The sequence below is a fragment of the Enhydra lutris genome, unplaced genomic scaffold (assembly GCF_002288905.1).
Source record: "Enhydra lutris kenyoni isolate GAN:26980312 unplaced genomic scaffold, ASM228890v2 scaffoldscaffold29, whole genome shotgun sequence".
NCBI classification, from domain to species: Eukaryota; Metazoa; Chordata; class Mammalia; order Carnivora; family Mustelidae; genus Enhydra; species Enhydra lutris.
Window position 1 is genome coordinate 18,905,005 of NW_019154113.1, and position 71,502 is coordinate 18,976,506.

At 45.8% G+C, this 71,502-nt stretch overlaps 2 protein-coding genes across 3 annotated transcripts; both read right to left on the reverse strand.

The window, feature by feature from the left end:
- Window positions 1-4,194: 4,194 nt before the first annotated feature.
- On the reverse strand, window positions 4,195-6,790 carry LOC111152587 (ribosomal protein S17). The gene is made up of 5 exons (XM_022511088.1): window positions 6,676-6,790; window positions 6,259-6,410; window positions 5,991-6,096; window positions 5,572-5,637; window positions 4,195-4,322 (listed from the first exon to the last, which is right to left on the reverse strand). The coding sequence occupies exons 1-5, from the start codon at window positions 6,676-6,678 to the stop codon at window positions 4,242-4,244; spliced, it is 408 nt and encodes a 135-aa protein (XP_022366796.1). The 5' UTR covers window positions 6,679-6,790; the 3' UTR covers window positions 4,195-4,241.
- A 1,767-nt stretch (window positions 6,791-8,557) lies between these two features.
- LOC111152644 (cytoplasmic polyadenylation element binding protein 1) lies at window positions 8,558-34,319 on the reverse strand. 2 transcript variants are annotated; one of them, XM_022511185.1, is made up of 11 exons: window positions 34,113-34,319; window positions 33,558-33,746; window positions 21,519-21,745; window positions 19,517-19,769; window positions 17,519-17,632; window positions 17,108-17,197; window positions 16,058-16,194; window positions 13,392-13,590; window positions 12,041-12,135; window positions 11,423-11,503; window positions 8,558-10,004 (listed from the first exon to the last, which is right to left on the reverse strand). In XM_022511185.1, the coding sequence occupies exons 2-11, from the start codon at window positions 33,709-33,711 to the stop codon at window positions 9,894-9,896; spliced, it is 1,461 nt and encodes a 486-aa protein (XP_022366893.1). In that variant the 5' UTR covers window positions 33,712-33,746; window positions 34,113-34,319; the 3' UTR covers window positions 8,558-9,893. The 2 variants fall into 2 exon arrangements, with proteins under 2 accessions (XP_022366893.1, XP_022366892.1); XM_022511184.1 differs by lacking the exon at window positions 34,113-34,319 and having other exon boundaries at window positions 8,947-10,004; window positions 17,093-17,197; window positions 33,558-33,726.
- Window positions 34,320-71,502: the final 37,183 nt, after the last annotated feature.

A 71,502-nucleotide genomic window follows, 5' to 3' on the forward strand; every position in this document is an offset into this window, starting at 1 on the left:
TGTCACTGATTTGTACACTTACCAGTGGCTAAAATGATAAATAATATCGATCTGTTACCATAATTGAAAACAAAATTCATGGAACTGGTGATGGTTAAGTCTATGAGAGCAAATGAAATTTACTGTTAACAGTACTGGTTCAAGTACTGTGAGATATTTTCTGCAAGATACCTACTGATGAATAAGGTTTTAAACATTTTAGATGTTTGCAAGCTTTGAAATTTGTCCAAAGGAATCTTTTTCTGCCCCACACAGATTTCTATCACCACCAACTGCCACATTAGCTCATCTGATTCCCACTTCACGTTAGATTGAATTCGTTCTCATCCTTTAAAAATTCTCACCTGTAGGCCTTCTAAGCAACCTAGTCAGAGGCTAATTCCTCAGTCTCTTTGAACTCAGCTTCAACTCCTGCACGAACACCTGAGCGGTATGGATAACATTTTCTGACTCATTAAGAGCCAAGGAAAAACACTCAAAATCATTTGTCTTCTTTTTAAATTCTGTCGCTCCAGTGTTCTCACCTCTTCAAGATACCATTTGCAACTCAAAGGCTAATAGTCTTAAACAGGAAGTCTCTATTCTCTGGACACATTTCTTCCGGAGAACCTCACTCACCATTGATAAGCTTTCCTTGCTTGGCTCACACAGGAGCCGCTCAGACCTTCAAAGTGCAACACTCAAACCCCAGTTTTCGCTTTTTAATGTTGAATATGCACCAATGATTTTCAGAAAATAAAATATCATGACGTGGTGAGAGGTAGGACTCTTGAAACACTATTGAGTTATAAATGTGTAATTTGCAATTTGTCGCGCAAAGTGATGAGTGCCGCGAACCGTGTTGCAGCAATCTAAGTCCAGCCTGTTAACAGGGAGACCGGCATATGTAATACGGGAAGGAATGTGGCTGTGTCCCAACAAAGCGTATGGACACATGAGCCTCACCGTTGTCACAGCTCACATTACTGTCCTCCCGTGGTTATTTTAAGGCACTTGGAAACGGGGAAACCAGGCCTAACGGTTCCCGCTCACACACACAGGACGCCGGCCACGGTTTGCTGACCCCTGCTGTGGGAAGAGAAAACGAGCTCTGTTCACATTCCGCACAACAGTGAGGCTGTTTGTCTCCCCACCCTCACCCCCATATCTAATGGGAAAAAGAGGGGACTCCAGGTAAAGCAGAAAAAAGGGTAAAATTTCAAGCGCTGTTATTTTGAAATAATCTATACAAGTCAAACGTCCGACGAGTTTAACTTCGCAAAGAAAGAAAACACGTTTGAAACGACAAGTAACAGGTGGGGTTTTCTGATGTCGAGAGGACACTATGGACTCCACGAATGGCGCTGGAAATCCTGATGGCGGAGACGACACAGAGCAAGTATGAACTTGCAGAAGGAGAGGGGAGCCTGCGTCTCGGCGCACAGCCACGCGCTGCGAGGGGCACCGTCCTCCGGCTTCGGCCTGGGGTTCGGGAACGCGGCCGCGTCCTGCCCCCGCGGCTTCGGGCTCCGTCACTCGCAGGCGGCGGCGAGCAGGCCCAGGATCCCCAGCTGCGGCCGTGCTGCCGGGCAGAAAGCCAGCGGACTGACTTCCTGCGCAAAAAAACAGTTTCGGGTCCATTTACACATTCACCTCGCCACTCCCGGACTCCACGGCCGCCGGGCTGGGACGTCTCTGACCTGAGCGACCTGTTCGCAGCTCCCTCGCCGAGTTAAAAAAAAAAAAAAAAAAAAAAGCTTAACTTGTGCATTTGCTCTCTCCGTAGGAGACTCAGGTCCCTTTTCTGTGTACGTAGTAAATTATCGGTTAACACAAATAACCAAGGACGATACAGAAAAACGGAGAAAACATTACCTCGGAAGGTTCGGGAGCTCCGTCCGGCTGTGACGGAGCAGCAGCTCCCGGACGCGGCAGGCGGAAGGCTGTCCGCTGTGCTTATACCGACAGCATCGCTGGCCCCGAGCCCCGGGGAGACCGGGGGAGACCCGGGGAGACCGGGGGAGACCCTGGCTCCCGCGGCCCGCTCGGGACGTACCCTCTCGACCCCGCCCACCCCCGGAAGGGCCAATCCCAGTCCCTGAGGGGCGGGGACTGGCCACGTGCTTCCCACAGGTGCCGCACAAAGGTGGGAGGTGCACCTGTGCTCCCGACGGAGGCCGAGAAGCTCCCAGCCGGCTGGACCCTAAGCAGGTTCTGCGGGCCGCTCAGCTTCCGTGGGAGCCCGGTCCTGCACGCCTAGTCCCGCCCCAGGTCTTGGGGTGCGGGCCCGGCTCAAGTCCAGGAGCAAGGACACTGCCTCCCCGTGCGGAGCGCAACAAGTCACAGCGAGCTGCCCCGCTATGGCTTGTTTTACCCTTTATTTAACGACCGCCCCCATGCAGAGCCCAACCCTTTCCTCACCGCTGATCAAAACCCAAGGGGGGAGGTGGGGACAGGAGGCGCTTCAGGGGCAGTCAGGTTTAGAAGACAATATTAGCTGGCAACGCCCCGACCCCACACCAAAAGATGGAAACAAGGGGCGCCTGGGTGGCTCAGTGGGTTGGGCCTCTGCCTTCGGCTCCGGTCATGATCTCAGGGTCCTGGGATCGAGCCCCACGTTGGGCTCTCTGCTCAGTGGAGAGCCTGCTTCCCCCTCTCTCTCCGCCTGCCTCCCTGCCTCCTTGTGATCTCTGTCTGTCAAATAAGTAAATAAAATCTTTAAAAAAAAAAAAAACCTGAGAAGGAAAAAAAAAAAAAAGATGGAAACAAAAGTTTACTGTAATAAATGAGACAAAGCTGCCTCGTGGAGTCAAAACATCATCACAACAGATCTCCTCCCAAGTCTGTAATTACAGTGGGAAAGTTCACAGTGGAGACACTCGACAGGTGCTCCTTAACCCTAACCCGTGAGCACGAAATAAACACCGCAAGTCTGACAGGCTGATCCTGCCCCTCTCAATTCCATGCGCCAGCAGTGTCACTTCTGGGGGCTTCCTCCAGAAAAAGGCTGTTATATCTGAGGAAACATGAAACCACCCAAACTGAAGGATGTTCTACAAAGTCAGACAATACTTTTCAAAAATGTCATGAGAAGACCTGGAAAGGAAGCTGGAGGAACATGAACCCTAGGTGCGCTCGGTGATTCTGGGTGGGATCCCGGACCAGAGAAAAAGAACAGACATTGGGACATTAGCTAAAATATATCATGGTTGGATCAATGTTAAATTTCCTGATTTTAAACACTGTACTGTGCCTTTGTAAAAGAATGTCCTTGTTCCTAGGAAACAGACACTGAAATACTTGGGGCAAAGGTCTTGCCTCTAACTTCAGTAAACCTGAAAAAGTGCATATGCATATATATTTGCTCACACGTGTGTGCACACATTCACTGAGTCTAAAGCGACTGGGGCAAAATGAACAATTGGTAGATCTGAGTATTTGAAGTTTCTTGTACTGTATTTGTAACATTTCTCTGAAATGTTTTTCCATCAAAATTGTTATGCATTTTTACGCTGCTTGCTGTATCTGCCTCACAGAAGCAGAGGGGCAAGGGTTGGGTCACCTCCTTGCAGAAGTCTCCACACCCACGCTTGCAAACATGCCCAGCTCCACCATGGACAGAGCAGCAGATAAATGTGTAGATCACCAACCGAGTAACAACTCCTCCTCCTTTCCCTCACTACTCAGGAACAGGCACCAGCCCCGGTCTCTATTTGACCCACAGCCTCAGCAGACCCCTAAACTCAGTGATCTATCCAGGATCCAGCCAGCGAGCAGCCCAGCTGCACTGACCCTCCCCACCCCTTCCACTCACACTTGCATCTCCTGTGTGCCAGGTCCTGGGCAGACACCACCCACCCGATCTCCCACCCACAAAGGCCAACCCTTGAACATGCGAGGAGTGTTAGTTACCCTTTCAGGGCAGGTTCATTAGCCCTGATTGAGTGTATCTGGGAGAGGCAGAAGATCAAACACCCAGGGCATGCAGGGCAAGGAGGAAAGCATCTCCTGACTTCCACCTGCAGACAAGGTTAGTGCTCAGGGCCTGCCAGGACTAGGCAGGGTGGCTGAGCTCTCCAACACGTCTGTATGGGCACTGCCCAGAGGCCACTTACAGATACTCCCACTGCAGAGCGCTCTTCAGGATTTCTCCCTCAGGAAAGAACTCCTGCCCTTAGCACTAGTGGCACCCAACCCACACAGGACACAGGCAAGGTTGTTGTCCAAGGTTTATTGATGATATTACAGCACAGCAGAAAGATTCAAACGGCTCCACGTGGTGTTTTGAAATTCATCCCAACTGTAGGCTGAGTGACCTGCAGGTTGGACAGGCTGCCAAAGTCCTGGAAAAACAACAGAACAGGTTCAGTGTGGCTATACCGGTAAGATCTATGATGAATGTCCTATGAGCACCGCCAGGCCATGCCTGTCACCCTCCACTAGCTTGGGGTCAGGTTGGTGGGACCCCGCAGAATCCCAACAGGGGCCTTCTCCCTGCCCCAGAGCAATAAACTCACAAGGGAGCCTACCTGAGATCTGAAGGCACATGCACCCCAACACCCAGACATAAGGGTGCTGTCCTGTACCCTGTAGGATTTCTAACAGCATCCTGGCCTCTATCCAGTAATGTCTGCTTGTATTCCCCAGCTCCGACAACCAAATGTTCAAACATTACCAAATGCCCTGAAGGTCAAAATCGTTTGCTTTGAGAATCACTGCTCTAGGCCACTTTCCGTGTCCTTTCCTCTCCAGGCCGGACACGAGTAGGAAACATCACTAATGCAACTGTTAAGAGCCTGCCACATACCGGGAACTTAATATCCCTCCCAGTTTATCCTCAAAAACCAGTTTCACGGTTGACAGTAATGCTGCACTGAGGACAGTGGTTATTTCTGGAGAAAATGCCCCACAGCAGACTCCAGCTATACCCGTGATGTTTTTCTGAAGCTGGAGGCTGAGTACACTGCAGGTCATTTTGTCCACTCCCTTTCTGAGCGTCTTAAACATTTCATGATCATAAAGAAAAAACGAAGCTGCTTCAAGTCCCTGTGTACTGGACTCCAAAGCCAGGCTACCGTCACCGAGCTGTGCAGAGCCAGAGAGGCCCCATGAAGACAGCTCAAGCACCTGGGAAGCACAGAGAAAGCAGGGCACAGGTCTCCGGAGGGGTCAGCACGCACGCACGGAGTGACGGCCGGGACGGACAGCACGAAGAATGAGAGGACAGCCCCAGAGGCCGGAAGCAAACAGAAGGGAGAGCGTCCTGGAAGTCACGGGGGAACAGCCACCAGCTTTGGGGACTCTCTTCCTGTGGAGGGCCATCTCCGCCTTCCGTAACCAGCTGGCCCCGTTATGGAGGCAGCTGTCCAGTGGACAGCAGTGTAGACGGAATCCCCAACCCAGCCGCTCCCTCATCTTGGAGTCACCACCACCTCCTCGGGGAGGAAAGGCAGGTAAAGGGATGTGCCTCCCTGGACGGGGAGGACGGAGGAGACGGAGGACGACGGCAGCTCGTGTGGCTGCAAGAGGAGAAAGCTAGCGATGTCCTCCACCAGGGACAAAGCCCTCCTGCAGGAACCCGCCAGCACTTACCAAGAGTTTCAACATTTCCTTAGTGTCAGGATCCACTTCAATGATCTCCTGATCCAGGGCCGAGACCTATAAAGAAAAGGGCAGGCCCCCAAAGATCAGAGGGTCGTCTCTCCCTGTCCCCGCCGTTTCTCCAAGATTGTTCAACCAGAGATGGAGGGGGGATGCCCAGCAGCCCCCACGGTGAGCAGCCTGCTGAAGGGCTCCAGGTCCCGGGCTGCCCTCTCCCGCTGCCCCTCCGTAAGGCCCTCGCTGGCGCCCAGTCTGCAGAAGACCTCAGGCGGCGGCCAGCGGCCCGGGAGTGCTAGGCTCCGGCAAACCACGACACGCGCAGCGGATTCTGGGGCACCCACACTGGGGGCGGGGGGACTGTGGGTAGGAGACCCCCCCAGACTGGCCGGAGGCGGACCCCGCGAGCTCACCTCGGGCACGTAGTTGTCCCTCCGTTCTCGCTCCTCCTCCTGCAGCTTGATGGAGATGCCCCTCACCGGGCCCCTCTGAATGCGCTTCATCAGGTGCGTGACGTAGCTGCGGGACACACGCCCGGCAGCCGCGTGAGCCGCGGCCGCCGCACGGACGAGGGCCGGCGCCCCGGGCAGCCCGCGCAAGCCTCCGAGCCGCACGACCGCCCGCAGGGAAGCCCGCCGCGCGCCCCTCGCGCGCCCCTCTCCGCCGGGCCCGCCGGCTCACCCTGCGATCTTGTTGCGGAGCTTCTTGCTGGGGATGATGGCGATCTCCTCGCACACGCGCTTGTTGGTGTGGAAGTCGTTGCCCAGGCGCGTGTAGTACTTCTCGATGATGACCCGGGCCGCCTTCTTCACGGTTTTGGTGCGGACGCGGCCCTGCGAGTGGGAGAGCACAGCGTCACCCGCGAGCCAGGACAGCCCTCCGACGGCGGCGGCGGGGTCCGCGGGCTGGGGCTGAGCCCGGGACGGGAGGAGGGCCGGCCGGGCATCGCCGGAACGCGGGGCTCAGCGCGGAGGCCAGCGACCCGCGGAAGCTGAGGGCTGGCGGGGCCCCGCGCCCCTCCTCGAGGGCCGGGGGCCGTGGAAAGCAGCGGATGGAGGACGATTGTAGCGGACCAAGGCCTCGGGCCAAGATACCTACCATGTTGGCGGGTATAGTAAAAGAGGAAACGGGAAGCACAAGCGAGGCCTATAAAGCGCGGCCAGAAAGGCGCTTCCGGCTAACCCGGGACACTCAGAGCTGTCTCGGGTGCTCCACAGCGACCCCCAGCGCAGCGGGGCGGAAGTGCAGGCGGCCCGCAGCAATCTGGCGGGCGGGGCAAGCTCCTGGCCCGCCCCACCGTGGGCGCGGCTGCCGCTCACTCCGTTCCTAAGGCTCTGTCCGCCCGCGTCTTGGGCTCCTTGGTTCTCCAACAGGATCGTTTTATGTTCCGTAGACTAGAAGGCGTGCAGGTCTTCTGCACACGCCTGAGAGACGGAGGGAGGCTTTAGCGTCCCTGGGACCGCGATTCGGGAGCGTGGAAAGGTAAGGAGGTAGGGATGGTGCCCCGCCCAGGACCCTCAGGCTCAGGGACTTGCCTTTTCTAGTCTGGGAGAGGGGTGCCACTTTGAGAGGCTGATCCCGTTTCTTCCAAGTCTTTGCTCAAGCGTCACATTATCAGAGGGGCTTCTCCTCCTTTGGTCCTTTTTTAGCATCATCATCCTTTTTAAGCTGCTTGTCATGGTGACTTGTCTTAGTTTCTCCACTGAGGGTGAGCTCCAAGACGGGAAGGGCCGTTTTGCTTAGTGAGTCCCCAGGGCCCCCCATAAAGCAAGCTCTCAAACGTGGAAGCAGAGGACCAGGCTCGCTTGCAGCGCTCCCAACCATGGAGGCACCTCCCGGTGAGCACGGTCTTCAAGCTGTTGCTGACGCTCCCATCCCCAAGCCAAGCCCTTCTGAAGCCCACCCGAGCAGACCACCCCTGGCATACTCTGCCCCCGCCCTCCAGCTCTGCTCCCGCCCCCTCCCCAAATCTGCTGAAGCAAGTCCCAGCCCCCCTAATGACTTCAGGAAAGGCTGGCTGGCCAAGTTGCTGGAGTTAAGGGCCACGGGGCTGAGCCTCCCTCATCCCTCAACTCACTCCTGGTCACCTTGGCTAGTGCCGTCTGACTTTGAACTGATTGGGAATGGAAGGCCGGAGGACAGAAGCCCTCAACCTGAAAGTGGCTCTGGACAAGATGGGGACAGAGGGGAAGAAAGATGTCACTGTAGGAAAAGGAGAAAAAGCAGAGACCAAAAGGGAGGATCACAGTCCTCTTAGGGAGCTGCAGGCACTGACTTTACCAGCAAACTTGTCAGGCAGCTGCCAGCCAGGCCCCGAGGGAAAGAGGAGGGCTCTCCTTCTTGGCTGGAGGACTCCCCCACACCCTCCAACAGTGAGTTCTTGTACCTCTCACCAGAATGATGCTTCGCTGTGCCAGGTTCCGTCTACCTCGGACTAAACTGGAATCCAAATGATCAGTGTAGGCGCTGGGCCCAGGCACAGCCTACCTGGAAAGATCATCAGCGGACCCGCTCACAAATCCTGGGAGCCTGTGACAGAGTCCAGAATAACGGGGCTCTCTGAAGAATACCAGCAAGTGCATTTCTCCCTCTCAGAGAGGAACTGGGTCAGCACAGGTGAGTCCAAGATGATGGAAAGCCTTCCCAGAAGGCTTGGGAGAGCTTGAGAACAAGTGGCCTGAGGAGCTGTGCCTCCATTTTCTCCAAGCTGGGTCTGGGGCTTTGAGAAGCGTAAGCATAAGGGCTTTTTATGCTTGGATCAAAGCTACCCACCCGCCAGAGAGGCGTCTTCAAGATGCATTTGACCACGGAAGTGACCAAGATGTACTTGCAGGGGCAGGTCTCCCCATGGCCCCACCATCAACCTGGGCTGGAATCCCATCACAGAAAATCCAAAGAAACACAAATTTTTACTCTGCAGTCTTATGACCCTGTGGCCCCCTGGCTCCCGCACCACAGACACAGAGACAGAACGAGAACTCTGCTGCAACGTGTTTATTATGTGCCAAAAAAACTACACCACAGCTTACTCCACACATCTGTAGGAGAGTGCAGTCTTGCCTGCATATGCTACAATGAGGTAGAGACTTCACACACAGCTTCACGAAACCCACAGAGTAGCTGGGATATGCAACAATGCAACGGCAGCTCAGCAGGAGGGAGGGGGGTTATGACACTGGTTCTTTGGCACACAGCTTCCCAAAGAGGGGCAAGTAGGTGTTTTGTTTTGTTGTTTTTTTTTAAAAAGAAAAAAACTCAAGTTTTCAAATTCCAGTAGCATTTCAGTGACTGCAACTGTTGCTTCATACACTTCTCAAATGAAAGAAATAAGGGAAGGGTACTTGTCCCCTCTGAGAGAAAGGGCTCCTGTGAGCCTTCATCTGCCCCCACCAAAAAGCAGCCCTTTTTTTAGCTCAGTTACAAAAGAAAAAAGTCCTGTGACTTTGTGATTAAAAACTTCTATCAACCCTCCCCCCCACGTAAGTGCAACTTAAGAAGGTGCCATAAACCATTTAAAACTATACACAGCAGCCGCTCAAATACCGCTTATCCGGTCCAGTTTCAAATCCGAAAAAAAATTTTTATTCTTGGTTGCAAATGCCTTGATTTGCAACTGTGAGAAACAGTGACCAGCAGTCCCCCAGACACAAATTTGCTATAATGTTAAAAGCTGCCAGGAAAGAAAAAAAAATCTCTTGTTCCAAACGACTTAAAAACTGTTTTAAGGAGTGTAAAAAGGAACCGGTAAAAACCCTCGAGCGTAAAATATGAAATATGATTTTGGTTTAAATGAAGAGCAAAGTCTCCTTGTTGTTTACAGTAAAAAACACCAGCTGAACACTCAGTTTATGCCGTTCAGGTGGGGGTTAAATAAATGGAAAGGCACTGTATGGCAACTGCAAGAATGAAACCGAGACCTGCGTATCACCACCATCAGTATTGCAAGGAATGTAAAAAAGCGCTTTTAATAAATAAACCTAGATGTAGGCATCGTGTCAATACCTTCCGGACACGTAGTTCTTTTTTGCTTTTCATCGGCAAAATGAGGAACTAAAATCTGGGAAAACTACAGAGTCGCTTGGAGGGTGAGCCAGAGGTCCTTGCCCGGGCGCACCCCCTGAAAACAAAACCCGACAGAACTCATTGTGCATTAATTAGTGCAGAAACAAAGACAGATTCAGCAAGTGCAGAGGTGACTATGATTTTCCCTTGTCCTTGGGAAGCCAGCTCCCTGGTCGCCAGGGGCAGGATGGCACAGGCAGCTGCCTGACCTGCCAGCCTTGGGCGCCACAGGCCACCGGGCACGGCCAGCCCCTCTAGCTGGCATCTCGGTTCTTCTGGTTCCGCATCAGGGGGCTGTGGTGGCGCAGGCCCTCCATGCTGTGCCGCCAGTGCCAGCAGCTCCGGCAGAAGTACTTGAAGCACACCTGGTTGGGGGAGAAGGAGGAGAGAAGCCGCTGTCAGCACCAGCAGGAGGGAGGGGAGGCTGCAGGAGCTGCCCACTTGCTCTGCTGGAGAAGGAGCGGGGATTCCTGGCAGCCTCCATGCAGTTAGAAGGTATGGTCTCGGGGAACATTCTCCCCACCTTCCCCTGACCCGACAGAGGCCTGACTAACCGCAGCAAACCCACTAAGTGCCCACCTCAAGCAAACGTGCTGGGCTCCTACCATGTACAGAGATGGGGCCGGCTTCCCGCACTCCCTCCTACCACCGGGCTGCTTGTCAGGGCCCCTGCCCTGCTCACCTCCTACAGAGCAGCTACATCATATGGCTGCTAATTTGGGAGAACATTCAAAGACAGCTGCTCCTGTCTTAATGCTAGGCATGCTGCACTGAGAAGAGGCAGTGGGGTGTGCACCACAGTCCCGGTCCTACCTCTGGCTAGCCGTGCCACCTCAGCCAACCCACCAGCCTTTGAACAATTACCCGAGCATGGGGTCATCTGTGAACAACAGGGACATGCAGGAGTCTGCTAGAAGAGGCTCATCAGAGAGATCTGTGTTCTGGGCTTTACCTAATAACCTGAATTTACTCACACCCCCCCATGGAGCCTCCGGTTTAACTCTTCCCTGCCTGAGCCTCTGGCCCTCCGCAGTCAGCAACACTGCAGAAAAATCAAGCATGGCTGACCACTAGTGGCTGAACAGGCCCTCCCCAAACCTCCCCGAACTCTCGTCCCAGTATGGGACCAGGCCAGCCGCATGGACACCCCTTGGAAACACTGCCCAAACACACCCAGAGCCCTCCTCCCTGCCACCCAGGAACATTCAACAGAAAGCTCCCCACTTCTGACAATTGTGGAGAGAAACCAGGTGCAAATATCTGGAGTCTGGAGGCTCACAAGTGAAGAAGGGGTCCTCAAGGAGGGGATGACCAGTGGAGAAAGGCCTGATTCGAACTACTGTGCCCAGGGACACCTAGGTGTGATCCCAGAGTCCTGGGATCGAGTCCTGAGTGTGGCTCCTTGCTCGGTGGGGAGCCTGCTTCCCCCTCTGCCTGCCTGTGTTCTCTCTCTCTCTGACAAATAAATAAATAAACCTTAAAAAAAAAAAAAAAAGAACTACTGTGCCTGGCTCACAGGTGCTGCTAACCATACCCACCCAGGTTCCTTTCATCTGCAAAGACATCATGCCACCTGCAAGGGGAAGGGCAGGGTATCAAGACTCAACAAAGTTTCCCAAGGACTTGTTTCCCTGGTCTGACCATCAGGGAACATGACTGCTGCCTCCTTCATGCTTTCGTAGACAATCCCAAGAGCACCAACCTTCTAGGGACAAACGCGGCATGACAATTTTTAATTGAGGGCAGGGACTTCCTAGACATTTCAAGCACGCTGGGGACTCACCTGATCTCGACAGAAGAAAGGACCAGGCTGAGAACTGCAGATATGACACAGAGAATCCTCTAGGTAAGGGTCAATCTGAACCTACACAATGCGAAAACAGGAGAATGAGCACTCTTCTCGCCAGGAAGCCAGATGGGCCAGGAGAGAGGGGACGTTACTGGGGTATACACGGGAGTGCAGGAGGTCTCGTTTTAAAGGGGAGAATTATGGGCAGAGTACAAACAGAGTCCATCGAGGACAGATGCGCACACACAAGGCCAGGCTGGCAGGCTCCAACACCCATCACCGCGTCTGCACGGGTTTCTGGGCACCTCAGTGCCGGCAATCCATCACCCGGCAAAAGGTGTGTTCAGAGGATACACGTCAGGTTGGAGAATGGGAAGCCAGGCCGCCCAAGCAACACCAGTCAAACCGCTAGTGAGCGGAGACCCCTCCCAAGCTGAAGAGGCTCCACGGTCCCAGCTCCCCTCCCTCCTGGAGCCTGCCACCGCCTGGCCATGCCCAACCCTGGCCTCACGTGGCCCACTCCCTGTGCACCCCCAGCAGGGACGAGCTCCAGGCCCAGGCCTGCCCTGGGTAGTGAAGACCCAGAGTAAGGGTAGAGACCAGCGCACTCACCTTCTTGGTGAACTTGGTGGTTTTGATCTCCACAAAAGCAGCACTAACTGCTTTCAGGTAACTGCGTTGGTTATTGAAAGTCACACGGCCAGACCCTAAGAACAAGAGAACAAACCTACCTTCTAGCCAAATTCTCCCAAATGCTACTTGTCAACACTCAGGAAACCCTGGCTCTAGGGCTGTCAGACAGACATATATAAGACACTTATGTAATTTTAAGTCTTCGAGTAGCCACACTGAAGTGAAAAGAAAGTGGTGGAATTAATTTTTATAATATAATTAATTACACCCAATATATCCCAAATATTATCATTTGAACACGTGGCACTAGGCATATTTCAAGCATTCAGCAACCCCATTTATTAAACGGTGTAGTTCCGTGGACCGCAGGGGCACAGACCACTCAGGAACCAGGAAGGATCTGCTGATGGAGATGGGGGCAGGCAGAGACTCGTGGGGTGCACACAGATGCACAGGCAGGGTCCACACTGGGAACCAAGACGCAGAGAGAACACCCCTCCGAAGGGCCGGCAGCAGGCAAACCCCTCCTGGCCTGGAGGCCCTCCGGAGATGCAGCAGAGAAGCCAGAAGAAGACTCCTCCTGCCCAACGCTGCCTCTGCCCTGCAGCCTCTCCGGTCCCTGTTCCCAGCCTGCAGTGCAGCCCTGACGAGCACACCGAACTCCTTCCCGACCAGACTCAGGGTGGGCAGGCAGAGTAAGCACCTGGGGAGACGGGTTAGCCCTGCCTTGATCACACAGTTCAGGCCCTGCTCTACCTCCAAACCCCACCACCAAGATTATTCTGCTATGGCTGAGGAATGAACCTCCTTTCTCGGGGGGCTGACCAAACACCCAGCCGTGAGGGCCACAGACTTCCTTCCCTCAGTGAGGACAGCATAGGCCATGAGTATACTCTGCTGCCCGAGTCACCCGGCGTTGTCCTTCAACCTGATCTGGTCTCTGACCCTAGAGACAAGGCCACTTTTCAAGAACTCTTAATTTGAAAAACAGGCACGTTCAGGGAGGTCCCGGCCTTTTAATGAGTTGTTGTTGTTGCTGATGCAAACTGGTTCGGCTATGAACTCTGAGCTTCCAAACAAAGTTCCGGTCTCCCCGTCACCTCCTGTGATCTCCTACCACTTTCTCCCCTTTCGTGGGCAGCGGTGGGAGAGTGGAGGGTGCAAGGAGCAGTACCGACGGCTTATCTAGAAATGCTGCTGCGCTGCTGGTGGATGCCGACCTGCAGACCTGGGTCCGGCCTCCCTCTCCGCTCCCGTGGGAAGTATTACGATCTCGGTCTAGCAAGGTCCCAGGGGCCACCAAGCTTTCCCACAGAAGTGGGACACTTACCAATGGGATACTTGTGCTTATCTGTGTCAATCCCAGCGTACACCACTCCACCAAATAGGTCGTTCAGGATGGCTGCCAGGGCCTCGGCGTTGAGCATCCCATGCAGAGCACCGACAAACACCGTCCTGCTGGGGTCGAGTCTCTGAGACGGGCTCCGGACAAAGTTGCTGTCAGCCAAGACCCAGGGGATCACCTGCACCTGGAAACCACCCAGAGGTGTGTGAGCCCTGGCAGGGAGCCAGAGAGAGACAGGCTGTAGTGCCACGAGGCACGTGCCCAGCAGCGGGGACGCGGGTGTACTGCCCAGTCCCAGGTACACAGGCGCTCAGCAGCCACCTCACCCCAACCACAGCTGGGTTTCACGCAGTCTATGTGTCCCAAGTGGGGGAAACAAGTGGAACAGCAGCCGCTCATCCTGGAGAGCAAGCACTGGGCTGTGGTTCCAGCAGAGGACCACAGAGCCACCGAGAGCACGACGTCCTTGGCGCAGGAAGGACTCAGAGACTGAAGGAGACGAGCTGGAAGGACAGAGGGTGGGGACGCTCAAGGCCCCACTAGGAGACGGTCACTGGCCCAATGTGCACGTGAGCAAGCGTGTGCCAGGGGCAGTGGGAGTGACTGGAGACAGGCAGGGTGGACAGCTCACAGGGCAGTGTCACGGCACAGCAGGAGCTGTGTCCTTTGCCCCATGAGTCCCCTGAGCCTAGAACAAAATCTGGCACGGCAGGCAGAGTACCCCATGAGGAAATGCGCTGACAGATGACTGGTGTTTTTGGAAAGTTGGTTCGTGAAGATCCAACAATGACAACACCAGAAAGTCTCAGAACGGGAAGAGATCGGAGACAGAAGCTACAGCTGAGAGGACCTGAAGGTCCAGGGGACACTGGGCACAGAACAGGCCAAGACCAAGAAGATTCTTTGACAGAGGAGGCCGCACAAGTCGGACCACCTGCCTGGTGGGAGACTGAAGAGTTGGGGCTGAGGGAGTCCAGGCCGAGAAGACCCTGGGATGAGCCACCTGACGCCAGTTACCAGGGAAAGCTCATTTCAGGGGAAGATGAAAAATCCCATGTTGCTTTTTCCACCCTCATGGGGAGAAGTATCACGTCTTGGCCAAATCCCAGGGGCCAGGCAAGCTTTCCAAGCATTCTCTTACACTGGGTGCAAGAATCTAGGATTACAGGACATCCCCAAGAAGGGCCCCACAGGAAGGTGGGGCTCAAGGAGGACATGAGGCTGGAGAAGGGAGTGGAGCAGAGCCACAGGAGTGAGTGACTGAAGTGACAGGGAAAGAAGAGAAGAGAGTCCAGTACTGACTGCCCTGGTGGTGGGGAGGGGACACAGGAGAGGAGAGTCTGAGAGGAAGAAGAACCAGGACAGCCTTGAGTCAGCACATCATAGACCAACTGCAAGGTGAAGAGGTGGGGACAAGAGATAGGGAGGGGCCAGCAGGGGCACTGAGCTGGGCCAGGGGCCTGTAGGATGGCCATGGCAGCCCCTCACCATGAAAGCAGGGGACAGGATGATGGAGCAGGTTAACCAAGTCCTGGAGTGTAACAAGGTTGGGGAGCTGCACGAGCCCCACACAGCAAGAAACGGCAGCCCCCAAGACCAGCTTACTGTGCCACTAAGAGTGTGAATTAACATGAGGAAACAGCTGTAAAGAGCCAGGCTTGTTACTTGGATTATTTTATTTTAAATCCAATGTGACCAGCTCAATAGTGTTCTTCTCCCTTCACCCTACAAATTTTAACTGACTTTACTTCCTAGAGCAGTTTCCAGTCCACAGAGAAAATGAGCTGGGCGCAGAGCTCCCACGTTGTCCCTGCTCCGATGCACACACAGCTCCCCCGCTCAGAACAGCCTGCCCCACGATCAGGGAACCTGCGCCAATACAGCATCACCCCTGAAGTCCATGCTTTACCTTAGGGCTTAATCTCAGTGCCTGCTGCACATTCTGGGAGTTCTGACAAAAGTGTGATGACAGGATCCCCCCACTGGGGTGTCAGCCGGAGTGGTTCCAGGGAGCTACAAACCCCCAGTGCTCCAACTATGCCTTCCTCCCTCCCTCCTCCAGCAACCCTGGCAACTGCTCGTTTTTTTACCACAATAGCCATTGCATGTCCCATTTTATAAATGAGGAAATGAAGGTTCAGATATATTAGATATCTAGTCCAGTATCGCAGAAGTGATGTTCTCTGGAACCAGATTTTTAAAACGACAACACTGATCTGAGCACAAAACTTCTTTTGACCATTGGCCAAGAGGTTCTCCGTGGATGGTGTGGGCTAAGGAGAAGTTCACCCACCACAGACTGGGAGGTCAGGAGGCACAGGCTGAGGCCAGGACTAGGGAGAAAGAGCCATAGATTAGCAGTTAATTCCAAGTTCAGAAAGCTGCTGTTTTCTATTTCATTTCATTTGGGACAGAGATGTTGGCTGGAAAAAGGGCTGGGACATCGTCTGATCGCCACAGGCAGGAGCACACACATGCCGGCCAGTAAGGCCCGGAGGTTGGTTGCTTTTCTACTATAACAGAGTATTTTGTTGTCCTTACTGTAGCACGGGAGGAATGCTCTCCCACAGTCCACGTGGTCGCCTGCCCCATGAAATCCACGACCTCACACACCAAGCACCCAGCCCAGAGAGGACATCGTGCCGACTCACCTCCTTGCAGCGCATCCTTCGGCTGGACATCTTAAAATAATATTCGCTCAGACCGTCTGGGCTCAGGGGGTCATGAGAGCAAGCCTGAAGCAAGGCCCGGACAGACTTCTCTAGTTCGAAGACCAGATACACATACCCTATTTCCAATGAAAGGAGGAACAGCATTAACATCCCTGGGGTGGTTACTCCTCAGCCTTGGTTTTGTAGGAGGGGGTTTCTTCCAAGACAATTGGCCTCGTGTGTAAGATACATGTCTGTCCTACTCCCGGAATGTCTTTCTGAATAGAAGCACTTGCCAGGTCAGGTGGCTGGGCCAAGGGAGGGAGAAGCACACTGTCTCCCACCCAAGGGAGGGAAAGGACAAGGTGGGACACAGGATCTCATCATAACCATACGGCTCTTCATCCCAGAACACACAACACGTTCCAGTTTGCAAAGCCAGGCTGGCCTGGGGCAGGGAGGATGACAGGTCTGTGGCCAGTCTGCCGGGGCAAAGAAGTATTGCTTTAAAAGCCTAGTTAGAGCACTGGTTCGGTTCATCTGAACACTTTCGGTGGAGACGGGGCAGAGTGAAAATAGCACCTTTCTACAGGGAGGGGATCTCGTTTCAGACCAGTAAGGAATCAGATGCTTGGTCCTCATTCCTGCCAACTCCAAAGGGATCTCAGAATTAGGTCAGGCAACAATGTAACTGGGCAAGAAAGGCAGGCACAGGAAAGCTCTTCGGACGCCTCAGTCAGAGAGGAAAGTAGCTGCTGGGGTTCAGGTTTGGAGGGACGTGCACCAGGAAGTTGCCCACAGCAAGACGCACAGGCAGCCCCGACTGCAGTGTAAGTAAGTGTGGACAGATGGGACGTGAGCTCAAGGAAGCAGAGGGCGTGTGCTGGGTTGGAGAGGAGTGCCAACAGCTGAACGTTCTGTGCCCTGGAGTGCCCAAACCATGTTACCAGCATGCAGCTGGGCCAGCCCAGCATCCCTCAGTGCAACTGCGTACTAGGGAGGGGGAAAAAAAAGCTCCTACCATGTCTGTATTACCTTTAGGCATATTACCTTTGGGAGGACACCGGGGGTGCTTGCCATCCTTACCAGGCCACTCCACACTCAGAGAGCCAAAAACACGGAAAGTGTTAACCAATCCAGCTGCAAGAAGATGGAAAAGAATGGCAGAAACTGATAAACCCCCCCAACCCCGGGACGGCGCAGCACAGGACCACCAGTGCTCTTCTCTCAGACTTGTCTCCCTTACAAACAACTCAGAATTGACCCTGGGTCTCAGGTGACAAGTGTAAGCACCAGACACAGAAGCAATACATGGTCTACAAAATGCACCCCTGCCCTCACTTACTGCTGATACCCGGAGCTCAGGCCCCGCTTCAGCCCTGGCCTCAAGTCCAAATTTAATGTTCTTGAGACAAGGCCCACCTTCAGTGCTCAAAGCAGCAGGCTTCAGAGGCAGCTCACCTTCCGTAATATCCCAAGGAACCCCTCCTAGGAACACCTTGCAAGAGTAGATGGGGTTCTTGTAGTTCCGGGGAGGAAGCTGGCCACTCCAGGTACAGGTGGCTTCATTCACAGCTTTGATGACAATAAAGAGAGAAATGGGTCAGAGGATCAACAAAGTCACTGCTCTTTTCTGGGATGAACTTATCCAGGAAGAAAAAGACAGGCCACGGTCCCAGCCTGGCTGCCTGGGAGGACATCCATGAGTATTCTGAAAGGCAAGAAACCTTAAAACTCATCAAACCAGTCAGCCTGGTAGGACAACTCTAAATCACTAATTCTGTTGCCACTAGAACACAGAAGAAGAGCAAAGCAGATGTGTAGGGTGAAAATGATCACAACCCAAGCGATTTTCAAACACGTGACTGATAAGCTAACCATAAAGCTGTTTAATCTAGTCATGGCTTACAATACTAGTTTCTAATTACTCTAAAGTCAACAAAGCAATTCTGTGTACAATGTCCTATATGCTTACTGATCCAAAGTGGCCTTCTCCCCGGATGTTCGAATGAAGAACATACACTACTGTTTCCCAGTCTTCACTCTGAACTCAGTCACAGAAGTCAGGACACAGCCAGTAAAAACTGGCAGGAGCAGCCCAACAAGATGAGAATGTCTCCATTGTTCCCCACCTCAGAACCATGTCCTATCACTGCCAGAGCGAGCTTCACGCACCTGAACAGACACTGGGCCATCCTTGATGCCAATGCTGTGAGATAATAGATTTTCCCCCCAAACACCCCGCTTCCTATTTATACCAAATGCAAGTCTGTCTAAACCCACTGTGACATTTCTCTGACTCAAACAGCTCGTTAAGGAACCCTTCTCACTGTACAGAGTAGAAACCATCTTCTGGTTGGCCTGTTCTGAAAACTTCTAGAGGCCCCTCTGTTCTTGGCGACCAGCTTGGCCTTTAGCCCGTCTCAGTCTGTTCCTTTCCAGATCAGTGGGGACTGGCTAGCCCTTGCCCATTTTAGTCCCTCAGCCCTAGGGCAGACAGCCAATGAAGCCAACCATCACATCCATCCAGGACAATGACATGGAAGCTCATTCCTTAAAAGGCACAGGCCCGATGTGTTGCTATGCCAAGAACTCGGGTACCATCAGCAATATTTTGCAAACAAAAACATAAATCAATATAATGGTCTCATCCAAAAGCAAGGTAATGTCATTTCATAGGCAAACAATGGCACTAGTACAAACATGGGTTGCCAAAACCATTAAGCGAACAGGGTGGCAGAAACAGCAGGGGAGAACGAGATCAGGTCCAGCTCTGTGATGGGAAAGATGGACAAACTGAAGCCTACAGAAACAAACGGATGGACACACTGAATATTCACTCGGTCTTCAACTCCAGAACCTTAGGAGAGTGGTCCGTGCATCTCCCTAAAGCTTTGGTAAACAACTTACCAAGACTCCTTAACTTCCAAGTACTGGTAATAAGATGAGGGACAGATTCCATACGTGTTTAAGAGAATGTAGTGATAAACCCTAAACGTTCCCGAGAAACCAGGACATCCCTTACCTTAGAGGCTGACCCAAGGACCACCTACCCCACAGTACATCCCTGAGGAGACCAGTCAGAAAGCCTCAGGGAAGAAAGCTCCAGCATGGGTTGTGTCTGACCCATCTCTGAATTAGAAAGGGGAGAGGTAGACACAATCCTGGACATCACTTCCAGGGCTTCTCCTGAATGCACCCACCAGTGAAAGAACCAAAGCAACACCGGTACACAGCCAGTCTCCATGGGAGAGCACAACAGAGAGGTGGGTCCAACCCCATATGGGCACAGCCTCTTTCCTCTCTGCTCGGCCTCAGAGAAGTTCTGGAGTTGGTCCCACTAGCACTTACTCCACGGAATGGACCAGAGACAGTTCAGCAGTCTGTGAACTAAGGTCACTTACTCAGTGTGCCCAGAATGAGGCCCCAGGCCCCAGGCATGGCCAGGGCCACACTCACCTGCTGCTTGCCGGTGCAGCCTGGCCTCTCTCTCGATGCTGAAGGGGTCTCTGGGAGCTTCCAGGAGGTCCCAGGATGGCCACACAGAAGCCCCTGGCCATCTCTTGGATGCACTGGTTGGGGACGGGCTGACGGCAGCGAGAGCAGCTTGCTCTTGGTCCATCCGGGACGCAACCCCCATCTTTAAAGGGTCTCTGGGACCACCGCCCGTCAAAGACAGGAAGGGCAGGGGAGGGGAAATACGAAGACTTGACTAGGGGAGGAAAAAGGAAGATGCAAGTTTTTAAAGGACAGTTTTGTTATAAAAGTAATAATCATAATCTATATAGAAATTATACCATTTAGCTTTGGTATTTTCTCTTATGCATTTTCTTCCTATGCATTTTTTATTAGTTATCCTTATACTAAAATTTAAACAAATCCTTTTTTCCACTTTTTTTCATATTCCCAGGCAGCCTTCACAATCATTTTTAATTAATTTATGATAATCTGTTTAGGGAACAAGCTGCATTTCACTAACCTATTCCCCTACTGTTTAAATTTAGATGCATTCCAAGTTTTCAGGATTGTAAATACAAATTTTAAGGTATAGTTTCTTGCTTTGTGTAGCTTTTTTTTTTTTTTTTTTTTTTTGGTCCAATTCCTAGAGGCAAAATGACAAAATGCTTTCTAGGAGGTTCTGCTTTCTGTCAGAAATGTATGAGATTGTGGGTTCCACTATAAGCTTGTGTCAGGGCTCTACATTTTACTAACTTAAGTGGGTAAAAATGATACATTATAAAAAAAAAACACACAAACTAATTGCTCAGAATGCTTCCTAGAAATTCAAATACTTCCTGTATTTCCCTCTGCCGTGAGCTGTCTGCCCACAACCCTTCATCAAATAACCCTTGAGGTTGGGTATCTGAGAGAATTCTTTCAACAAAATCCCAAAATATTGAAGGTAGTTATGTGGTAAATTTCCAAGACTGAGCCCCATCTGAATCAGCACAGGCAGAACCAGAAGCATCTAACCCCATTTTACAGGGGAGTCAACTACAGCCCAGACAATCAAAGGGACCTGCTTCTGGTTCCTGTTCTGGAAACATGGCCTAAATGGATAAAACCAACAGGCAGTGGAACACCAATGCCAGCTTTCGTATTCTAGGACAGGCGGACAGGAGACCAGGCAGGTGCTAAAAGGTCAAAGGATGGATGGGAAAGTAACTACGTCCAGCGCTACCAGTCCTGGATACAGAGAAGAGGGTAGGAAGAGCAGCCATCGTATGCACTCAGCTGTGAGCTGGTGACGAGGAGTGGCAGCAGAGAAAGTCGGGTGCAGAAGGCACCTGACATTGTATTTGATTTGAGGATGATTTCTCCCTGCCATTCCCATGTATGTACTTCCCCGACCCCCATCCCTTGTCTATTCTAATCCACCCGCCAATTCTCCTCAGCGCAGGTGCTGCTCCCGTCACACACAGCTGCGGACAAGGGGCGTGTGGTCACGAATTAACCCTGAAGCAACAGTTCACAGATTTGTCACGGCCTCACCCGGAGAGGTGACACGGGTCAGTGAGAACAGAGGAGCTCCAGTCAGTCTGATCTGGATTAAAATCCTGGCTCTGATAACGACTAATGTGTGATTTGTAAAATCTTCACTTAGAAATCTGAGAGAATACACGTCAAGGTATGTAAACATCCTGTTTCCAGGCTAAAGAAAACCACCAAGCAGGTCAAGAAAGACAACAGTGCAGGACTCCCATATTCACTTTTGAAATGAACTACTTCTCAAAGTGCTTGAAGTAACTTGTAGGAGGAGAGTCCACTGCTTGGGTCCTGAAATGTACCGCTCAGTGAGCGTACACGGCATCGTCTCCTCTGTGGAGGAGGAAGGTTCTCAGCACGTTCCCCGGGGCCTCCTTGGATTCCGTCATTCTGCCTCCCGCCGGCACTCTGGTGGACGCGCTTCCCACACAGGCTCACTGGCCCTGCCCCCCTCACTCCCTGACAAGCTACGTACTATCAAATCTGAGAGATGATCTGATCCAGAACTGAAGCCACTGGTGTCTGAGTCAGAGGGACTGCTAGAACGGGAGTCCAAGATGGGCCGGGTGTCCAGGCGGGATCCTCTAACTGACGGTGCTGGGAACTTGTCCACCAAGTCAGATCCAAGGGGGTCCAGAGGCAGGAAGCTCAAGGGGGGTTTCCCCAGGACGTTGCCGAGTGGGTTATGGAGCATGCTCAGTACTAGGAAGACAAAAAATAAAGACATCTCGTGACCTCTTAATTTTCCTCCCAAACAGCAGTCCTTCCCTTTTTCCCCACAGCCACCTGAGAAGATACACAAAGGCACCACCACAGAAGCACGTCAGAACCACGGGAGAGTGCGATGAGCAGAATGACGTCCCAACACCGGCCATGGCCCCGTCAGAGGCAGCTCCAGGACGGCTTTCTGAAGACCAGAGTTCTTGCTGCAGCAGCAGCAGACGAGCTCCCCACCACCCAGACTTAAGGGTCAGTGTCAGTATTTGGGAAACTGTGCTGGCAGGAACCCTGGTCACAGCTGCTATTAACGCTGGATACACACGTCTTGCTGCCGTAGGAGACCCCTTCAGCACAGCTAGGAAGCCCAAACCACACTCCTTCCTTACTGCCTGCCAATGTGTTTATTCGAAGAATTCCCACCTTTCTAAGAGTATCTAGCTACATTACAGAATTTCATGTCACGCCCCACAAGTCTGGTTCAACAGGAGCACACCATCTCTTCTGCAAAGCTCCCTTGTGCAAAGTTCTCGCCTGTACTCTCTCTCTCCTATTCACCCCCGAACTTCAGACACTGAGGATGGTAGCAGAAGGACAGTGAGTGTAAGCCCAGTCTGGCTTAAGACAAACTAGGGCTGGAACCCTAGGTCCGACACTGCCTCTCCGTGGCTGTGTGCTCGGTAAAGCTCGTGGAGTCCCCATTTTCTCAGAACATCCTGAGTGGAATATCAACTATTTCATAGCTTTGTCAGGAGGGTTCGACAATTAAGACAGCAGATGGGAAGTGCTCAGCAGAACAGTGCCCAACACACAATAAATATTTAACTACCAAACATCAAGAAAGAGTGAACCAAAGCAAGAAGAGGTGAGGGAGGTAAAGTGGAAGAAGGGGACACATCTTTCCACCCTCGGTCTTGAAGACATAAGGAATCCAAAGGAAAACGTGTCTTTTGCCCACGAGAATAAAGAATAAAAGGGCTTTGCCATGGAGCATGGTGGTATGAAGCTGAGGAAGAAGCGTTCATCTGATACTGTTTCCATCTAAAGACAGAGGAAAATGTCCGCCTCAAAACGGCTGTGAGGTGAAACCAAAGTCATGTGTGTCTGTGTCTGCGAGTGTGTGCGTGCATGTTTGTGTGTGGCGGGGGTGAGCATGTGTGCACTGTGTGTGTCTATGTGTGTATGTGGGTGGGTTGTGCGCACACACACATCTGTGTGTCTGGGTGGGTGCATGCTTCAGTGTGTGCGCGCACATCTGTGTCCGTGTGCAGAGTCCGTGTGTGTGTTTATGTGCATCTGTGTCTATATGTGCAAGTGCACGTGTGTGTGTGTGTGTGTGTGTGTGTGTGTGTGTGTGTGTTTGCAGAGGCTTATTAATTGGTGGCCGTGCCCAGCTCCCCACCCCAGGTCACGAGTGACACACAGGTGGCCAGAGCTGAATGCCAGCTGTGGGCTGTGCCGCATCCCAGGCGACAGGCAGAAGCCTCTTCTGAGACACAGGCCAAGGGAAAGCACACTTTCAGGGCCGCACGCACACACGCCATTCACGACAGAATGCGTGTGCCAGGGGAGACCAGCCCACTCTCCTGCAGCCCGAAGATGAAGATAAGGTGGGCGGATCTTCAACTTTCCAAGCACAGGGGATACTGTGGATGTGTGTGTGTGTGTGTGTGTGTTATGCTGGTAAATATACCCTGGATTCACCAGAAAATAGCCCAGTCCCAAGCAGAGCTGCCACTCTCCATTCCTACCACATGGAAGAGCACTTCAGTCCCTCCACATGGCAGCCGCCACTGAACGCACTCGGCAAACCTTATTCTAGCCGATCAGACACGTGTGGGGGGGGGGAACTGCAGCAGCTACAGCAAAGAGTCTGTTAGTTTATCACTTTGTTTTGTAAGAAAACATTCTTTTAACTAAGGCCTTTGAAAGCCATTCCTAAGCACAGTCCATAGCTGTTTAACGTAAGTGTCTCTCAACGCTGGATTCTGACATCCACCAGAAATAACCCTTGTCAAACTTCTCAAACACTCCTGACAAGGACCTGTGTCCCCGCAGCGCAAAATCCAAGCCCCCGAGCTCATGCCCTGAGAAGGCAGTGGGTTGCCGACTTACTGGAGCTCCTTCCTGGTGCTGCAAAGCCTGGCATAAAAGATCTGTGAGAACAGCAGCTCATCCCCACCGGCCTGAACCTGGTCCCAGCGCCCCGGAGGCCGCATATCCCCCACATGCTACAGAAGTAAGTGTAGGCGCTGAGTAACAAGGGAGCAACCACATCACACACAGCTTCGAAAACCAAGTTTGGGCACACAGACTTCACGGTGACGGCACGAGGGGAGGAGCAGAGGTGGCTGACAGGACGGCCCCCTGCACCCGGGGCCCAGCTGAGAGACTGTGTCTACGCTCGACGGGCCACGCTCTCCACACAGGACATACAGGGCTGTGAAGGAGGAACTGGGACAAGAGCTGCAGGGGAGGCGAAGGACGGGTCACACGGTGCAGGTGAAGGACAGAAGGTCAGCACAGTGGATGCAGACGCAAGCCAGCCATTTCAGTGTGCTGACAGCTGCAAGAGGGACGAAGGGGCAGACAGAAGAAACAGAAGGGGCTGGGATGGTGAACACTGAGCTTTGAGGATGGCAAGATGAAGGACAGTGACCAGCCATGGGCTGACATGGAATGTGTGGAGCCTGAGAAGCTGGACAGCTCATCCAAAAGGATATTAAAGGGACCCATGGTGATAACTGGGCCTGGGGTTAAAACAAACAAGCAAACGAACCCTGAAACCCTCAAAGAAGGAAAGAACGGGGAGACTGGAAGGAACAACAAAAGGAATGGCTGAAGCAAGTGGTCAGTGAGGCCCGGACGAACGCTCTCTCTCACTTGACAAAGCAGCACCGGGGAGGAAAAGCCCCAGCAAATGCACAAGTCAGAGGGAGCATTCCCCAGGGAAAGACAAGACAGGACTGTGTGTCAATCCTAGAAAAAGGTACAGTACTGTAGGGAGCCCCAGGAGTTGTCAAGGGAAACAGCATAAAGCAGCAGAAAAAAGCTCAGAGAAGGTGGCTGGCCCAAAGGGTTTGTGTCTGGGGACGTCAAGGACGATAAAGATGGGCTATAGTAACTGTCTTCACCCAAGGTTTCTTAAAAACACGTTATTTGGAAAAGTCAAAAAGCAAAATGGGTGCCCCTGCGACCACTCTTCTCATTCACATCAGCTTCTGTTCACTACCATGTTGGTATTTCTGTTCTCCAGCCACAAATCCATCCACCTCAGCTAACACGCATTTTTTTTTTTTTTTTTTTTTTTACCATGCCTGCAAAGATATCTTGAGACTCTGTCAAATTCCTGTGTCAAAGCTAAGAATTATGTCTACGGAACTCCTCTCAATGTGATAATAGGCCTGTCTAAAAAGAAAATGGCATGACAACCCACGCTGGCCACTAATGAACTCACTTCCTTAAGTGTCCATGGTTCACGGTCAATCATCTGTTCTACAATTTGGACCAGGTTCAACCAAGCTCCTACCATCCACTAACAGCAACTTCCACTTCCTGCACACAGAGCATGTGCCAGATGCTCTGTCAGAAGCACTTTAGGAAAGTAATCTTCACTAAATCCGAAGCAGTGAGTACTAGTACCCTGTCTGAACAAAAGAGAACCCAAGGCTCAAAGGTCAACTACTGGGCGAAGTAACAGCTTCGGATTTAGTGGTGAGTGACGGGACGGGCCCCAGCTCCTTCTGACTCTGAGCTCTATCTTCGGTAATGCACCGGCTACCTTTTTTTGTTTGATACCCAGGACTTCACATCTTTTTGTCTTCATGTTCTCAACACCTTTTATTCAAATTCCTTTAAGACCATAAACTACTGACAAAGCTCTCGCACCTACCAAAGGTCAGTGCCTTGGGATCTAAATCATCCAGGCCTTGAAACTTCTCTAGGGCCTTGCCACTTTAGGAACTCATTAAAAATGCATCGTGGGCCCCACTCCAGACCTACTAATTCAGAACCTGCATTTTGAACAAGATCCCCAGGAGGATTGCGTGCATATTAAAGTTTGAGAAGCACTAATCTAGAAAAACCTGAGGCTTGCTACATCAAGCTTCTCATCAGTTCCCCTCACCACACCCCAAAAGCCTTTCATGTCATTTCCCTTGACTTAAAGACTATAGGTTAAACACAGCTCTTACAGCATAATGGCAACTAATACCTAAACTAACAAAAGCACGGTGGCTATATAGGACATTTCCCAAATGAGTTGACAATAACCAGGAGCAGAGAATACACAAGACTGATACAGACTGTGAACAGTTTCGGGAAAAATGTTGACTACAGCAAGCTGAATGTCGTGAAAAATATTTGGGACAGCTGGAAGACTTCGTAAGCTCATGCTGGGCAAAAACAGAGGGAGCTAGGGCCTACTGCTTGAAGCAGACCCCGGTTAAGAGACAAGGAGAAGTGCCAGGAAGGACACTACCGGGTCACATGACAAAACTGGACTACGAACAACAGTTTAATGAAAGTGTTGTAGCAACTTTGCGTTGACTGGAATTGAGAACGTCTCTGTTATATAAGAACATCTCTGTTCTTAATGGGTCAGGAAGAACTTATATAGAGACAGAGAAAGAGAAAACGCAAGTGATAAAGGTAAATGCCAACAACAAGAGAATCCGGATAAAAGAAATACAAGTATTCCTTGTGTAACTTTAAGGCTTTAGTAAATCTGAAATTATTCCCGAAGTTTTTTTTTTTAATGACATGAAGGAAAACTAGTCAATTCCCATTGGACTTTCTCTGCCTCTTGCAAGGTAACTGGATCTAGCCCAAAAAGGAGAATCAAGCACAAGAAATAGGGCCTAGATTCCCCAGCGGGGGCGGTAGGGGGAGGGGAGGGTGATAATTAAGTACCTTTCAAGCCTTAGCCTATAAGAAGAAATAATCTTCTTTTAAACAAGCTTTTTAAAACCTCAGAAACGTGTATGAATATTTGCAGGCACACATGTGGACAAAGTTCTGCCTTCTCAACCAAGCATGCCGACCCCTCCAACGGTAATTAGCTCACACCTGGCAGAGAGCAGGTGACCCGCATCTGCTGAAGAGTCCGGGAAGGCTGGAGACCTCGCCTCCCTTAGAGCTGGTATGCTCACCGAGGCTACACCCTTTCTAAAAAAGTTATTCAACTTAAGGACACAATATTGACATGGAGACAACACGGAAGTAGGGGAAAAAATTTTAGTTCATCCCAGCCCATCACCAAAACAGAGGCTGACAGAAGTAGTTACTTGCTACAGCCAATTTGTGACAGTACTCCTTCCAGTGGTTTCAAATACTTTCTTCAAAGAGAACTAAACATATATAGGTACAGGTAGAAGACAGTTACTCTACTCGAGGAAGGCAGGACAGCAGAGGCACCTCCCTGCCCTCTGTTGGGATCCTCGCAGCCATTGGTAGACACTTCCATATGCCAGTCTGGAAAAATAGGACAGAGTGCTTCACTGAACACAGTCCCAACCACACACAAGAACAAGGGCGAGGGGCTTAAACTGATAGCTCCGAAGATGACAAGGCCATCCAGCAGACCTAAGATCAGAAGACCCCAGGATTAACACAGCTGGGTCACATCAGCCCCTCCATGCAGTTTCTTGCAAATATTACAGTGGAAGGGGCTAAGGATATGAAGTTTGACTAGAAGATACAGGGAAGACAAGAAAATCTTGTATGAACAGGCACAGGATCTTCCAGATGTTCTGATATTTCCTTCAACCCACAGAAGGAGCCAGGTTTCTGGAAACTGTCACCTGTGGTCAGACGCCCTGGAGTGACCTGTCCTATAGTCAGCTCGCACAGGGCCTGGCCAGGTAGTTCTGTCAATAACTACAGATCAAAGGAAAAGCTTCTGGGGAAGATGGCACCTCATTTCAAGAGATGGAACCTGACTTGCTCCCGGCTCAGGCCATGAGACCATCCTTCCCTTGGTGTAAGGCTGCTAGGTGGCCAGCATTGATTTTTACCAGCTGAGAATCAGGAGGGAAGGAGCCAAACAGCTGGTAACTGACAGGCTCCCCTCTTTCTCACTTGACACAGGAAGTACATTTTTTGGAAAGACACACCCTTTAAGCTACATAACTTAAATCCAGTGGAAGTGACAGGTCACTCATGTTGCAGGCCAGTAACTTATCTCGAAGTCCACTTCCCATCACAGGGCACAGAGCTTCACCAAGGCCAGATGTCGAGTATTGACCCAGATGGCTTGGGGGATGGAAAGTATGGGAGAGAATTCCATAGTCACCCTTCAGCGGGGGCCAAGGCCCTGACCTCTGTGCTCTATTCCTCAACTCCACAACTTGGGGACTGGAGAAGTCTGAGCTTCTGGTGGCCAAGTGTATATAACTTGGGTCTTCCAAAAGTGACTAAGAAAAGCAGTGTTCGCTTTCTGGAGCAGAGGCACTCATCCCCACTCACATACTGGCAAGAATCGGCATCAGCGACAGACAGCTCAGCTCTCAGGGAAGTCACGGGGAGGAGAGGCCCTGGCAGAGGGTTCCAGCTCATTAAAGCTACCTCTGAGGGTACAGGAGACCAAATCAGCAGTAATATTTTTAGACCGATTGTTAACTTTCTCCACTTTCACCCTTCTATGCCAGTTCCTGTGGGTTTTACAGCTGAGTCACTGTTCGAATTTTCTGAAGCCTTCCCCAAGAGTACAAAGTCACCCCGAGTCTGGTGGTGGCAACAATAATGGCAGCAAGAGCTTGGCACCGGATATGGGTATCGTAAGACAGTGTCTGAGTTTGAGCTCAGCTTGGGGAGAGACCAGGCCTAAGACATCATAGTCAGATGCCTGCTATCTACTGGGAGTCGTCATGGAAAAAAAACCCAGACCAGGGGCCATTATTTCTAGCCTGAGATTTAGGGCCACATACCGAGAATACCTCTTTTCCGATCCTAACCCTCGGCTCTAGACTGCTTGCTCAAAATCCATCTGAAGGCACAAAGTAAGGAAGCGGAGGGCAGCCGTCAGTCATTCCAGGCATAACAACAGACTATTCTTTTTTTTTTTTTTTTGATTTTTTATTTTTTTATTTGACAGAGAGAGATCACAAGTAGGCAGAGAGGCAGGCAGAGAGAGAGGGAGAAGCAAGGCTCCCCGCCGAGCAGAGAGCCCGATGCGGGGCTCGATCCCAGGACCCTGAGATCATGACCTGGGCCGAAGGCAGAGGCTTAACCCACTGAGCCACCCAGGCGCCCCAACAGACTATTCTTTGCCTGTAAGTCCCAACGCTACAACTCTATACCACACCTCAACTCCACACCACACCTCAACTCAGGTGACAGTCTTCTAAGTGTCAACCCCCTCCACGGACTGTGGAGGTGGAGGTCAGCACACGCGCTCTCCTACACAACTTCTTTTTCATCCAGGAGGCACCGCACTGTTTACTGCTTCGCAGGCCCTCCCTCTTCTCTGCACTGAAGGCTCTCCCCTCAGTAGACTGCCTGACTCCATGACAGAGTTCACATCCTAGTGAACAACAAAATCTTCTGTAAATATGTGTCTTCATGCTTTAGAAGCTATGGAGGTTCAGAGATACTAATCTTTGAAGAAATTTATCCATCCAACTGATGAAAACAAGTAGGAGGCAGAAGAATGGAAGAGACCTTGACCAATCTACAGTTCAAAAGTACCCAGGATTAACAACAAGCACAGTGGCCTGGCATTCATTATTCATTCAAAAGACCCTTATAAAAAGCCAGGGGCCAGGCACTGTGCTGCATGCTGGGGACAGAAGAGTGACAAAGTGGATAAGTGAATTAGATTTGTAGAACTTGGTCAGCCCCAGGAGGACCATGTTCTATGGACGAGAAGCCCAACTCTGTCACCTCAGAAAGGCTGAATGTCACCTCAGAAAGGCTTCTTGGAAGGACAGCAGCAGCAGAAGCAAAATGCCAAGAGTGCCCCTCTCATCCCACGCTGACCCAGCCTGCACACCCAACAGGGAGCCTGCAAGTAACAGTACGAGGAACTCCCATTCATAACCTGACCGGTTAGCAGTCAGGATAGAAACCAGAGAAGGCTGACAGGTTAATAATCCCTGAAGGACTTCTAAAGGACAGGGGCCTTTAGAGATGCCTCTGGCATCCTCAGACTGAACATCTGGTCTACCTGCTGGGCTTCGGTACAAGGCACACAAGGACTCCCTGGCTTCCAGCTCCCCCCACCCAAAGTAGATTCTCAGCCATCCCCCTTCCTGCTGAGTAATACTATGCATGCAAGGGTCCCCAGGTGGGATCAGGAAGACCAACCCAACAGCTGGTGCTGCTGATGGGCGGAGACCCAGGTGGAGGGCAGTCAGAACTGTCCGCTGCACACCCTAGCCTTTAGTGGCCTCAGCAAGGGAACACAGCCCCTCTGTCCGGACGGCCCCAGGGCTGATACAGAGATACTCCAACACATGTTCTCATCCCACATATTCGAGTTCTGCTTACAGGAAGGAAGGTGTAACAGAAAGCACAAGAGTTTTAGAACCAAAGAGACCTGGGTAGAATTCCGGCAGCTGTGTGATTTCTGGCACTTCACAACCTCTGTGAGCCTACCTCCTCATCTTTACAACAAAAGTAATGCCTGTACCCACTTCGCAGGACTGTGGAGGCATTAAAGTTATGTGATCGACTGTGTGTAGGAAGCAGTCGGTAACTAGTGGTTTTTAGGCATTCCATCCCCCATCCTGAGCTCCTGGGGATAGCTTTCAGAGCCCTGCTCCTCCACTACAGGACTTAAGACACTGCCAAGGAAGACAAAGGAAGAGCCAGACACACGCCCTGGGGTCTAAGGGAAACACCCACTCCTAACATTAAAAGGGCTTCCTTCCCAGCAACAGGTGAGGCCTCAGGGTAGGCATAGTCTAGAGAGAGGGACCCCACAAAGTGCCATATCCAAACCAATACTGACACAAATCTCAAAACCAGATTCCACCTCCAGTGGAACCAAGCAGGCCTCTGAGGCCAATGGAACCCATGTAACAGAAGGACCCTAGTCCCCTGAGAAAGGTCTCCATGTACCAGCCTCATGCTGAGAACCCAAGGAAGGGTTGTCCCTATGCAAAAAAAAGAAACCTAGCTATCTCTCTGTACACATCTGTATCTCCTAGGGGAGAAAATGAGAGTGCCCATCGTGCTTGATGAAAGTGATATGAAGCCACTACCATGCGGCATTTAGTACACCTTCTCACCGGTTTCCCCTGGGCAGCCATGGGGGTTTTATTCACTGACGAATAACCTAGTACGTGGCAGATAGCCAGGACTCAATGCTTGTTGAATAATGTGAGCCAAGATATTCAGTCAAGAGCCCTGCTAGCTCTACCCATGCACCCAAAACTGCTAAATACTTAACAGCAGCAGAAGATGGTCAAAGGTAAAGCCATGGGTGCCTGGGGCAACAGATCACCAAGCAGAGCCCAAGGACTCAGCCTGGACCTTGTGCACCACACGGACAGCCCAGTGCCACGCTGTCTGCAAGGGTGACTCCCGGACTGTCCAGAGCTGAAATACCTCCTCCCCCCTGAAGAAAATGAGCTAGTTGGTCTTCAGATGGGAAGGCAGTGTAGGCACTGGAATGTGGGCCGCGTGTTCCCACGTTGCTGGCAAGGGTGCCCGATCTGGCACCACAGCCGGCCGGTGGGAGGGCTACATCCTACTCCAGGAGGCAGTACCCCCATGTGAGCTCTCTGAGAAGGGCCTGAGCTCAGAGAAAGAAGAGGGATGGCTATCACCAAAGTTTCAAAACTCAAAGACATCATGGATATTAGGGATGAGTGTGTCCTTAACCCTCAGAAAGAAAGACAGAGCCACACCAACCCTGCCCATAGCCAGATCATACCACCATGGCAGCCCTCTGGTCCCTGTGAATGCTAGGGCCACAGACTGCAGTCCCTCCTTGATCCACAGAATCATGCAGTGTTTGTCACTAACGCCTGAGATGAAAGGCGGAGAAATAAATCCATCCCCACCTTGGAGACAAACAGCTGTAAGACAAGACATTCAAGTAGTATGGAAGCCAGAGAAATTTTGGCTGGGTTCAAGCTATTTTTTAATAGCCCAATTTCACAGTAACTTTCAAGCCATGTTCCCCAAGACCCAAGTTGGGTCCTCCCTGCACTTCTATGTGCTGTAATACCTTTCCAGAGGACCCTTGTAGCTAAGACAGACCAGAGCCAATGAAAGGCCACGCCCCGACCTGCTGTCAGTGAAAGATAGTGCCTTAGTCAAACGTGGAGCACACAGACAGGTGCCCACCTCCTCTGTGAGCTCTTCCGTCTTTTCCTGAGACACCGTGGGAGTGAGGACAAGGTCAGATTCATAGGCCATGCGGGTCGACCTCAGAGGACCACATAAAAGAAGTGACCATGGCCTCTTAGCCAAGATCCCCAGGCACAGGATATCATACTTGCTTACGTGGGGGAACAGGGCACCTACCAACCTTTCTGGAAAAACCTGAGTCAGCTGAAGGCCAGTACTTCAAGAAATTCTATCTTAATCCAGAGGTAGTTACTTATGGCAAAGTTCTTTCCTATCCTCAATCAAATTAAAAAAAAAAAAAAAATCCAATCCCCTAACCCCAGTCAAATGGGATTTTGCTGAAATAACTGGCCATTAAAATGCCAACAAACACAACAGTCCCAGGCTCTGCAAAGCATTCTAAAAAAAGACCTGCGCCAAACAGGGTGGAGGCCAGAGAAATCAACAAGACAGTACCTTGCTGCCTTGACTGCCAGTTTCTGGAGCGGGGGAGGCAAGGAAAGGATGGCAGGCTCGTGAACCCCACAGGCGGCAGCAACAGCAAATGGCCGCCCCACCCCCACCACCTCTCCATCCCCCCAAAGTGTCTGCTGCCGACACTCTTTTTAATAAGACACAATTCACACACAGCAAAATATGTGGATCTTAAGTTACCTATCATATTTCCTCAGTTCCCATTCTTCCTGAATACTCCAAGCCTTGGGTCTCGCCAACCCTTCCCCCGTGTACCACAAGAAGGAAATAAACGGGCACTGGAAAGGTCTCACCAGAAGCAGCTCAAGGGGTTGCCAAGAAGCCCCTTCAATTTGTCCCCATCAAATCCTCCCAAGGCAACAAGGGGCCCTAAAGGGGAGTGGCTCTTCTCTGTCCATTTGGTTACCCTTCACACAAAGAAAAACAAAGCCTCCGCAGCTTAGAGTTACTCCACCCCACTGACCCTGCCTACCCCTAGCCAGGGTCAATGCTCTTACCCATATGTTAAGCCAATTTCAATATCCTAGTGCCACCCAGCCTCACCTGAGGTTAAAATTATTCCCCTGCCATGATTCTGGGACCACCCATCCTCATATACAGGCCCCTAGCTTTCAAAGCCACTGAGAAACAGAATCTGGACCTCCAGTGATCAGCCCCTGAGGTCCCCCTCCCCCACCTAAAAGTGTTTTGCTTCATCATCTCCAAGACAGGCCTGGGCACTAGGGAGTTAGCTGGATCTTTTCTGCATAAGACTGTCACCTTGGGGACCCTTCTCAGGGCCACCCCAGGTGCAGACTAACAACTCCAGGGAATTTATCAGGGTAAGTGGAAAAGCCATGCCTGCCTTTACGAGCCACCATCTGTCCTGCCACACTCACAGCCAGCATTTCCATTTCTTGCAAAACAGCTCCATGTTGTATGGGGGGGGGGTGATGCAAAGGGGAAGAGAACAACTGTTGCTGTGGACGTCTTCGCTTGCCACCCCATGCGTCCCCCTCCCCCAGCCAACTCATTTTCTGGCACTCACCCGAGTGTGTGCTGCTCTGGGCTGAGGCATCCGAATCCTGGGTGCTCCAGGGTCGGTCCCAGCCTGTGAGACTGAGGGACTGCAGGCCAAGGCACAAGTCATTTGCATCTGGGAGGCCCCGGGAAGAATCTTGCGCAGAGGTGGGGAAAAGCATCCTGCTTGCAACTGTTTCTTCAGAGTCCTGGAAGTCTGCTTTGGACAGGAGGACAGCAGAAACCCCAGAGTTAAGGGCTGTTTTCCCCAGTATCATCAACAATAAGTCTTATTAATAGTAGTTTTCCCAAGCCCGAGGAGCAGACATCCAGGCTAGCTGGACGCTGTGGCCGCTGCCTCTGCACTTTTGGGGGCGTTAGAGCAAGAGCAGTTGCCATACGGCCCCCTCCCCACATACACACCCCTATCCCGTCTGCATTACAGACGGGGCCAGCATGTGATCAGGCTGCTGATGCTTCCCGCTGCCAGTGACATCAGCCGGCTGAGCCGTGCAACAGAGAGCGGCATCATCCCTCACAGAATGGGGGAGGAGCAGGAGGGGACGACAGGGAGGAGACTTGCCTCCCCGGGAAAAGATAGCACAACAGCTACTTGGAACAGTCCGGGTGCAGTGCCGGTAAGTCCGGGTTCCGAGGCAGCGCCCTCCGGTCTCCAGCAATGGTGGCCAAGCGGCCCTCAGGCACGACTGAAGTCCTCTCCGCTGACAGCAAAGCCAAAGCAGCCGACTGCCTGCCTGTGTAGCTCTGCCCTCCTGCCCCTCCCTTCCCCTCCCTCTGCTCTCCACCCCCAAACCCAAAAACACTCTAGTCCTGGACTCTCTCCAGCTGCTTGCTCAAGCCCTGGTTTTGCAGCCCAATGCAAAGCTTCACAATCCTGCTAGCAAAAATCTATGTGCTCCAAGTGGCCCCCTGAGCAGCACCCTGACACAGCAGTGTTTACCACGGAACAGGATCACCTTCGGAAAAACGCAGCACTCTGGGACCCTGGGGGACAGCCCCTGGTGCTCCAGGCTTGTCTGGAGCAGTTTATCCCAGAGAAAGAGGGTCAGCTGTGGCAGAGGGAAGGGAACCACTGGGCTGCTCAGGTGTCCCACAACCCACACGCCCAGGTAAGTACTGCCCTCACCAGGACGATCCCTGTCCCCAGCGTTCCCTCACCGCAGCAGGATGGGCCCGAGTCATAAGCAGACCAGTCAGGTCCAGCTCCCCCACCCTCCAGCAACCACAGGGACAGACTAAAACAGGGGCGACACCGCTAAAACAGGAGAGACAGAAGGAGGAGAAACGGTCCCAACCATATTCTGCCTCATCAGACATCAGTGCTCAGGAGCTCCCCCCACCCAGCTCTGCTGATACTCTTTCTCTGGCCTTCCAGGAGCACTCAGAGCTACGCCAGCCAGCTGGGAGGCTCACGGATGCCTCACTCAAGGTGCTGCCCAGGACCCAGGCCCTACTCCTGTGACCACTCACAGCTCCAGCAACAAAGTTCAGCTCTGCCCGGAGATGGTGGAACTTCCGCCATTTTCTCTTTGCCACCGTGCTCTCTCCCCCATCAGTCCTTTTCCATCATGACCTGTAGTCACAAGGCTTCCCCCTCAGAGAAGGTAGAGCCAAGTCCCAGCCTCGGCAGGCAGGCCGCTCCCACCTAGACCAGGTGGGAAGCTCTCCACCTCTCTTGTTCCTGTGTTCCACAAGGAGTAACCAGATACAGGAAGCCAGCCCACCTGGGACCGCCTGTGACAGGGTCCCAGGTGGGCAGAGGCAGGGGTAATGCTGTTAGCCGCAGGAGACGCCAGCCACAGCTCCCTGCACTGTACACCCTCACGTCCTGGGGCACTCAGGCATAGCCGAGAGGAGAGAAATGACCGGTCCGTGGGAGGGACTCATCCCCTTGGTGGTTTTTTCCTTTGTCTTTTCTTGTCTTTTCTTTCCTTTTCCTTCCTCTTCCTTCCTTTCTTCCTTCCTTTTTTTTTTTTAGAGATTTGCTGCTGTGTCATCCATCCACGTTATTCCTGTCTGCCTGTAGACACTGCTTGCTCCCGATCTGTGTTTGTTAAAGCCCCATTCACCACTGCACCAGGCCGGTGTTGCCCTCACCCCAGAACACTCCCTCCTGCTGCTCGATGCTCACACTTTGCACAAGCTAAAAGTATACTTTAAAAATAATCTGTACGTATTAATTACAAAAATGTAAAGCTACCTTTAAAAACATCGATATTTAAATACCCAATCCCCCCTAACCCTGCTATCCATTATAGTCCCTTCCACCCCACAACGAGGTCAACTGTGCCCAGAAGCCCCTATCCCCACCCCAATCTCTAAAGTGAGGGTTTTGTACTCCTGACTACCCCCATGCCCCTGGCAAAGGGAACCTCATCGCCGACTATATTCTTGCTGCCCACAGTTTAGTTTGGCCCGCCAGCAGCACCAGCATCGTGGGGGCTTGTTACAAATACAGAATCTCAATGCACCCCACGCCCCAGACCCAAAGAAAGGATCTACATTTTAACAACATTCCCAGTTGACATGTATGCATGTGAAAGTTTGAGCGATACAATCTATGCCACTTCCACAACCTTCCCACCCAACCTACGCTGACAGACCCAGGCCCAAGCAGCAGTTTGAGGTCATGGATGCGTAAGCGCGTCCGGGCACTCCAGGATCGAAATACAACCTGACCTTCACTGCCAGCGTGCCCACTGTAGGCATCAGGTCTAGCCTCATCCAGACATTCTCCATTCCACGGTTTCTTCCAGAAAAAGGTTTTCACCACCACTGCAGGATTCCTTCACTAGATCTTAAAAATCAGTGGAGCCCATACCCATTAAATGCTTAATGCAACAGGCTGGGAAAAGTTAAACAGCTTTACACGTCTGATGGATCCTGCTTTTGCTCATGAGGTCTGCCACTGTGCGATCTTGACCAAGTTACTGAGCCTTTCTGAGCCTCTTCTTATCTGCAACTGCAGCTCCCTTTCAGGATCGCATGAAGTGTCTGGTACGCTGCCTGACACAAAGCGTTTTATCGGTATTCTATTTTCGGTAGGGTGACTGTATAATTTATCATCCGAACCAAGGCATTTTTGAGAGAGAAAGGGGGCAAATTTTAATAACCATACCAGAACAAACATCCAATTTTAAAGTCAGTTACAGAGGGGCACCTGGGTGGCTCATTGGGTTAAAGCCTCTGCCTTCGGCTCAGGTCATGATCCCAGGGTCATGGGATCGAGCCCCGCATCAGGCTCTCTGCTCCGTGGGGAGCCTGCTTCCTCCTCTCCCTCTGCCTGCCTCTCTGCCTACCTGTGATCTCTGTCTGTCAAATAAATAAATAAAATCTTTAAAAAAATAAAAAAAAATAAAGTCAATTACAGAGACAAGAAGTACAGCATCAGGTAAACAGTTAACAATACCGTAGCTGACGTGTGGGAACAGACGGCACCGCTACTTACGTGGCGAGCAGTGAGTATCATAGAGAACTGTCCAATCACTAGGCTGTACACCAGAAACTAACACCACACTCTAGGTTAGTGATACTTCAGTTAAAACAAACTCATACCAGGACAGCAGGCTTAAACAGAGACGGTGGGTGAACTGGCACGCACGATCACTCCATCTGCAGCCAGTTGTGTTCAGAAACATTTTACTCAAGAAAAAGACTTCCTTTTTTTTTTTTTTTTTTTAAAGTAATCCTTATACCCAGCGTGGAGCTCAAACTCATGACCCCAAGATCAAGAGTCACACACTGTACTGACTGTACCAGCCAGGGGCCCCTCAAGAAACCTTTTAGTCCTTTCCAATGGCTGCCTGATCCCATCTCTCCAACTTCCCATTCTGCTCCACCTCTTCCCTCTGTACTGAAAGGGAGTTGGAGAAGTACACTCCCAACCACGCTAACTCGAGGGAAGAGGTCACAAAGGCTCATTTCACTGAGCAAAAGCTTTCTTTGCTTCTCAAACTCATGGCAGATGCTGGACAGGAACCTGTCCCTTTTTACTGGATGCTAGTCTTCATAATCTCTTGCCGAGCACCAGCTGGGCACTCTGATGTACTAAAGGCTGGTAACCAGCGCAAGATGAAGTGAAAATTCTCACTCTAAGGCAACCTTTTGAACAATCTCTCTCTTAAATGCTTTTTCCTACAAGTTTTCTTTATCCATACCTATACAAAGCTTCTGATTTAAGTTTCTTAATTTGGTTCAAAAATTTAAAGTCCTTTCTGGCCAGCAGGGGAGTAAGACAAGAGCAGTGCCAGGTCCTCATTTGTGGTACCATGAAGGCACGAGCCATCGCCCGAAGGCTGATGGTGATTGCAAAACGTTGGCTGAGGCCCATGGGATGCCTGAGTTGGGTTCAGAGCAGATACCACAAGCTGATCCTAGGGAAAAGGAGACCTAATTTTGAGAAGGCAAGAGGGAAGAAGGTAAGCAAGGTAAACAGGTTTTCATGAGTCGAGCCACGGGAGAACAGAGGCTGGAATGTCAAAATGCTGCGCAGCCGAGCAATGAGGAATGCCTAGGAACTCAAACAGGAAATAATGTGCAAAAGGGCCCAAGAGGAGCCAGACGTCAGAGCTAGAGAGGCCGGGGATGAGAGGGAGAGGAGGAGGAGGGAGAACCGCTGGAGAGGAAGAAGATACAGCAATGGCATAAACAGACCACAAAGCTGCATGTACACCGTGGCCAGAACGTGACAATTTTGCGCACTGATGGAACTTTCGGTAAAGGAACACAGAGAAACACCAGCAGTGAACATGTGAGGTCAGCGGGCTGCCAGTGCATGCTCCTTTAGTAACTGCACAATCACAACAATGCAAAAGTAAGATCTGTCCCCTCTTTTCTTTTCCCTCTTTTGGCCTTAAAGCAGCACAGAGAGTTTGTTCAGCAACCACACTTGAGCTCTTTTACAAAAATCTCAACTTCATCCCCAGATTTCAGTCCCTGGAACAGGAGAGAAGGACACTGGATCGTTTGCCCCCATTAGATTCTTTCAAATGACTAACTTTATAGTCAGCCGAGTCTACTTAAGTCAATGATTTATGATTTTAAGGTTTAACAAGCCTATAAAGTAGCATTTCTAAGAATGTATTTCTAAAAAGACTGAAAGACAATTTTCTCACCCAAACATCCAGAAAGCCAAAATGATGATTTTGAAAATCCATTTTGGCAACTTAAAGAGAAAGAACAAACGTGCAAGGAGTCGGACATCTCAAGATCATTTCAACTCCTCTGTTTGCTCTACGTCCCTTAACCCTTGTAAGTCAGGGAGACTGCGGGCTTCTCCAGAGCAGGACTCCTCAAACTTTAAGGGGCACACGAATGACAAGGGCATCTTTCTGAAACAGATGCAGTGGGTCTGGGTCAAGCCCAGAACTTGCAGTCCTAACACACTCCCAAATGATGTCAACACTCCCGGTATGCTGGCCACACTCCGAGGAGCACGAGTTTAAAAGGGTTTTTCTGCCCCCAGATTGTCTCTTCCAGGTAACTCACCCCATTCTTACTCAACACCACTTTTTTCACGGTGTTCGCTCCACTAAACAAGTACCTTCAATGGCTCCCTGTGGCCTCTGAGATCAAAGCCAACCTTCAGGCCTCGGCTTACTTATTAACTTTCTCTTACACTATTCACCGAACATTAAAGGTTAAGCTTGAGTTAATCAGAACTCCCCGGAAGTTCACACTAGAGAGAATAATTTAATGCCAACCTGCGCGCGCGTAAGTGAAACAAGTTTAGATGAGAGAGCATACAGGACAGCTAACACATTCAGGGAACGCTTACAGAGGACTGTAGTTATACGTCCTATCACATTACAGATTAAGGTATTAAGGTAGGAGAGACGACAACTGACTTTCGATGCCCAACCATAAAAATGGGATCCTTGGCTTATTTTAGTCTTGAGTAATCTTCAATTAAAGTCCACAAATTATTTCCATGAAAATAAAAAGTGGTTTTTATAATATTTCTTAAAATGAGTATTAACAATGTTGAGATTCTAAAGTGTCATGTACCATGTTCATATACTGAAAGATTAAATATTGTTAGAAAGCGACTTCTCACCCAATTGATCCACGTGGTCAATGCGAGCCCGGCAATATACCTGGCCTTTGAGCAGTTCAGTGGGGACCGACCCTTCAACACATGGTACTGGAGCCACCACATATCCACATGGGAAAGAAATGAACTTTGACCCCCCACTTCACATCATATATGAACATTAATTCAATGTGGATCAAAGAGACCTAAAAAAGTTAAAACTAAAGCTTCTCTAAGGAAACACAGACTCTCTGTGACTTGGGGTGGGGAAACGGACAGAACCAAAGGTTACTTACAGAGGACACAGAAAGCAATGATCATTAGAAAAAACTTCAGGGGTACCTGGGTGGGCTCAGTCATTAAGCATCTGCCTTCAGCTCAGGTCATGATCTCAGGGTCCTAGGATCAAGCCCCAGGACACGGGCTCCCTGCTTGGTGGAGAGCTTCTCCCTCCTCCCGCCTCCCCCCCCCCCCCGCCCCCGCCCTACCCCCTCTAGAGTTTGCTTCTTCCTCTGCCCCTCCCCCCACTCGCACTAAAAAAATCTTTTAAAAATACTGAAGAAAAAACGTTTGATGAACTGAACTTATCAAAGTTAAAAACTTCTGTTCATCAAGACACCATTGAGAAAATAATCGGGCAAGCTACGAAATGGGAGGATATATCCACAGATGAGATCTGATAAGTGGCTTGTATGTAAAGTGTATAAAACCTTAACTCAAAAATAAAAGAAAAAAATATTTTTCAAAAGGGCAAATATTGAAAAGGGGCAAAATATTGAAAAGGTATTTCACAAAGATATGCAACTGGTCAGCAAGCACTTGAAAAAGTACTCAACATCATTAGTCAAAGAAATGCAAACTGGACCACAAGAACTACTACACACCCACCAGACGGCTGAAATGAGAAAGACTGGCTCCACATTCTGCCAGCATTCAGGGTGGCCGATCAAAACTTCCATGCATTATTATATGCGGTGCAATTGCTTTTGAAAAAGGTCTCGAATTTCTTACACAACTAAACAAAAGACGATTCTATGACCCAGCAATTCCACTCCTAGTTCTCCCAACCAAAAGGAATGAAAGTATGGGTTTACAAGCAGGTCTGTATTGAACAGCAGCAGTAGCAGCCTTATTCCTAACCACCAAAACCTGGACACAGCCCAAGTGACCATCAACAGAGGAATAAAATGTGGCACATGTATTGACAGGAGTAGGACCCAGCGGTCAAAAGGAACAAGCTGATAGATGCAACACGGAGGAATCTTAATCACCAAAAGAAGCTTTCCATAAATGGAATCCTATCTAGGTAATCTTGTCTGAAGTTCTAGAACAGGCAAAACTAACACATGGTGAAAAGAAATCTGGTGGTTGCCTCTGCGGGAGACCGGGTGGAGAGTGAGGGAGCTAACGGGAAGTGGAAGGAGGAACCTTTGTGAGGGGATGGTAATAGGTGCATTATGATGGGAATGGGGCCGGCTGTGTGCGTCTGTAGAGATGCGTCTAGTGATCCATACAGGATCTGTGCATTTCACCCCATAGACATTTTACCTCAAAAAACTGTAAACGAATATTGAACATTACTTAATGATGTGCATACTGACTATTTAGGGGTGAATTATATCCACATCTGCAACTTACTTTGAAGCATCTTATGAAAGTACGACGAACTGATAAATGGTTAAAGGGATAGCTAAGTGGGTCCGTGGTAAAGCAAACTGACAAAATGTTGACTGCGCGCAGGATGGGGTTCACTTCATAGCTCATTCAGCTTTTCTGTATGTCAGAAAACTCCATAATAAAATGTCGGGGGAAAATTAAGTCAGACTTTTTCTGACAAAAGGCAAGTCTGATTGAACTAATTGGTTTGACAGTAAGAACTGACTTCCTTAGATTTTATGGTTGACATTTTCCGTAAGCACAGCAAGTTAGAATCTATAGACCAAAGGTTTTGACAGTACATACTTAAAGCAAGTGGTAAGATAAAAAGCATTTTAAGATACTTTCTTGGCAAAGATGTATTTTTAAATTTTCTAAAAGATTTTATTTATTTGACAGAGAGAAAGGGGGGGCACAAGCAGGGGGACTGGGAGAGGGAGAAGCAGGTTCCCCGCCAAGCAGGGAGCCCGATGAGGAGTTCAAACCCAGGACACTGGGATCGTGACCTGAGCCAAGGCAGACACTTAAATGACTGAACTATTCAGGCACCCCTTAAGGTAACAGTAATTTTCCCAATGTTTCTGGTAAACAAGGTCTTTAAGTTAAAGAACGATAGACACAGGAGTTATCTAAAACCTGTATAAAGTACTCTCAGTACACTTTCAAAAAACTGAGAAATTCAGTAACCGATAACTTAGGTAACAAATCTTTTCACAAATTAGATGGTTTCCAGTTCCTTCTTTGTCACAAATACGAAGGAGTGAATGGAACTGTCAGCAAGTACAAGACTAAAAATAATGACAGATGTCTGATTTTTTGCATAGAACTCGAGGAGTTCAAACAACTGAGAGACGCTGCTCTAAGAACTCCTTCATTTCCCATCTATTTATTTATGTGAATAAGTTTACTCAGAGCACAGATCTATAAAAACAAAAAATAGGAATATATTTGGTGTTGAAAACCCTGAGTCATTCCAGCAATAAGTGAGTCATCCAAAATTACAAGGGTTTTGAAAATATCTCATCTATCTCATTAAGAAGCACTTCCAACAAACAATTATTAAAGAAAATTTTATGAAAATTTGTAACACTGAGATTGTCTTAATCAATTGTCCGAGCAAAGACCAGAGCAATCCAGAACACTTACAGCCATTTAGTCACAGAAAATAATTTAAAACTTCAATTTATGTACTGGTTTTATTGCAGAGAAGTACAGCCTATGATCAACAAAAGACCCATAAGTATAAAATATCACATTAGGATAAAATTCCATAGAAGTAGACTAGAGATAGGAGGAAAGGAGAAGAGGAACCGTGAAAAATATCCTACCATTAAAGAATGGGCTTATATATTTTTCAGATAAATAATCGGTATCAAATAGGTCTATTCCACCAGACACACTCACTTATGACATCAAATTACATATATGCAAGAAATACGTTGTACTTTTTTAAATTGTTTTATGGTAAACTATACAAGAAATTTTACCATTCTAGCCATTTTTAAATATATAAGTCATTTTTTAAAAAAGATTTTATTTATTTGACAGAGATCACAAGTAGGCAGAGAGACAGGCAGAGAGAGAGAGGGAAGAAGCAGGCTCCCTGCGGAGCAGAGAGCCCGATGCGGGGCTCGATCCCAGGACCCTGAGATCATGACCTGAGCCGAAGGCAGAGGCTTTAACCCACTGAGCCACCCAGGCGCCCCTATACAATTCATTTTTAAATATACAATTCAAATTGCATTTTTGTGTAACCTGTCAACACTATGTATTGCCAGAAAGCTTTCATCTCAAATTGAACTCAGTGCCTATTAAACTCTAACTCCCCACAAGCCCCATCTCCAGTCCCTGGTAACCACTTTCTGTCTCTATGAATTCAGCTACTTCAGGAACCTCCAAGAAGTAGACTCAGATATTATCTGTCCTTTGTGTCCAACTTAGTTCACTTTGTAGGATTGCCCAGGTTCATTCACATTGTAGCCTGTATTAGGATGTCCTTCCTTAGTCTGAATAATATCCCACTGTATGTAGACACCTTCTGTTTACCCACTCAACTGTCAGACATTTGCATTAGTCCTACCTTTCAGCTACTGTGAATAGTACTGCTGTGAACACTGATGTACAAAAATGGGTTCAATTCCTTCGCATATATACCTAGAAGTGGAACTGATGGCAATTCTACGTTTCAGTTTTATTTTTGGGAAACCCACACTACTTTCCACTCTGGCAACACCATTTTACATTCAGCAGTGCACATGTGTTCTAAATCCCCCACATCCTCACCCCCACTCCTCTCTCTTGTTTTGACAATGACCATCCTAATGCGTGTGAACTGGTATCTCATTGGGGGGTATACTGGTGGTGGTTGTTTGTTTGTTTGTTTTAGATCAATGGGATGTATACAAACCCACATTTCAAGATTGCTGCTGCCCCATTCCTGAATCTCCTAGGCCATGTTTTTAAAAATCTCCCCCACACCAGGATTTTGTTTGAACTGTTTTTCTTCTTATGGCATCCAAGTGGTCCCTTTAGACAAAAGCCATCTTCCCGCAGGATTCTGCCTCACTGATCACAGTGATGGTCCACAGGTGAACATGGGAGCCAAGCTGGGCCAGAATAACCCATTCCTAGGACTACAGAGGCCAGTCCAGGTACGGACACAAATCGCACCAAGCTAACTGGAAGTACTTTCTGAGATTTTTCTAATTACTTACAGTGGAGGAAGAACCATTTCCTAGCTTCAGGATGCTAGAGAATGTGAACATATCCCTTTCCTCAGGTAAGAGGGCAATTGTGCAAAAGGAGAAAATGAAACCCACACTTGGGGAGAGGCTGCAAAGAAACAAGATCTTGTCAAAATTGAAGGCCCTGGATTTAGCATCCTTGCTTAGTTTTCTGGCCACTTCTTCCTCTCTGTGAGGTATATACTAAGAGCCTTCCAACACATCTCACGCTTTGCTAAGGCTGGTTCTAATCGGGTGTTTGATCATTTGCCAATAGGAGCGTTCTGCAGAGTTCAGGCCCTGTAGCCAGAACTGACCAAACAAGTAATTACTTCCATTGGGATGAGACTCTCTGGGACAGAAGTCCTTAATGCCCCGCCACCAGATGAGGGTCAGCCACAAAGAAAAGCAAGAAAGGGTCTAAAAGACCACTTGGTTCAATCTTTTCCACTAGAGAGCGAACAAGGCCCAGAGAAGACCAAAGTGACAAAGCTACTTAGTGGCAGAGGTGGTATCCAAATCCAGGGACCAAGCTGTTCCACCTCCCTCTAACCCTGGGGCACTTTCTTAGGCCAGGTCTGCACTCATGCATGTCCCAACTCAGGCTTGTTTCATCCATAAATTATTAGTGGATTCTCTTTTTTCCACTTAAGTGAACCCATCCCATCCTATCAAGGGTTCAATTCTTAACACTCGCTTCTCACCCCTCTTATTATCGTCCCCCCAAGCTCCCACTTTTTCAGCAAAATGTCAAGGTCACATTCTGGTGTTTTCAAGACTCCAATGCCATGTGCATGCGGCATTTCTGAAAGCGACCACTTAACTTCCTCCCCGGGGAAAGCAAGAGAGGACGGCTGATTCAGGTCCAGCTCCACCTCGTCTATGGCTCCTGGCGGGGCAGCATCTGAAACAGAAGGTCTTGAAGACTCTGGTCCAGGGTCCTGGCCTACAGTATGCTGTCGGAGGCTGTGCCTGAGCTGTATGGAAAACTAGTGTGATCTAAACACAATCAAGTGTGAGGTTCTCCTGTTCAGATTTGGGGTTTGCACAAGTTCCTTAAACAGGATGCCAAGTTGGAGACCCCTACAGTGCCAAACCACAGCAGACCTAGAGAAAAGAACAGCTCTTCTTAAAGGGACTGGGTGCTTTCAGATACTATGGAGAGACTAATCTGGTACGTTTCTGAAAAGTGATCTGACAAGTCCACTTAAAGCTCTGAAAGATACTTATTAGATAAAGGATTTTACTTCCAGGGATTTATTCTAGATCCAAATAACCACAGATGTAGCCAAAAGTTTTAACTTTAGGTACTCTCTACTAGTGTTTAAAACAGACACCTGTGTATGCAAATGATCTCCAATAATTTGAAATTCTTAACTTTTAAACCATGAACAATTTAGCAGTCTGCTAAAGCCTATTGCTAGCTTCTAAGAATAATGTTGTTAAATATGTAAAATAGTGATAATCTGGTTTTTTTTTTTTTTTTTAAAGATTTTATTTATTTGATGGGGCGCCTGGGTGGCTCAGTGGGTTAAAGCCTCTGCCTTCGGCTCGGGTCATGATCTCAGGGTCCTGGGATCGAGCCCCGCATCGGGTTCTCTGTGCAGCAGGGAGCCTGCTTCCCTCTCTCTCTTTACCTGCCTCTCTGCCTACTTGCGATCTCTGTCGAATAAATAAATAAAAATCTTTATTAAAATAGAAAATAAAAAAATAATTAAAAAGATTTTATTTATTTGAGAGAGAACGTGCAACTGGGGGGTGGTGCAGAGAGAGAGGGAAAAGTAGACTCTCTGCTGAGCGGGGAGCCTGACACAGGACTCTATCCCAGGACCCCAGGATCATGACCTGAGCTGAAGGCAGACGTTTAATGGACTGAGTCACTGAGGTGTCCCAGTTTGTTTTTTTTTTTCTCCAAACATTTTACTTACTTGAGGGGGAAACAAGGGGGTTCGGAGCAGAGGGAAAAGGACAAGCAGACTCCATACTGAGCTCAGTCCTGTCATCGAGCCGGATGTAAGGCTCGATCTCATAACCCTGAAATCATTACCTGAGCTGAAACCAAGAGCTGGACACTTAACCAACTGCCAGAGTATTAGGCCCTGCTATTTTGTGATTTGCTGCCAATGTTTACAATAGAAAGAAATGCTACATTTCAGGTAAACATTGGTGAAAATAAAGATCTATTCACCTAGATCCGAGTTCCTAGATTCCCTGAATTCTATCCACGGATCTGGGTTAAGAATTCCATATTATGTGTATTTACACAGTAAAATGCTATGTAACTTTGACAGAGACATATAAAATCAATGACTCTAAAAGATAAGAGAAAGATCCAAATCACTACATAGTGTGTTCACAAAGCTTTCACTTTAATAAATGTGTGTGTGTGTGTGTGTGTGTGTGTGTGTGTGTGTTAGAAAAATACTGGATATGCTAAAATGTTATCCCTCAGCAGTAGGACTACATAGGACTGTCTCCCCTTGTCTGTTTTACAATGAGCATATTGAACAAGAAAAACATTGGTTATAAAACAGGGTAATGTAACTAGGACTTAATATCCCCTAAATAAACTCAAAAAAATTTCTAAAAATTTTTACAAAGAAAAACCCATATTAGAAGATTTTAAATTTGACACTAGGAGTTTAATAACAATACAAAATTAGGATTATAATTTAAATACAATAAAGCACAGAATATTAAAATTAGAAGGGGCTTTGGAGCCCACTTAGTCCAGGCCCTTCACTTCACGGCAGAAACACCCTCCCTGCTGTGGATTCCGGCTTTAACCCCTGACCTCTGTACAGTTCCCTCTCCCCCCATAATTGTACTCACTTCTTCTTCAGTCAAGAAGAAATAAGAAGACCTGCATTCAGAAGCTGCCATGCACACACCACAGTGGGAGTTTTCCTCCCTGTGATCAAAACCATCAAGGCTTAGTTTTGAGCGGCAAAGCTCTGACATTCCAGCAGATGGGGATGGTACCACACAGACCAAGGATTTTAGAAATTAAACATCATATTCGCTACTTCATAAAGCGAGAAAAAGAGCAGAGTGCATGGACAGGCTCTAGAATAATCTGAAAAGGTGCATTTCCTTCCACGGACCGGAGTCTCAGGATTGGTTCCCCTCCCACTTTCTACCACAGCTCCTCTACACGGTACTCCTCTCCTCAAGTCCAAGCTCATCTGGAGCTGGGCTGAGAAAATCGGAGCACGAGGTCGGCAGAATTGGACACAGTGAGGGACAGACACAAAGATGCCGGCATCGAGCTCCTGCTTACTCTCATCCGCTCCACATCTGTGACCCGCCCTACAACAGGCCCTGCAGACAAGAGCAAGCCCAGACCCACCTGGGCGGCCGCCGGCTCCCCTGCAGGCCTGACCCTCGCAGCCAGATGTGTCTCACTTCCTAGAGCGCCCTGTGAGCCCTGACTGTCCATGCACACCAGTGCTTCAAGAGGCCTGCTCGGTAACGTTTCTGTGATCCTTCACCTCCCTGCCCCCACCGGTGACGTAATCTAAGTCCTCTAATAAATCCTTAGTCCACAATGACCACTGTGGTTCTGCTTTCTGGTCAAACTCAGAGACTATCTCCTAAGAGGACAGTGTATGGAGCAACAAAGTCATCCCCACAGTAAACAGGACAGCAAGAAATTTCACTTTGAGAGCCAAGGACATAAGCAAATTTGGACTTGCTGCCAGGCTCAAGAATCCGAAGGTGAGGCCAAGAGGATGGCTGGCACCCCCTGGCCTGCCGGTCTGTCCCACATGCTTCCGGGACTGCTGTGTCACATTCAGAACACACTAGCCACATGGGGCTACTGAGCTCTTAAAAAGTGGCTGTTCCAACTAGGGAAGTGGATTAACATTTAAATGAAAAAACTGGCAACTTGGGTCTCTTATTGGAACACTTTCAGTATGGCTCAGCACTTAAAGATATTAATCTACATTTTCAACTTTATATTTTATAAGACTTAAATACATAAACTATTTCAGATGAAAATTTGCAGTTCAAATCAAGATAGGCTGTCAGTGTGAAATATAATGCAGATCATTAGAATAAACTGCATATACTCTGCAATAAATTCATGTATCAAATGATGTTATACACCTAATACTAACACAATGTTATATGTCAAGTGTATCTCAATGAAAAACTTTAACTATATATTCACTGCATTTTGAATCATAAAACACCTCCTAATGTTTATATAAATCACATGTTGAACATTTTGGACTAAAATTATTAAAATGAAAAAGATAAGAACACATGGAGAAGGCATTAAATCCATTTTGTAAGTGTTGACACGGAAGCTCAAGCAAGGCGAAGCCCAGGTGGCCGGGCGGGCTCTCCGATGCCGACGTGACACATCAGCACTCAGGGTGGACAGACTCTTCACGGGTTGGACAGACACTCCACGTTACGGACAGAAAAGGCAGTATCTCAAGACAATAGACAAGCACAAGGTAGAAAGTAAAAGCTCACTCTCATTCCTGCAGCACTGTTCATCCTCACTTCTAATCTCCTCTGATTAGTGGTTTAAAATAGATTTCTCTTATATCATTTTCTATGCATTTGTGAACACCTGTACCAACACTGCTGTTATCCAACGCCAAGTTGTGCCAATGTGTTAAGTTTAAAAAAAGTACTTAAGTGAGATTCTCATGTGTCAGGCACCAGCTAGTATGATGAGGGAGGAAAAACAGCTGCGGCTCTTGCCTTTATAGATTTGCAAGTCAGTGACTCTAGCGCGGAGCGATCCGCAGAATCACGGCCACAGCGAGCTGCCATGGGAGTGAAGAGACATAATGAGACAACAGTATGCAAAGAAGATTCTGGGCCCTGGGGCTCCTGACCGGCTCAGCCAGTAGGGCATGCCACTCCCAATGCTCCTGACCTCAAGGTTGTGAGTTTGAGCCCCAAGTTGGGTGTAAAGAATACTTAAAAATAAACGTTTAAAAAAAAAAAAAAAAAAAGAGGTTCCTGGCCCCATGGGGGAAGGTAGGTTAGGATTTCCCTGAGGAAGTATACTTTCCAAATATCGTGTCTGATTTACAACATCTTTGATTATTAGTTGGTTGACGCACCTTTTTTCCTAATAGAAGAATTAAAAACAGTCAGTAGCTATCAATTTTCAGTTCATAACCCCTGCCTACTTTCTCTGAGGATGAGATCTAGTCAGGTAGCCTTTCCTTTACATTAATAAGCTGGTATTATTTTCTTCTTCAAGGTTAAAATAATAAAACAAAACTCTAAAAAAAATTCTGACTACATTTTCCCAAGTACTCAGTGAAGGTTTAAAAGCACTTTAAACTGTAGCACTGTTTGCAGAGACCCTTACTTTTAAATTCCCTTAAAAAAAAGGGGGGGGGCACATTAAATTTGTTCTCTCTCTTACTCTCTGAATTTTGGTCAGAACAAAAAGTTACATAAGTTATATTTTGTCTGAAACAGACCAACTGCTGGTTAAAAACAGGAACTCAACTGATGTGCCTAAGAATGAACACTTAGAAGTTAGTCAGTATTCCGTATTCACTGGGGAAGAATCGAAGGACAGAGGCTCAAGGTGGAGTCAAATACAAAACCGGACACGCACACACACTCCTTCCTCCACAGGGACAGGGAGCTACACAGTGTGACTGGGGACAGTCGCTATTCTGGGCCATCATTAACATCCTGAAGAGTCAAAACTGCCCATGAGGAGCATCTGCCCGTCTAAGCCCATTTTAACACATTCTCCTCACGGGATTTTATTCACAGGAACTAGGTAACAATGAATTAAAAAGCTACATGTTTTCTTTTAACGTCACAACAAAGGAAGGAATCACAATGGTCCTTCAGGCAGTTTGGTTTTTCCAGAGTTTCTGGTAGCGTTTGCACTCAAAGAGAAAAAGAAGGTCAGTAGGAAATTCAACAAGGGAAAAGATAAAAGACTAACACTGTTTTTAAAAAAAAAAGAAAGAAAAAAGAAAAAAAGTTCCATTTTAAAACAAATGGGAATTCAACTAAGAAGTCTGCTTACTGAGTGAAATAAGTCAAGCAGAGACAGTCAATTATCATATGGTTTCACCTACTTGTGGAGCATAAGAAATAACACGGAGGACATGGGGAGATGGAGAGAACGGAGTTGGGGAAATCGGAGGGGGAGACGAACCATGAGAGACTGTGGACTCTGAGAAACAAACTGAGGGTTTTGGAGGGGAGGGTGTTGGGAGGTTGGATGAGCCTGGTGGTGGGAATTGTGGAGGGCACATATTGCACGGAGCACTGTGTGTGGTGCAGAAACAATGAATTCTGGAACACTGAAAAGAAATTAAATAAATATTTTTAAAAGAAGAATGGCTGCTTCTAAAGATTGGAGTTGAAATCCCGTTTTATTCCTGTATTATTTCTAATGACTATTGGAAGCTTCTCTAGAAGCAGTGAAAGAATTATAATGTAACTGCAATTCTAATATTGTGGTCAGAATTTGGCCTTTCTTTATGCCATGTCCATATCTGCCTAATGGTAGAATAACCAAATAAAAAATGCAAGGTACATTCTTAATTTATTCTGCACATTTTTGTTCATAGTATCGGGAAGCAAGAGATATGCTGTAAATTTCTGCCTAGAAAGATATAGATTAAAGAATTTTCCAATAAAAAAAAAAGAAGTATACTTACCAAACCAGAAAAGTTAAAGGTATAATATGCAGTGCTGAGGAGTCATTTTGATAATTTTCTTCTCTGCATAATACATAAGACAAGCATTCTCAAATTGCTGGAGGGACCATAAAAGGATAGCATTTCCATAAATCATAAGGAGCTTAAAAAATTAAAACTGTTCAACTTAGGAATTGTATTGCTAAGAATCTCTAAGTAAATACTCATAAAGGCAGAGAAATGCCCACCTATAGAGAGGTTTATCACAAAGCTATTAATGTTGAGAAGCTGAAAATAACTATTTCGCTCATTAAGAGGTAGGAACTTAGCCATTAATATTCCTGTCTCCACACATGAAGAAGTAGAATGCTTAAGTAGCTGGGGAAGGAGAATCAGCTACAGAAAGCAGAATTAGAACTGCATGCAAATGTCCAGAAGTACACAGAAAGGGATGAACAGTCTTCCAAACAACCCAAGTAGACCACAGGCAGGAGGACATATAAACTGTCGCTGAATTTTCCAAATCATCTATACCAGACATAAATCCCAATAAAATTCAGAAAATGGTCTTAAGAATTTAAAATCTGGCTAAGCTCTCTGACAAAGGAATTCATGATATATTGAATTTTATTTGAGAGAGCGTGCACACGCACACACACATGCACAGGGCGGAGAGAGAGAGGGAGAGAGAGAATCTTAAGCAGCCTCCACGCCCAGTGCAAAGCCCGACATGGGGCTCAATCTCATGACCCTGAGATCGTAACATGAGCTGAAATTGAAAGTCGATGCTCAACCAACTGAGCCACCCAGGCGCCCTGGAACTCATGATATATTAAAAAACAAAACAAAACAAAACAAAACAGTGTTTTCAAATAAAAATGAGCTGTCTTTTTTTTTTTTTTTTTTTAAAGATTTTATTTATTTATTTTACAGACAGAGATCACAAGTAGGCAGAGAGGCAGGCAGAGAGAGGAGGAAGCAGGCTCCCTGCTGAGCAGAGAGCCCGATGTGGGGCTCGATCCCAGGACCCTGGGACCATGACCTGAGCCGAAGGCAGAGGCTTTAACCCACTGAGCCACCCAGGCGCCCCAAAAAATGAGCTGTCTTTTAAGAAAAGAACTTGGTAAACCTTCTGGGATGCTCTTGGTCATACGTATCAAGAGTCTTTTGGGGCTTATCTCCTATACAGATGTTAGCAGTCTAGTATTTCTAGATTCTATTCTGAGAATGAGACATGGTCAGAGACTGTCCAACAGGGAAGTTCACTGCCACGTTCAGAGTTAATGTCAGTAGTGTGAGCAACTTCACCTGATCTTGGCCGAAAGACCAAGAAGCGATGTGCGCAACTTCAAATAGGAAAGGAAAATATAACGCGAGAATTATCTCCTTCCTCAAGTTCCCCAGCTTGGAGGTACCTTTAGCAGATTCTTTCATGTGCACAAAGCACGTAAATGCACAGCTTTTAAAAAGTATACACAAAGAGCCAAATGTACTATTTTACATCTTTCTTCAAATCCTGTATTTTGGAGCCACTTTTTTGTGGCAGGATGGTAGTCCAGCCCATGAGCTTTTGCCACGTCTCCACTGATGGACATGCAGGTCTTTCCTAGTAGTTATTTCTTCTTCTACAAACAGTAAGGCAATATACATCCCTCTACATTTATTTTTACTTTCTTAGGCAAATATGCTTGACAAGTGCATTATTCCTCATGATCCACTATGTTTAAAACTGATGGGTATTGGCCAAAATTGCCCCAAGAGTAATTCCAGTCTGAATTCCCAACTATACGTGGACTATTTCTCCACACCCTTAACAAACTTTACTTTTTATGAATCTAATCAGTACAAAATAAAACCCCAGGGGTGCCTGGGTGGCTTAGTGGGTTAGGGCCTCTGCCTTCGGCTTGGGTCATGATCCCAGGGTCCTGGGATTGAGCCCCGTGTTGGGCTCTCTGCTTGGCAAGGGAGCCTGCTTCTCCCCACTCTCTCTCTGCCTGCCTCTCAGCCTACTTGTGATCTCTGTCAAATAAATAAATAAAATCTTTAAAACAAACACAATCCCATTGTTTAAATTTGTCATTAAAATTCTCAGACTGAGTGACAAGGGTCTACTCTCTCTTTCTAACTTTTGTAAGATTTACCATTCCTTCATTGGTTAATTGCCCCTTTTCCCTCCTAGTGTTCATCTCAGAAAATGGATCCACCTAAGTTTGCCAGACAAATTTGATCCTACTCTCTCTTATTTGCCACAATCAGCAAGTCCTACTAAACCTACTCCTGAAATTCACACTAAATCTGTCCACTTGCCCTTGTCTCCATTGTTACCATACTAGTCTAAGCCAACACGTTCCTCACCTGGACTACTGCAATCACTTCCTTTTAACTCTACTTCACACTTAACACACTTCCCACCCCACTAAGAGCCTTTCTACCCCTCAACCATACTAACTTCGACCCATCTCACCTACTGCAGGACACTCCCATTTGCTCTGGCCTGGTTTTAGTCACTTCCTCTATATGGCTGGCTCCTCTTCATTGCGGTCCTAAGCATAAATGTCACTTCTTCAGAGAGACAATCTCCCTTACCGGTATGCGGGGAAATGATTCATGCAAGCACTAACCCCTCCCACGCTGCCATTCTCTAGCATATCCCCTCAGTTCAGCTTTCGTGAAACTTAGCATAACCTGAACTGTGTGTCCCTGGTTCCCACTAGACTCCTATAGTCACATGCAAACAGTTCACAGCTCTTCTCTACAGAGGCACATCTGTATTTCCAGCACTGAGAGCAGTTTATTGTATGAGGACTAAAAGAACGGTCTCTTCATGTGTGTTCTGACCATTTTTAAAAGAGGGTTTAGTCTAATTCATAAGAACACTCTATAATTTAGTAAAGTTAAGCCTCTGTTACATACTGCAAATATTCCTTTCTCCTTAGTCACACATTCACCCACTAAAAACAAGCAATTCAGTGTTGTTTTTTTTTAATTTCCACAGAGTTGGGCAATCATGATCACAACCAATTTTAGAATATTCCATCACTGCGAGAAGAAATGAGTACCCTTTAGCACTCAACCCCCACTTCCCTCCAACTTAACCCAGTTCAAGGAAATCTAATATTTGGGTCGCCTGGGTGGCTCAGTCAGTTTGGTGTCCAACTCTTGGTTTTGGCTCTTGCCACCATCTCAGGATCATGGGACAGAGGTCTGTATCAGGCTCTGTGCTCAGCAGGGAGTCTGCCTAAGATTCTCTCCCCCTCTCTCCCTTTGCCCCTGCCCACAACACATTCTCTCCCTAAAATAAATATTTTTTAAAAGATTTTACGTACTTATTTGACAGAGAGAGGCACAGCAAGAGAGGTAACGGGAGAGGGAGAAACAGGCATCCAGCCGAGCAGAGAGCCCGATGTGGAGCTCAATCCCAGGACCCTGGGACCACAACCCAAGCCGAAGGTAGATGCCCAACAACTAAGCCACCCAGGTGCCCCTAAATAATTCAATCTTAAAGGAAAAAAAAAAAAGGAAGCCCAATAATCCACTTTCTAGACCTACATTATTTGCTCATTCTCGGCATTTCATAGAAATGAAATGATGTATCACGTGGTCTTCAGCTTTGCTCACTTTAGCATATTGTTTTCAAAGTTCACCCATATTTTAGCATGAATTAGACCTCCATCCTTGTCTATTGCCAAATCACATTTTATTGTATGAACATATCACACCAGTTCGTTCATGTACTCATCAGTTGACAGATACCTGCTTCCATGTTTGGGATATTATGAATAGTAAGTTATAAACATTCATATGCAAGTTTTTGTGTGGATATGTTTCCATTTCTCTTAGGTCTACACCCAGGAGTGCATTTCTGAGTCATATAGTAAACTATGTTTGTCCTTCAAAACTGCTAAACTGCTTACAAATCAGCTGTAATATTTTGCAATAACAACATCCGAGGGCTCTAGTTTTTCTACAACTTTTTTTTTTATCTTTTTTAGCAATTTTTTTTTTTTTGTCAGAGAGAGAGAGAGGGAGAAAGCAAGCACAGGCAGACAGAGTGGCAGGCAGAGACAGAGGGAGAAGCAGGCTCCCTGCCGAGCAAGGAGCCCGATGTGGGACTCAATCCCAGGACGCTGGGATCATGACCCGAGCCGAAGGCAGCCGCTTAACCAACTGAGCCACCCAGGTGTCCCTCTACAACTGTTATTACCCATTTTTTTTTTAGTCACCCCACTGTTCAAAGACTGGACAATCTGAACAAAAAGGGGTAACTGCAGTGGATCGAGACCCATCAAACACAGGACATCCGTGAGCTCACAGTCATACTGGAGAAGAATTTACTGGTCAGCTTCGGAGAATGCTGGAGACTCAGTTCAATATTATGGAAGAAAGTAAATGAAGAAAAATAATCAAGTACTTATGTGGCTTTACTAAGTGTTTCATTCTTCCATGTAACCAAATACCTGATAAGTGAAGTTTACTTTTATAGAAGTCTATTTTAATAAAGGCATGAGAATTAGGGAAGCTGTCTTTGGCAACCCCAATCATTACCGCATCCCTGTGGTAACCATCAGTGGCTGCACAGCCGGATTACAGCAATGCTCACTGACACCTGTGAAGGACTCTCCCACCCTGAGGGCAGGCTGGAGGCCGCTGCACACCTGCTTTCAGGCAATCTCAAATGCAGAGTCCCTTTTAAAATACAAGTTACAAGCAATACTGACCAAATATTTTCTTTTTTTTTTTTTTTATTTGACAGAGAGAGATCACAAGTAGGCAGAGAGGCAGACAGAGAGAGAGAGAGAGAGAGGAGAAAGCAGGCTCCCTGCCAAGCAGAGAGCCCGATGCGGGACTCGATCCCAGGACCCTGAGATCATGACCTGAGCCGAAGGCAGAGGCTTATTAACCCACTGAGCCACCCAGGCGCCCATGACCAAATATTTTCATAAGACCAACAGAATCATGAGGCAGCAAGCATAACATGAAATCTACACCTGAGGAAATAAAGGCTAATAAAGGCAAGAACAAGTAATTTTGAAATAAATATGCCCAGAAACTAGGAGATCCTCAGGAGACCTTAAAAGTTAAAATTTGATTATGTAAGTAAAACTGGTGAATGCTGAGTTTGGTATAATAGAGCTAAAAAACTTAACTAGAAAGACAAAGTACTTTTCCAAAAATTGTATTAAGCAGGAGGACAAAAAAAAAGTTGAAAAATGAAAGAAAATTGGAAAAATTATTCACTACCATGCAACGGATGTGCGCTAAGCTCTTTACATAGGCCATCTCTTACACATTTCTTTACAGCAACCATTCACAACAGGTACCAGGACTAGAGAAGAATTAATACAAAGGTTAAGTCAAAATTGAAAACCATTCAAGTTTCATTTCCACTTATGGCTGATGAGGTTATTCAGACTAACCTTCCAGAAAATAAAATGTGCTGATTAAGACAGACATTATCTGAGAAACATCTGAGATCATAGAAGACAGAGAATTACAAGTTTAGTTCTGAAAGAAAGTAGGAACCTAGAAGAGAAAGTAAAACACCAGAGGACCCAAGTCACGGATCCTCTGACAGTATCTGTACTGCTCAGTGACACTGGGGTTTCAGTCTAAGACCTGAAGGAACAAAGGGAAAGAGGTTAAGATGGCCCTACCCAGCAGGGAGTCTAACAGGACACCCTGTCCACTAGGCTGGGACCACCCCCCCCCCCGCCAAATGTACCTCTCAGGGTAAAAATGAACCAGAATGAAGCCAGGGACCAAAACCTCTCATCGAAATACCAGAAATTGGAAACCAGAGCTTAACAGCAAATGAGGCAGTACAGGACAAGAAGTGACTAGAACGCCAAAATGTCCAAAACAAAAGGGAGAGACCAAAAAAAAAAAAAAATAGAAAATACTAGAGAGAGGATGAGAGACCAAGGATCGAATGAGTCAGTGGAGTCAATGTTTAATTGCAGTCAGAGAGAAAGAGAAAAATGAAGCAGAGGACATACGTGAAGAGATGATTGTGAATTGAGAAGGGAAAATACCCATCCATATATATAAGAAGCCTAAGAACCCACAAGCGAGAAAAATAAAAGATATCGTATACAGACTCAAGAGTGAAACAGCAGAGAAAACACCAGGACAAGATAAAAAAATCACATAACATTAAATAACAAGAGATTGCAAAAAAGAGCAATGGATTTCTCAATTAAACCTTAAAAGCCTACAGATAATGAACACCCATGGAATGGAATGATAAATGCCAACCAAGAATTTTATAACCAGTAAGGTATGTCCTTAGAAATGAAAGTGAAATAAAGACACTATTAGGGAAAATTTTTTAAAACTGATTGCCAGTAGACTCACACTGAAGAGAACACAGACGATGTTCCTCTGGCACCTGGAAAGTGAACCCACATATATTCAGAAAAGAATAAAGAAGAATTTATGTGAGTTAAATTAAATAGATTATAGTTAGTTAAATTCCTTCTAGAGTTTAAAAATGCATATACCTGACATTAAAATGCATAGTAACAATACCACAAAAACTGTGGGGACAGGGCAATCAGAGTTCTACAAATTTCCTGCATTTTCCAGAAAGGGATGAAAAAACTAGGGTAGAATAGTGAAAGAATGTTTAATCAAAGAGCAGAGAAGGGCAGTCTGAATAAAGAATACCTGATTAACCTAAAAGACAGTCACAGAGGACATGAAGGACAAAGAGAAGATCCAATAAAGTTGACAGGTTTAAGCATAAGTATGTTAATAGATGTTTAAAAACCCCCAAACTGCAATTAAGACACTCATTGGTAGAATTATTTTTTAAAAAAATCAGAATTTCTACTAGCTGCTGCTTAACAGAGTCTGTTCTTAGAAATATAAAGTCAACGACAGGTTGAAATACATAGTAAAAGGCAGGCCACGCCAAAGCTAATTAAAGAAAGGCGCAACTAAACAACTATAAAAGTCGACTTTTTAAAAAGATTTTATTTATTTGAGAGAAAGAGAGGGAGAGAGCATGAGCAGGAAGGAGGGGCAGAGAGATAAACAGACCCCCTCCCCCACCCCACCAGCTGAGCAGGAGGCCTGACACAGAGCTCCATCCCAGGACCCTGAGACCATCACTTGAGCCAAAGGCAGTCACTTAACAGACTGAGTCACCCAGGTGCCCCTCAAAGTAACTTTAAGGCAAAACTAAGAGAGATAAAAGCAGGACATTTCATAAGTATAAAGGATCAATCCACAAGTAGGCTACAATTCTAAAATTTTATCTCTAAAAATCCATAAAACAACACCAAAAAAAATACTGTTCTTTTAGTAACTGGTCAGATAAGCAGACCAGAAATTTTAAAAATACAGAATATGTGATATGTAAAATCAAAAAACCAGACCTTCCAGACATAAGAACAGGGCATGAACATGTCTTTCTTTACAAATGCACACTTTCTTTACACTTCCTTTAAAAATGTACAGAGAACATTTAACAAACTAGAGTATATGCTAGACCATAAAGAAAGCCTCAACATATTTCAAGACTGAAATCTTACGGAAGGTTTTCATCTTCATTCCACTATGATTATAGAACAACTCCATTACAAAAAGACAAGAAGTCCCAAATATTTTGAAGATAAATCACGCACTTCTTCAGGGGTTAACAAGACATCTTAATGGAAATCAGAAAAGATTTTAAAATAAAGTGATAACTAAAAAGACATCACAAGTCCTAGAATGCACTTAAAGCCATACTTAGAAGGAAACTTATAGCCTTTGATGAACATATTGGAAATATTAAAAAAAAAAAAAAAAAGATCAGGATGATGTCAGGTAAATGGCCAAGTAAGTACTTCCAAAAATTCTTTCTTCTATAAAAGCAGCGAAAACATGGCAAAAACTGTTAGAATCAACTTTTTCAGAACTCTGAAAATTAAACAAAAGCTTACAGTAGTTGGGGAACATCAGCTGGAACCTGGTAAAAACATTATGTTTTGTGGCCTTTTAATTTACAATATTCCATCTTCTCCTCCCTAGTTCTGCAGTCACCCTGAAAGTAAATAGCCCACAATCACAATGAAAATTAGCAGCCTGCCAGCTGCTAAGAGGAGTAGAACAAGGTCAGAGCTCAAATCCCATCCTTAGAGACTGTCATTACTTGACCTTTCTGGTGGTTCCCTGAATGTTCCTGTTTTCATTAAGGCTAGCTTTGCTTTACCGGCTCTGTATCTCACCCAATGTTAACAGCCTTACTCCAGGGGAAGTTTGTTCAACAATCAAAGGCAACTGTTAAGCATCTGGTGCGTCAAGTGGTAAACAATGATGTGTGCACACAGCAGACCGCCAGAACACGCTCACAAGGAAATACTAGGGAATGAGATATCTATAGTGGGATTTTAAAAGTTCAACACAGTTCTGGGCATTTAGAGGGCCACATGCATGCTAAGACCTAAGAAGGCCCTGAGAACTTGCTTCTGGTCAAGGTTAAGGCTCTGCACAAGCAGTGAAGTGAAGGCTACTACAGGGTCATACGCTATATGGCTCAGCCTGGAAGATATGCTGAGCCCCTTACCAAAGGCTGGAGACTTACTGGTTCCAAGCATGTAAGGAAATCTCATTGCTGTCGTAAGTTGACCAACAGGATAACTAAGTAGAGAGTCTACAGAAGTAGTTGAGGAGGGACGCCTGGGTGCCTCAGTTGGTCAAGCAGCTGCCTTCAGCTCAGGTCATGATCCCAGCATCCTGGGATCGAGTCCCATATCAGACTCCTTGCTTGGCAGGGAGCCTGCTTCTCCCTCTGCCTCTGCCTGCCACTCTGTCTGCCTGTGCTCGCTCTAGCTCCTCTCTCTCTGACAAATAAATAAATAAAATCTTTAAAAAAAAAAAAAAGTAGTTGAGGAATGTTACTGAACAACAACAGAAAGAACAAGCAGCCCTGGGAAAGAAGGATAATCCGATTTCTAGACTTGTCATATTAAGTATCCACTTTTCAACAAAATGTTTACAAGATTTACAAAATCTGCAAAGAAGCAAGATAATATGGTCCATTCACAGGGGAAGAAAGGAAATCAAAAGAATTACCTGAGAAATTCTAGAAATTTGAAATGAAATTTCAAATGAATTGACTAGACATTCCAAGCACTAGAGAAAGACATCGGTCAGCGGTTTTAAATATGTTTACATAAATAAAAAGAAACAACATCTAAGAGATTAAAATATGAGAACCATCTCTCCCCAAACAATAAAAGAGTTAATATTATAAAAAGGAACCAGCTGAAAATTCTGTGGCTGAAGGGTACAATAACAAATGAAAAATTCAGTACAGCATCTCAGGATTTAAATAGAAGAAAGAATGAGCAAACCAAGAGACTGGTACAGTAAGATTATCCAGTTTGAGGAAGAGAAAGAAAAAATAATGAAGTAAAGTGAAAGGAGTCTTGGATACCCATGGGATATAATCAAGCATACTGGTATACATACATTAAAAGTCCCAGAAGGAGAGAAAAAAGGGGAAGACAGACTAAAGAAAAATGACAAAAAACTTCCCAAAGCTAATTAAAAACATCAACCTACACCTCCAAGAAACTCAGTAATTAAGTCTAAATAGAATAAATACAAAGAAAGTCTCACTGAGACATCAGAATCGAACTGTCAAAGCCAGAAGTATGGAGAATCCTGGAATACACAAGACAAAAGCAACTCCTCACAAACCATATACAAGGGATCCTCACTAAGATTAGGGCAGTGCTATTTCTCATCAGCAACCCCATGGAAACCAGAAAGCAAGATGAAACATTCAGGGTTTCATCTGGGTTGAAAGAAATAATTCAACCAAGAATTCTATGGCCAAGAAAACAATCCTTCAAAAATGGAAGAATTTAAAACATCCTCAAATTAAACAAAAACTGTGCCATCTGTCATTAGCAGACCTGCCCTACATAAACATAGAACTCAGTCCTTCAGGCTAAAATGAAAGGATGCTGGACAGTTACTTTAATCCAGACGAAGTAACAAACACACCACAGAAATTACACAGGTAAATAAAAAAAGACTACAAATCTATCTGTTTACATTTCTTTCCTATCTTATCAAAAGATCACTGAGTAAAAGCAGTAATTATATATCTGCGTTAATGATCATACAATGTATGAAGACGTAACCTGTATGACACTATCAGTACAAAAGAGGGAGGGAATGCTGCAATACTGGAGTTAAGTTTTGTATATATTGAAATGAAATTGGTATTAATCTGAACTAGACTGTTATAAATTAAATTGCTTTTTGTAATCTCTAGGGCAACCATCAACAAACTCAAAAAATATAGTAAAAGAAGACAAGGAAATTAAAATAGTACACTAAAGAATATCCACTTTACACAAAAGAAGGCAACTAATGAACAGAAAAAGAACTTAAGAGGGTGGGAGGTTGGGGGAGCCAGGTGGTGGGTATTATAGAGGGCACGTATGGCATGGAGCACTGGGTGTGATGCATAAACAATGAATTCTGTTATGCTGAAAAGAAATTAATTTTAAAAGGACATAAGAAATATTGTAAAATAATAAAGTGACATATATTCTACCTTACCAGTAATTACATTATATGTAAATATACTAAACTCTCCAACTTAAAAACCAGAGAGTGGCAAAATGGATTTTTAAAACCCACGAACCAAATATATACCATATAAAAGATATACTTGAGATTCAAAGACCCAAAAAGGTTGAAAGTAAAAGATATAAGAAGATATACCCTGAAAACAGTAATCAAAAGAGAGATGGAGAGGCTATACTAACATCAGACAGTATAAATCTTTTTTTTTAAAGATTTTATTTATTTGATAGAGATCACAAGTAGGCAGAGAGGCAGGCAGAGAGAGAGGAGGAAGCAGGCTCCCTGCTGAGCAGAGAGCCCGATGCGGGGCTCGATCCCAGGACCCTGAGACCATGACCTGAGCCGAAGGCAGAGGCTTCAACCCACTGAGCCACCCAGGCGCCCCGACAGTATAAATCTTAAAACACAAATTGTCCCTGGTGAGGCACCTGGGGGCCTCAGGTGGTTCAGCAACCACCTCTTGATTTTGGCTCAGATCATGATCTCAGAGGTGAGATCAAGCCCCATGTTGGGCACACCCAAGGCACAGCCTGCTTAAGAGTCTCTTCCCCTTTTCTCTCTGCCCCTCCTCCCTCTAAAAAAATGTCCCTAGATACAAAGGGAGTTTTATAATGAAAAAAAAATTAATCCATGAAACAGATGTAACGATTGTAAACATAGTGAACCTAGGAATAGAGTACCAAAATATATGAAGTTAAATGACAACTGATGAGATAAAACATATTTTAACAATAGTTGGAAACATAAATACTTCACTTTTGAACAAGAAGACAGAAGATCAACAAAACAGAAGACTTGAACACTATAAGCCAACAAGAACTAAAGACATCTATATAACACTCTGTCCAACAAACACAGAATACACAATCTTTTTTTTTTTAACATTTTATTTATTTATTTGTCAGAGAGAGTGAGCACAGGCAGAGAGAGTGGCAGGCAGAAGCAGAGGAGAAGCAGGCTCCCTGTTGAACAAGGAGCCTGATGATGTGGGACTCGATCCCAGGACGCTGGGATCATGACCTGTGCCGAAGGCAGCCACTCAACCAACTGAGCCACCCAGGCGTCCCCAGAATACACAATCTTGAGTGCATACTGTATATTCTACAAGCCAGACCATATGTAATGCCACAAAATAAGTCTAAATAAATTTGAAAAGAATGAAAACAAACTGTGTTCTCTGACCATGACGCAATTAGCAATTAATACAGAAGGAAAACTGGAAAATTCACAAATATGTGGAAATGAAGCAACATAATCAATGGATCAAAAAAGAAATCACACAAGAATCCAAAAATACCTTGCAATGAATGAAAGTATCACATACTAAAAGATATAGCATGTAGTGAAGGCAGTACTTGGAAGGCAAGTTACAGCTGTATTAAAAAAAGACAACCTTAGGTGTGCCTGGGTGGCTCGGTGGGTTAAGCCTCTGCCTTTGGCTTGGGTCGTGATCTCAGGGTCCTGTGATAGGGCCCCACATCAGGCTCTCTGCACAGCGGGGAGACTGCTTCCCCCCTCTCTCCGCCTGCCTCTCTGCCTACTTGTGATCTCTGTTGAATAAATAAATAAATAAGACAACCTTAAATCAATAACCCAACCATTCTGCCTTAAGGAATCAGAATAAAAGTAAAAACAAAAAGTAGGAAAAGTAAAAAAGATTAAAGGAGAAATAAATGAAATGAAGACTAGAAAAACTATAACGAAAATTCAACAATGGGGCCCCAGAGTGGTACAACTGGTTGAGCATCCAGCTCTTAGTTTCAGCTCAGGTCATGGTCTTAGGGTTCTGGGATCCAGCCCCACATGGGGCTCCCTGCTCAGTGGGGAACTTGCTTGGGATTCTCTTTCCCTCTCTGCCCCGCCTGCTTGTGCTTTCTCTCAAATAAATAAATCTTTAAAAAAAAAAAATCAACAATACCCAAAGCTGGTTCTTTGAAAACATCTGCAAAACTAACAAATCTTGAGCCAGACTGATCATGAAAAAGATCAAACACTCAAATTACTAAAATCAGAAATGAAAGTGTGGGCATCACTACTACCAACCTCACAGAAATAAAAAGGGGAAAACTGTATGCCTACCAGTTAGAAAACTTAAGAGAAGTGAATAAATTCCTACAAAAACAAACTGCCAAAACTGACACAAAAAGAAACAATCTGATAGACCTATAATGAGGAAAGAACCTGAACTACTGATCAAAAACTTCCCACAAAGAAAGTCCATGACCATACAGCTTCATTGGTGAACTCTACCAAAGGCTTAAAAAAAGAAATTATACCAATTCTTTGTAAAGTCTTACAAAAAAAATGCCCAAGAGACAACACCTTAAAACTCAGTAATAAGGCCAATACTGCCCTGATACCAAAAGCAAACAAAAACATCACAAGAAAATCATATTGACCTTATCAATATAAGTAAAAATCCTCAACAAAATACTAGCAAACCAAATGCAACAGTGTATGAAAAGAACTGTACACACCATGACCAAATGAGACTTTTTCCAAGAATGCAAGGTTGGTTTAACATAAAACTCAATCAGTGAAATATACCATATTAAAAACAAAAATTACATGATTATCTTGACACATAAAAATTACTTGACAAAATTGAACATCTTTTCATGATCAAAATAAAATTCATTAAACTACCAACAGAAGGGAATAACCTCAACCTGATACAGAGCTTCTACAAAACTCCATAGCTAACATCATACTTAATGGTCAAAGACTGAACACTTCCCTTTAAGGCTGGAAAAAGACAAAAATGTCTATTCCTGTCACTTTTATTCAAAACTGTACAAAGGTTCTAGCCAGGGAAACTAGGCAAGAAAAAGAAATAGGAAACATCAGATTGAAAAGAAAAAGTTTAATGTTATTCAAAGACTACATGATCTTGGACATAAAAAAAAATCCTAGGGAATCCAAACACAAAACAATTAGGGCTAAAGGATTTCAGTAAAGTGGCAGGGTACAAGATCAACAAACAAAATATCAATGATATTTTTATATACTAGCAATGAATAATCTGAAAATGAAATTAACAATTTACAACAGAATTAAAAAAGAATACACATATTTACAAATATAGGGCAAGACTTGTACAAAGAAAACTATAAAACATTCTTGAAAGAAACTAATAGACACCTCATGTTCATGGATTGAAAGACTTAATATTAAGATGTCGATACCTTCTAAACTGATCTACAGATTCAAAGGCCCAACTGTCTTCCTTGCGTAAACTGACAAGCCAATCTTAAAATTCAGATGGAAATGCAAGTAACCATGAATACCCAGAACAATTTGTGTCGGAAGACTCACCCTCCTTGATTTCAAAGCTTACTACACAAAGCTACAATAATGAAGACTGTGTGGTATGGGCTAAAGGATGGACACAGATCAATGGAACAGAACTGAGAGTTCAGAAATAAATCCTTACATTTATGGTCAACTGATTCTCTATAAGGATGCTAAAGCCCATTCAAGGAGGATAGAATACTCTTTTCATCAAATAGTTCTTGGACAAGTGAATATCTACATGCCAAAAAATGAATTTAAACCAATTCTTCACACCATATGCAAAAATCAACTCAAAATGAAACTTTTCGGGGTGCCTGGGTGGCTCAGTGTGTTAAAGCCTCTGCCTTCAGCTCAGGTCATGATCCCAGGGTCCTGGGATCGAGCCCCGCATCGGGCTCTCTGCTCAGCGGGGAGCCTGCTTCCTCCTCTCTCTCTGCCTGCTTCTCTGTGATCTCCATCTGTCAAATAAATAAATAAAATCTTAAAAAAAAAAAAAGAATCTTTTCATTCTAAATGTAATAACTGAAGCAAGAAAACCCTGTGCTAGAGGGAAGACACTATCAAGAAAGCTAAAAGACAACTCACAGAATGTACAAAATATTTGCAAACCATATTTGGTAAGGGTCTAACATGTAAGAATACATAAAGAACTCTTGTAAGTTCAACAGTTAAAAAAAAATTACCTAATTTTTAAATGAACAAAAAGGATTTAGAGATATTTGTCCAAAGAAAATATACATGGTTAAATAGATTAATTATCATTACAGAAATTAAAATCACAATGAAATACCACTTTACCACCCACTAATTTGGCTATAGTATAAAAAATAAAAAGTACTGATAAGAATATGGGGGAAAAAATCACCCTCAGGACGACTGGGTGGCTCAGTGGGATGGGCCTCTGCCTTCGGCTCAGGTCATGATCTCAGGGTCCTGGGATTGAGGCCCTCATCAGGCTCTCTGCTCAGTGGGGAGCCTGCTTCCCACCATCTCTCTGCCTGCCTCTCTGACTACTTGTGATTTCTCTCCCTGTCAAATAAATAAATAAAATCTTTAAAAAAAAATCACCCTCATACATTGCTGGTGGCAATGTAAAATGGTTGCAGCTGCTTTGGAAAACAGTTAAGCAATTTCTCAAAAAGTTAAATACTGAGATATCATATGATCCAAAAATTAATTCCTAGGTATATAACTTCCATAGTAAATATTCTTAAGAGTATTATTCATAATAGCCAAAAAAATGTAAACAAGCCAAATTTCCACCAGCTGATGAATGGATAAAGAAAACATGACATATCTATATAATGGAATATTACTCAGCCAGAAAAAAGAATTATGTACTGATTCATGGTAAATACAGATGCATGTTAAAAATACTATGCCAAGTGAGGAAAGCCAAACATAAACATAAACGACTGCATATTACATCATTCCATTTACATGAAATATCTAAGGTAGGCAAAAATCCATGGGACCAAAAGACTAGTAACTGCCAGAGAACGGGGAGAGTCATGACTAAGGGTTGTTTTCTTTTTGGGAAATGAAAAGATTCTTGAATTAGTGGTGATGATTTCACAATTTTATGAATATACTCAAACCACTAAATTATTAAAGTTTTAAATATGGACATATCATATACAAACTTTATCTCCAAAAATACTACCAAAACACTTCTATTTTGAGAAGTTAGAAAAAGAACTGTAAATTAAACTAAATAAAACTATCAGGAAGAAAAAAAATGATGACATAAAAGCAAAGTATTAGTGGGGTGGAATAATCAAAGTCACAAGTTCATCTTTTTAAAAAAATTAATAAACCTGCAAAAGAAAAAAGAAGCACAAATTACCAATGTCAAGAAATGTCAAGAATTCTGTCATCAACAAAATGAAAAGGAAAACTACTAAGTGGGAGAAAATATTTGAAAATCATTTATCTGTAAGGAGTTAATATCCAAAATATGTAAGAACTCATATAACTCAACAGCAAAAAACTAAATAATCCAATTAAAACAGGCAGAGGAGGGGTGCCTGGGTGGCTCAGTGGATTAAGCCTCTGCCTTCAGCTCAGGTCATGAACTCAGGGTCGTGGGATCAAGTCCCGCATTGGGCTCTCTGCTTGGAGGGGACCCTGCTTCCTCCTCCCTCTCTGCCTGCCTCTCTGCCTACTTGTGATCTCTGTCAAATAAATAAATAAATAATCTTAAAACAAACAAACAAACAAAAAATAGACAGACGGCCAACAGATCATGAAAAGATACTCAACTACTATGAAGTCATTGAGAAAACACGAATCAAAACCACAATCAGATTATCTAACCCCATTCTAACCCCAAAGCAGTTAGAATGGCTATTATCAAAAACAAAAACAAAAACAAAAAAAAAACCCAAGATGTAACAATAACTAATGAGGATGTGAAGAAAAGGGAACATTTGTTCTGTTGGTGGGAATGCAAACTCATATAGTCACTATGGAAAATGGTATGAAAGTTCCTCAAAAAATTAAAAACAGAAATACCATATGACCCAGCAATTCCACTTATGGATATTTATCTGAAGAAAAGGAAAACTAACTCAAAACTAACTCAAAAAGATATATGCAGTCCGATGTTCACTACAGCACTATTTACAATAGCCAAGAAATGGAAACAATCTAAGTGTCCATCAAAGAAAGGATAAAGAAAAGAGGCTACACAAATGTAACAGAGTATCATTAAGCCATATCTGAAATCTTGCTATTTTGCAATAACCTGGATGGAATGTGAGGGCATTATGCCAAGTAAATCGGACAGAGAAAGACAAATACGTGTGATCTCACTTATATATGAAATCTACGAAACAAAAACAAAAACAAAATAAATTCAGAGAACAGAGCAGTGGTTGCCAGTGGCAGCAGGAGGGGTTAAATGGAGGAAGGGAGTCCAAAGGTACCAACTTCCAGGTATAAAATAAATAAATGATGGGGATATAATATACAGCATGGTGACGACATTAATACTATACTATGTATTTGAAAGTTGCTGAGTAAATCTTAAAAATTCTCTTCACTAGAAAAAATTTTTTTATGTATGGTAATGGAGATTAACTAGACTTAAATGATGTAGTGTACATTTTGCAGTGTGTTCAAACACAAAACCAAACCATTATGTTGTATGCCTGAAATTAGTATGCTGTACATCAACTGCATCTCAATAAAAAAAGAAAAAATACCAATAATTCTAAAACAGTAAAAGGCTACTATACATAAGTTTATACCAACGAATTTCAATTTTTCAATGGAATTGGGAGAAATTCTTAGAAAAACTCAAAAGAAGAAACAAAGTATGAATAATTCTGTCTCTATTAAAGAAAACTGAATCCATAATTTCGACCCTTTCCTCAAAAAACAATACAAACACTCCAGGCTCAGGTGGATTAACCACTAAATTATGCCAAAATTTAAGCAGGCACGCTATAAATTTTATACAAGCTCTTCCAAAGAAAAGGAAAAAAAAAATAATTCCCAGTTTGTTTCAAAAGGCTAGCATAACCTTGTTACCAAGGATATTTTAAGGAAAGAAAACTACAACCTAATCTCTTACCTGCATGGATACAAAAATCATAAAGGAAACATTTGCAAACCAAATTCAGCAATATACTAAATAAAATATATTACGACCAAATTGGGTTTATTCTGGGAATGTCAAGTTGGTTTTATTTTGGTATTCTTTCCTGAATGTTCTCATGTTTGTATAATAAGTGAAAAAAGTCAAATAAATACCAATGAAAACTAAATTTAAGACTCATTCATGGGGGCATCTGGGTGGCTCAGTGGGTTAAGCATCTGCCTTCGGCTCAGGTCATGATTTCAGGGTCCTGGGATCAAGCCCGACATCAGGCTCTCTGCTCAGCGGGGAGCCTGCTTCCCCTTCTCTCTCTGCCTGCCTTTCTGCCTACTTGTGATCTGTCAAATAAATAAAATATTAAAAAAAAAAGACCCATTCATGATTTAAAACACACACATTCCACCAACTCTGAAAAGAAATTTCCTTAATCAGGTAAAAAAAATCTCCAAAATTTCAGCTAAAACAATTAATGAAATGCTAAAGATTTCCATTCCTGTAACCCCTTCCACAAAACTAGTAATAACACACATAGGCTTGTTATTATCATTTCTATTCAATGCTCTTCTGTGTAATCTAAACCACTGAAGTAAGTTACTGGAAAAAAAGTAGAAGGACTGGAAAGAAAGAACAAAACATTCATAATTTGCAGACAACTGTGTATGTAGAAAATCCACATGACTCTAAAACTACTAGTATTTTTAAGTAAATTCAGCAAGGTCACTGAATACATTATCAATATACAAAAAGCTATTCTTTCTAGGTGCTAGCAAACAATTAAGTAAAAAATTTATAATTGTTTGATAGTGTCTAAAAAAAAAAAAATCAACCAAGACAGCTCCTCAAAGAGAACACAAAAAATACCATTTCCTCAAAAAAGATTTCTTAAATACATCATTAAAATGCTGACAGTAAAGAAAAAGCTCAATTGGAACTATCTTAAAATGAAAAAAGAAGAGCTCATGTTCATCTTAAAAAGAAGAGCTCATGTTCATCAAAAGACAACACTAGAAGACTAAAAAGCCAGTAAGTTGGAGATATTAGCAGTGCATAGATCTGACAAAGGACTCCACTCCACAATAAAGAATGCCCTACAAGTCTGATTCTCCCAACTGAAAAAAGGCACAAAAACCCACACAAACTTGTTGCAGAATATTCAAAATTACCAATAAAGACCTAAAAATGCTGAACTGCAGTGAAATCAGAAAAATACAAAAGTTAAAACAAAAGTTAAAAGGTATTACACTGTATAAGAACAGCTCCATGGAAAAGAGTGACATGTCAACAGTTGGTTAGGGTGTGAGGCCTCTGGAGCAGATATATTTTCTGCTGGTGGGGAAATAAACTGGTACAACCTCTTTGGGAAAGGCTAAGGATTGTGTATTGATTTTGAAGATACTCATTCCTAGATGTTAGAGAATTTGTGTACCAGGACTCACTCACAAGAACGTTCATGACACCACTGTTTAACAGCCAAAAACTAGCAACAGCCCAAAAGTTAAACATTAGAATCAGTAAGTTATGAAATATTTTATAATGCTAACTATATCCATCTATTTTAACTATAGTTGCATGTAACACAGATCAGTTTCAAAAACAAAGCAGTCATAAAAGAATACAGTATGGAATAAAGTTCAAAATGTAAATACTTTTTAGGGATATACGTATGGTGATGAAATTCTAGAGAAAAACCACAGGAAGACGATGGTTCTATCTGAAGATGGAGATATGATCATTAAAGAAATATGGGGAACTTCCAGAGCATTGATGAGGTTCTGTTTTTTTTTTAATTTATTTATTTTAGAGAGAGATAGAGAGCACTCAAGCAAGCAAGGGAAGAGGCAGAGGGAGAGTCCTCAAGAAGAACAGACTTCTGGGTGCCTGGGTGGCTCAGTGGGTTAAGCCTCTGCCTTTGGCTCAAGTCATGATCCCAGGGTCCTGGAATCGAGCCCCACATCAAGCTCCCTGCTCAGCAGGGAGCCTGCTTCTCCCTCTGTATGTTATCTGTCAAATAAATACATAAAATCTTTTCCTGGGTGGCTCAATGGATTAAGTCTCTGCCTTCAGCTCAGGTCATGATCTCAGGGTCCTGGGTTGGAGCCCTGCATCAGGCTCTCTGCTCAGCAGGGAGCCTGCTTCCCCCTCTCTCCCTGCCTGCCTCTCTGCCTACTTGTGATCTCTCTCTCTCCATCAAATAAATAACATCTTAAAAAAAAAAAGAATGAAAAGAAAAGAGAGAATCTTAAAAGCAGCAGGGAGAAGCCAATCACCATATTCAAGGATGCTCAGTAAGACAATCAACAGAGTCTCATCAAAAATTTTTGAGGCCAGAAAACTATGGGCCCATATGTTCAAAGTACTAAAAAGAAAAAAAATATACTAAAAATCCTATACCCACAAACACTGTCCTTCAAATGTGAGGAAGAAATTAAGACATACAAACAAAAGCTGAGAAAGTTCGTGACCATTAGGTAGACCTGCAAACAGGCTCCAGGGTGTTCTGCATAATGAAATGAAAGGACACTCAACTGTAACCTGGAGCTACATGGAGAAATGAACATCTCCACAAGAGTAATCACGTGGGTAATTACAAAAGCAGATGTCATTGCCATGGAATACTACTCAGCCATAAAAAAGAATAAAATCTTGTCATTTGCAATGACATGGATGGAACTAGAGGATATAATGCTTAGCAAAAGAAGTCAGAGAAAGACAAATGCTCTATGATTCCACTCATATGTGGAATTTAAGAAACAATGAAAACAAAAACCAACAAGAAAACAGACATTTCAACACAGAATATACTGGTGGTTGCCTAATGGGAGGTAGGTGGGAAAATGGAATAGATAAAAGTGGATGAAATAATGGACATTGGGAAGGGTATGTGCTATGGTGAGCACTATGAATTGTGTAAGACTGATGAATCACAGACCTGTACTCCTGAAACAAGTAAGACGTTATGTTATTTTTTTAAAAAGTAAAAAAAATGGACTAATACCACACTTATCATGAGCTCTGAGTAATGTATGGAAGTGTTAAATTACTATATTGTACACCTGAAACTACTATAATACTGTAAGTTAACGATACTGAAATTTTTAAAAAGCAGGTATCATTGTAATAATGGTTTATAACTTGTTTCCATGTGCTTTCAAAGACTACTGCATTTAAAGAAACAGAATAATTACTGTGAAAATTAGTATGACTATAACTTTGGTTTGTAATTTGATATCTTGTTTTCTACATTAAGATTAATCTTGTCACAACAACTGAAAGGGGTGAGTAGAGACTTGTAAAAGAGTAAAGGTTTTGTATGTTATTGAAATTAAGCTAGTATAAATCCAAATTAGAGTGTTATAAATTTATGATGTCAAATGTAACCATGGCATAGTAACCACAAAGAAAAAACTATAGGATAC

Bases quoted from the DNA above. Each gene is read 5' to 3' on its own strand.
- LOC111152587 (XM_022511088.1), bottom strand. The intron at 5,638-5,990 runs GTGAGCTCGCGG...TTTTCTTTATAG, and splicing joins GGGACAACTACGTGCCCGAG to GTCTCGGCCCTGGATCAGGA. The intron at 4,323-5,571 runs GTAAGTGCTGGC...TTGTTTTTCCAG, and splicing joins AGGAAATGTTGAAACTCTTG to GACTTTGGCAGCCTGTCCAA.
- LOC111152644 (XM_022511184.1), bottom strand. From the start codon at position 33,711: ATGCTTTTCCCCACCTCTGCGCAAGATTCTTCCCGGGGCCTCCCAGAT. The intron at 11,504-12,040 runs GTGAGTGCGCTG...CGCATTGTGTAG, and splicing joins CCACCAAGTTCACCAAGAAG to GTTCAGATTGACCCTTACCT. The intron at 10,005-11,422 runs GTGAGTCCCCAG...TCCCCCAACCAG, and splicing joins CTTTCTTCTGTCGAGATCAG to GTGTGCTTCAAGTACTTCTG.